General features: G+C 45.7%; 1 pseudogene across 1 annotated transcript; it reads left to right on the plus strand.

Annotated features, from left to right (window-relative positions):
• The first annotated feature begins 2,426 nt into the window (after positions 1-2,426).
• Positions 2,427-58,100, plus strand: LOC146839528 (uncharacterized; annotated as a pseudogene). The gene is made up of 2 exons (XR_014981102.1): positions 2,427-2,601; positions 49,388-58,100. The product of XR_014981102.1 is annotated as an uncharacterized LOC146839528 (transcript).
• The last annotated feature ends 13,989 nt before the right edge of the window (positions 58,101-72,089 follow it).

Genomic DNA, 72,089 nt, shown 5'->3' on the forward strand with positions numbered 1-72,089 from the left:
AGACCCTCCGGGTGAGCAGTGCGCTATACAAATACCTATGATTGATTGAATTAGTTGAAACAGAAATCATCAAGTGCGTTGGAAGAAGAAGCGGATTTCAAAAGTATTGAGTCCAGAGTCGTTCAGACTCAGAATAACAGGAAGATTTACCATGATACAGGAAAAAAACTGAATGCGTGTGTAATTTGTGTGGGAGACTGATTCATGCTGAAGGATATGAAACCTAAAAATTCCATGGTGCATTTTCACTTGAATGGTCCATTTAAAGTGCCCAAAGTCGCACGCACCTCCGTTATGCTTGAGGATGGCGGCTGGTGGGCGATTAGAAATTTAGTTCTCTTGAATGATTTCCAAAGTAAAGTCATAGTGAGTAAACTTAAAAAACCCAGAGAGTTGTTGATACCCCCTGTTGTTTCTCTCATTGATAGTGAGCGTCCACAACCCTCGTACCTTATTAACACTAGTAATGTCTCATTAGAAGATTCTTCCGTTCCAGGTTTAGCTGATTTCGTTGTCAAGGGTTCAGGTAATGAAGATAACAAGCTTGGTATAAAGGAAGCAGAGAGTAAGGGGAACATTAGCACAAGTTGGGGTAAAATGTCTAGGAAACCAAGTTATTTGCAAGATTTCTCTGTGTGTGATTGCATTTATTTTTTGTTGTATTTTGTTATTTTACTGTAAAGTGGGCGATGTGTGGTATTCCACTGTTGCATCTTGTGTTTTTCTTTCTTGCTTACTCATAATGGGCGCCCACCCCGACGCCTGGAATGACAACTGCTGGCACCCCGCCCTCGGGAACCCACCCTCCCCCATGGACCACGCAACGCACGCAACCTCAGAATCATCTTGGACTCCAAACTCAAAATGGACCGCCAGATCAACGCAATCACCTTTTCCTGCTACCACTCCCTCTGCCTCCTCTGAAAGACCTTCAAATGGATTCCCCTCGAACACAGGAAAGCAATCACCCACGCCCTCATCGGCAGCAGACTGGACTACGGCAATGCACTCTACACCGGAGTCACCAAGGACCTCACCACAAACTCCAGAACGTCTCTGCCAGACTAGTCCTCGACCTACCATACCACTGCCACATCAGCCAACACCTACAGACACTACACTGGCTCCCCGTCGAGAAGAGAATCACTTTCAAGCTATTCACCCACAAAGCCCTTCTTAACACCGGACTAGCCTATATGAACCACCGCCTCCCGTTCCAAGCACCCCAAAGATGCCTCTACTCAGCCCAGCTCTCTCTTGTGACGGAACCCCCACATCAAGAAGACCCTTCCTCACGGCCAAGACATGGAACCGCCTCCCTCTCCACCTCTGACAGACACCTTCACTCACCAAGTTCATGAAGAGGCTCAAGACCTGGCTTTTCGATGAAGCACCGTAAAATCCTGGAGCTGCGCACCTCACCCCACCCCCCCCCCCCCCCCGTGCCTTGAGACCCTCTCGGGTGAGTAGTTGCGCTTTACAAACCTGATTGATTAATTGATTGATTGATTGACTTTTAAATGCCATGTTCTATGCATGCTATTCAATGCTATGCTGTCGCGTGCAGTCAAGCTCTGCTTGACATCTGTTGAGCGTGGTTCTATGTTCTGTGCTCTTGCAAGGACTCCTGAGCTGTTTGTTCGGGCAGTTACAGCAGGACCACAGGACTGGCAGGAGGATGGGCTCCAATGTCCACAGCTGCTAGGATTCTTTGATGTGCTTTCACCACCACACCCAGGTAAGATGGGAACAAACAGCCCGGCGTATTTTTTGCTGTGAGATGGGGGCTGTAAGGCCGGCCGTAATATACTGCGGCACTTGGGGAAAGATTGAATCTTATAAAAAATGTTTTATGCTAGTCGATTCAGATTATCAACACTTGAATATAAAGTTCCATCGAGTACTTCTCTTCCCATTTGATCTCTGATAGCGAATACAAGATAATATTTAACCCGTTTTGTCACTCTCTGAATGAGTTCTGTCGGCATTTGCAGCATAATTAAGGCATTTGAGACACTGTAATTATTCAACATGTTTTCCCTTTGTTCATGCAGACATCCTGATCTGGAGTCGTTCTAGTTCTAAAAGTGAGTCCTCTGTCTATTTCAGGTCAGAAATCAATGCTCTCCGGGGGCCTGTGGCAGCACTGATACAGGCACATTTTGTGGAATCTGAAATACGCGCGGTTCTTTTTAACTCAAGTGTGAGGCACAAACTGAGTGAAGGACATTCATGTCTGTGACCTTTAAATAACCCTCGTCCTTGACACAGCATCCGGAGCCTGGAGGCGGCGGTTCTGCCATTGGCCACCAGAGGGCGCTCCACGCCTGCTGATGAAACCCACTGAATTGCACATTGTATGAAAGGGATAAGGGTTTCCTGTTCCGGGTCAGCGTGGCAGAGACAGCACTAGTAGAGGAGGCTGACATTTCTCCCTCAGTGCCCAGCCTGCACCTTAGGAGGAAGGATCCCATTCTATTTGTGCTGTTATCTTCATCTTCAGACCACCCCCATCGCCTCAGATTCCAAATCTGCACCTACCCCACCCCAGCCATAGGAGGAGGAGATAGCCTGGAAATGTCTGCACAGGTTTCTGCTCAGGTAGGAGATTGTCTGCACCTTGTTCTGTGTTTGTAGAAATAGACTGAATAATCCTGGAGGAAATCTCTGCCAGGAGCCGGACTCTTCTATCCAGGGACCTCTGGGGGGCTTTCTGTCTGGCCCTTGGGGTGTTTGTGGTCAACATTTGTGTTTAAGAGGGAATCTGTTCACTGCACTGCATCTTACTGCACTGTGAGAAATCTGTGCCACTGCACTGCATTTCACTGCACTATGAGAAATCTGTGCACGCTGCACCTCATTTTAATGCAATGTGAGTAATCTGTGCACTGCATGTTATTGCAATATGAGGAATCTGTGCACGCTGCACTGCAGCTTACTGCACTGTGAGTAATCTGCACTGCATCTTACTGCAATATGAGGATTCAGTGCCACTGCACTGCATCTTACTGCACAATGAGGAATCCATGTACTGCATCTTACTGCACTACGATGAGTCTGTGCATACTGTGTCGTACTGCACTTTGGGAAATCTGTGCATGCTGCACTGCATCTTACGGTATTGTGAGGAATCTGTGCACTGCACTATCCCTTACTGCACTATGAGAAATCTGTATGTACTGCCCTTCATCTTATTAAACTGAGGAGTCTCTACGCACTGCATTGCATATTACTGCACTTTCAGAAATCTGTGCACTCTGCACTGATTTTACTCCACCATAAGAAATCTGTGACCACCACACTGCATTTTACTGCACTATGAGGAACTTGTGCATATTACACTGCATCTTACCGCACTGTGAAAAATCTGTGCACACTGCGGTGCATCTTACTGCACAGTGAGAAATCTTTGCACACAGTACTACATCTTACTGTACTATGATAAATGTGTGCAAACTGCACCTTACTGCACTGTGAGAAATCCGTACTCTGTGCTGCTGTTACTACTACCGCAAGATCAGATTACGTTATTTCTTCAGAAATAGCTCCACACCATTGACTACGTCACAGACAGGCCTACAAGTACCCTCGACTTTTGTCCCTCCATCACATTCCAAGACTAACCAGATTCTGGCATATGAACACACTGTGCTAAAAGATGTATCCAAGGCACTCGAGGTTCACAAGAACACCAACATTAATGTAACTAGGCGTGAAAGTGAAGCCCTCATGACACTAAGGACCAACAAAGACATTGTAATGAAGCCCGCAGACAAGGGTGGTGCTATTGTGGTACAGGATAACAACAAGTACAAACTGGAGATCTGCAACCAACTGGGGGATGAAGTAAGCTATCACAAATTAAGAACGGACCCCTCCAAAGATCTGGCACTGGAGATTCTGACTCTTACGAAAGAAGGCAAAGAACAAGGATTCTTGAGTGAACATGAATTCCAGCATCTGAATCAGAAAGATCATCGGCTACCTACCATATATACGTTGCCCAAGATTCATAAAAACATGCTTAACCCACCAGGTAGGCCCATCGTATCTGGGTGTGGCTCGATTTTGGAGCCACTCTGCAGGTATATTGATTTCTTCCTGAAACCAATTGCAGAAGCCACGGAGACATACCTGAGAGAAACACTCCAGACCATCAATCTTGTGGATCGACTTACCTTTGACCCTGGCAAACAACTACTGGTGACATGTGATATTATATCACTTTACACCAGTATTCCCCAAATGGCAGCCCTTGAGGTTATCCGGCATGCTCTAGACGTAAACCAGCACCCATGGCGGTACCAACCAATTTCATCATTGACCTACTCTCAATCCCCATGATGAATTATTTCTTCTTCTTTCAAGGTAGTTTCTACCTACAGATCAAAGGAGTCGCGATGGGGGCAGCTTTCGCGCCAGACCTTTCCATCACGTTCATGGATGATTTTGAACGTCGATATGTTCTGAATGCGACTAATCCCTACCACAACCAGGTCACGATGTGGAGAAGATACATCGACAACGTGTTGATGCTGTGGTCAGGCACCAAAGGGCAACTGGGCTCCTTCCATGACTGGCTCAACCAGCAAAGTCAGGATATCCAATTTACGATGCAGTCTGCCAACAACCGGATTGATTTCCTCGACATTACTATCTTCAATGAAGAGAATAGACTATCCACTACCCTATACCGGAAACCAGCGGAGCGGAATTCACTCCTACGATATAATAGAAAGACAACTTGCCCAAACATTGTTGGCTGTGGCAGGCATTTTTCCTCCGGCGGTTCGGGCAGGGGGCGGTGATGTTAATTCCGACTTGAGCCACCTTCACGCAGCGGATGCTACAGACCACTGCTATCTATAAACCCAACAAGCATGAAGATATGATCAATACAACTGTACATTAGAAAAATTGTCAATGTTATTGAAAGCTTTTGATATAATCACTATAGGATGGACCCCTCCCTTCCAAGGCTGTAGCTCATTTAAACATACACAGCATTAAATAAGCCCACACAAGTTTGGCAGAAGGCCTTGACGTGCGTGCTTATCGAGATGTTTTCTCAATCTGCTACTGTCAGCTTTGTGGCTCTTTCCATACCCCGAGAGCAGAGCCATCGAGTCTTACCGAGCTACGAGCCCATGGCCTTCAAGGCTGAAATGCAGTAGTCGCAAGCCTCATTCTCCCTTGAAATCCCAAGACGTACTCCTTGATGAAAGCTGTGCGCTGGGGTTAAATACGATTCGCCAATTATCTTAGAAAGAGGTAGAACTCATGCTTTAGGATGTGAAATGCACGAATTAGCATTAAAAATCAGGTGCACAAAAGCAAAACCTGTATATTTAATGAACGAACGAATATATGAATAAACGCATATTTCAATAAAACGGGGAGTACAAAAAGGGGAAAAACGCAAGGCCAATGTGAGTGTTCTGAAAATGCATTCCAGGTTTGATTGTCTGCTATTCGGCTGCTCCCTGCAGGTTTGTTGCTTGGAATCTGACGAATCACCTTCTCAGATCCAGGGTCCTCGCACTGGCCATGGATGCATTGTTCAATGTAGGTGATCAGCAAATTCTCTACCCCACTGACTGTTTAAATAAACTCAGTACTATCCTTTTAGAAATTGTTGTTTGACTGGGGAGTAAACCTTCATCAAAAAGCAACCACAATCCTGGTCAGGATAAGTGTCCAGCAAACCCTAAATTAACTTTTACTCACCCTCTGGTATCTTGGCGCAGAGCAGTCAGGCTCAACTTAGAGGCAATGTGTAAAGTATTTGTTTAACACTTCAAAACAATAAAACAGTTAAAACACCTCACAAAAAGATTCCACACCTGTTTAGAAAAACAGATCTGAATTTGATTAATAAAACAAGACCAAAACGCCAAACATCCAATTTGTAGACCTTGAGTTAGGAATAAAAAAATAAAAAAACCTGTAAAATAATGTGAAGAAGCACAAAGTGCCGACTGGAACAAAATCAAAAGTTCAGGCCGACTGCGTTGGAGCGGGGGCCAACTACAGGGACCCAGTAGTCCCGCGGAACTAAAGTACCTTAAAATCCTGGTTGCGAAGCATTTTGTGGGTCTGAAATACACATGTGTTGCGCAGCAGAAGCAATGCTTTGGTTCGAAGTTGCATTGATATTGTGGTGCAAGGTCCTGTTGTGTTGTTGTCGAGAATAACATCAACTGGGCTTGCGATGCAGAGGCCAGTGTCGGGGAAGCATTGTGCAGCTGAGGCGATGCATTGCTGAGGCTGTGATGCGGAGCTGTAGCGTCGTTGTTGAGCGATGCAAGGAGATGGCGCCAGGAAAAGTGTTGCACATTGGTGGTTCAGAAGGTGATGTGCTGGTCCCAAGATGCAGCAAAGCCAGTCTACTGCATTGGTTCCAACCCATGAGGTATTGGTGATGCGCTGGTTCTGTTCCATTCAACAGCGGTAATGCGTTGGTACTCCTCCCTCAGCAGAGAATGCGTCAGTCCTGCTGGTACAAACATTTTACATCTACTTCAAATGGTCCAAGACTGGGGGGGGCACCACTTGGCAGAGCAGACTGGCAGATGGCAGAGGTGCAGGAGCAGGTTGGTTGGAAGACTTTCATGTCCCTGAGACTTTAGATCAGAAGGCCAGCCAGCTACCCCTTGGAGTCACTCTGGGTTCAAGTGATACAGGTCCAGTCCTTCTCACCCAGACAGGAAACAGCAGGCAGCGGGGCAGCACGGCAAGGCAGGAGTCCAGCAAAGCTCTGTGGACTCAGGTCACGGTCACCTGCAATGGACTGATCTGCTTTCCTCCCAGGGTTTTGCTTTTCTTGTAGCACACTGTTGTGCATCTGGTTAGAGGGCGGGTTTTTTACCTAACACTGAATGTGTTATCCGGAGTGGCACTATTTATTCAACAAAGCAATTAACAAGTGTCATAGACACATCATTAATCAAGAATAAAAACACGCAATCTACCAACTATTAAATCACGGCAATTCAAAGAGATAGTCAGAGAAATTGAATACCAAAATACAATGAGACAGGAGAACGTTATAAAATGCTAAATCAATCTTGGGCCCACCCTAGGGATCCTCTTGGCCATGAACATTTGCCTATGAATTAATGTGCCCATTCTACCAAATTGTGTTAACCAGTGTAAAGATTTCCCCATAAGCTGTTCTGTGGTTTCATATTGCGTCTTTCGTAGTTCTGGTGCATTCTCCAGAATGAGCACCAATGGACGAGTTGAGGTGGGAGAGCGAAGATTATGGCGCTGATCGCCCCTCTTCGACTTTGTGCTTATTGTTATTCCCCCTTGCCCCACCTCCTAGAGATGCCAATGTTTGTCTACCCCCATCTGGTAACTTCGCTAATTTGGACGCACAGGGGAACCGATTATTTGCATTGCTAGAAAGGGCAGATGCAGACCAATCTCTAATATGATGATGTCTGTCCCCTCTGGTTTGCTTTTGGCCTACTGGTGCCTTGTCTAACCCGTGAGCAGTTCGATGGGTGTTGCCTATGTTTTGTGGTTTTCAAGATCACATGTGCCCCCCTGTGAGTTCTTTTCAATCCTTTCCTCCTGCACTAGATTAACAGCATACTGGTAAGAACATGTCTTTAGGTCCGGCGTTGCTCCACTCTGCTGACGTGGAGGGTGGTCTGTGGTGGGCGTCTAACAGTTCATTTAAACAGGTTGCGTCAAGAGCATGGTTGGAGTCCATGGTGAAAGTTCACAAAGGTGTTGCTGGATCGACTGAAGTCCCAGTTAGACTACTTTGCTGTATCCGGTAACCCGTCGGTGGGGCAATGTCTCATACAACTCTCCTGCCTGTGGAGGCCCTTTGTCAGGTTTGCCTCGGAACTGCTTGTGAGCTGTGCTGGGGCTGCGTGTGTGCCGACGTGGGGCAACTGCAAGACTACCGAGGTGCGAGTACCCAGTTACTCGCACAAACCTCAGGGGTGGATGAGTCTTGGTCAAGTCATGCTCTCGCTGCCCCAGTTCAAGTATAAGCCAGGTTAACAGGTAGTCTCTGGGTCTTCTTGTCGGCGGGTTTGTAAGTAAGTAAGTAAAAAAATAATTGTTTTTGATTAATTAAAACCATTACAAAAATACACTCTGATAAAACATTTTTTGGGTTAATTAACCTTTTCAATCAGTCCTCTATTAAAAATGTTATGTATTAAGAAATACAGAAATATTTAAAAAATGCAGAGTTCCCAATGTTTACATTATGCTCTAAGCCTCTGGAGTCTATACGCAGGTTACACTTGTGAAGGATTAAAGATTTTTGTTGTTTTTACGCTCCCACAGGGTGCCACTAGGCCTTGCTTAGACGCTACTAATAGCAGGACGTGCTGGTTGTAAAATTTTATTTATCGTTGACTAATATCGAGCACCATTATTTCCTTTCGAATCATGATGGAGTTTAGCCCAGAATTCATTTTCATTGGACCTGTTAATGTCCCACTTAAGTTTCCTAAGTTCGGCCTTACTGTTGCGGAGCTGTTGGTGTAGGTCCTTGTCCCCCTGGCGTAGCCTCAGTGATCTCAATAATTTATTTATAGATTTTTTGAGGCGTTTCAAGGTGGACCTCTGTGCACTCGTGGCCTTCCCTGCAGTCATTGGGTCATTAGGTGTAAAGTGTCGAACTACGAATGAGTAGGAGTTGGCAAACAAAGCTGTGAAGATTTCCCATGTACAGGTAGGATTTCCAGTGGGATAGTTAAGCTCATTTAGCTGTTGTTTTGCTGCCTAGAGCACCTCCCTAGAGTTTGCTATAGATGACTTAATTCTTTTTAGGTTTATGGTATGGCATGCGTGCATACCTGCTGGGTTTGGGATTGATTTATCTGGGAGTGTTTGAATTAAGACTTCCTAGGGCTGATGATCGCTGTCCCCTTTATCTCCTGGGCAAAAGCCTATTATGTGTTGGAAAAATGAGAGAGACACTAGGGTATAGTCAATTGTAGAGATCACGTGCCCCGTGTGAAATGAAGCGGCCGGCGGAGAGTCGACAAATCTTCCGTTTAGCACCCTTAGGCCAATGTGCTTCAGATCTTCTAGCAGCACTAAACTGCTCTTAGAGGTTCTTCCGTAGTCCCTATGAGTTTGAGTTGGAATATTCCAATGAAAAGACTGGACCTGAATATCTTCATTTGAGGTAGTGCCTAGGATTTGTTGATTAAAGTCGCCAGACAAAAGGAGGTTCGGTGTGGTATGCAAACTCATTAGTTGAAACACGTGTTCCTCCTCCTTTTTGCGTCTGAGGTTTAGGTGCGCCTTTATAGTGTTTACAGCTGGGAGGAGAGAAGGTGAATCCTGCGCACTATGGATTTTTGTTATAATAATATAGGTAGCGAGACCACCTGATAGACGGCCATATTTTCATTTCCTTAGGGCAGGAGTATGGAAGCAAGTGTACCCCTCTATTTGTAATGGTCCCTCTAGCCATGTTTCCTGCAGGAAAATGATGTCAAAAGATTTTATGCAAACAAGGAGTTTGGCATCTGCAGCCTTGTTGTTCAGCCCATTGATATTCCATGAACATAGCCTCAGAGCCAGAGGTAATGTTTCTGTATTTCCACAATTCCTCGTTGAGTTGCTCTGGATGTGTTGATGGTTCTAGTAATCCGAAGATGATCAGAAGCAGCGGGATTGTTGTCTATTGTGCTCATTAGTGGGTTTGACGCCTGTTCTCTTTGGGGTGACCGTCCTCGAGCTCCCCAAAGTACGGAGGATGTTTTATCTCAGTTGCAGGACATTCCTTCTCGTGTTCTAGCAAGCAAGGGGAGCGGATATCCTATGTTGTAATATACAGAGGATTGTATCTCCCAAGCTGTAAAGGTTTCCTGTTCTTCCAGATCTTTATTTGCGATTTGAATAGACCTCCAGGTGGCTTTAGTGGATTCCCTGCCTTGTGCTTTGTCTGACTTTATGAATTCTATTCAGAAAAGGTCAGTTGAGCTGATGCCTTTTAGTGTTGGTATGGCACCTAGGAGTTGGGGGATATTCCCTCTGTTCAGGATGTCGAAGGGACCTTTTCAGTCATATTCTGGCGTAAAGAGGGTAATAGCAGAGTTCCTAGTTTGATTGACTGAAAGGGCTGTTGCAAAGTTTAACCCCACGTGATTGTCTCCGACGATGTTTATGAGCTGCTGAATTGGCCCACTGAGGTTATCGGGAAGTAGGGGTTCTTGACACCTAGGTCCTGTGGATGCTTCTAGGCCACAATCTAAGTTTTTATTTAGATTTCGCATTGCAGAGGGGCCCAGGTGCCCGATTGTTGTTGTCGTCGGCTCATGAAGGGCTCCCTGCGCCTCATTGTAGGCTTTTCTGGTGTTATAATTTTTTCGATTCACTACTCCTGATGCCTGAGTCGGGGCCTGAGTAATCCTGCAGGTTGGAGGCTCATTTAGCATGGTTGATGTTGCGGTGTGGCTCATTGCCCGCTAGGTGGCGCTGTGGGCGTTTTCAGACTCGGAGAGGGCCAGGACCGCTTTCCTCGAGCTGCAAGCTACTAGGCTGTAGGTGCCGGTGTGGGACGTTGTCCCGGTGCGATTATGTACCACTGGTGGCACCGCAGTGGTCGCGTCAGCCTTCCTCACTTGTTGCATGGAGGCTGGGGATGCCGGTGTCCAGAGGGGCACGCACATTCTGGTACAACGGAACAGCCACGGGACAGCACGGCAACTATCCTTCTTGGAGGCTGCACTGAGGCTGCTGTCACGCGTGGGTAAGTGTGCAGACGGCGCAGGTGCCTCCGGGCGCCTCCGGTCCATGTAGGCTCCGTCTTGCTGCTTGTGGGGGGCCGCACCACCAGTCAACCAGTGTCAACGCAGACGGCGGAGTGTTTCCCGTCAGGCTGCGCCGACTCACTCCAACACCGCGCGGTTCACTGCCTCACATCCGGTGGGTGCGGCCTCCGGACGTTTGCGGCAGTGGCTGGTATTGTCCATCTGCGCTGCGGGATATGCGGGCGCACTGCACGGGCCTCCGATCTCCTGCTTGTGCCCAGTTAGGCCACCTCGTCCTGGTCCGCTTCCCTCGCGGCACTTCCACATCAGGTGCAGAGGTGACCTCTGGAGGCAGCAGTCACACCTCACTAGCACACCGGCACGTGGGAAACATCGGTGTGCAGTCGCTTCACCCTCCTTTTCCTTCCGGGCACACGGCTCGCGGGCGTTTCTGCAGGTAGGGGGCCCTACGTGTACTTTATGTCTCTGGGAATATGCTCTCGGCAGACCGCTTGCAGCTCGGGATACGAGGTAATTGAAGGAGGTTCTCTGGGACATGAGGTGTTTGCTGGGGTTTTCATGTGCCTTACTGGGAGGTTGCTCCTCTTTTTGCCGCTACCAGTGTCAGCAGGCTTGGGCACCTTGCGGGCACCACACGAGGTTGGGGCTTGTTTGATATGAGCCCTGCCCTACCTGGGGGTTGCAGCGTGTGCTCCTCGGACGGCAGGCTTTTGAAGACGGACCATTTCCGTTCACTCTTCCCTCCGACACGGCTGCAGTTGACTCCTTTGTTGAGGCGATGTGCTCACATCAGCGGGCGAGCAGCAGCCGGTTGTGGAGCTTTACCACCTCTTTCACAGCTGAGAAACGCAGGCGGCACGGCATGGGGTCAGAACTCCCCGTCGCCATTGTTGTGTTGTGGGTCATGCTGATTGAATCAAGACACAGACACCATGTATGTAGTGGGTTAACTGGCCATGTGCACGTGCACCCAGGGCTTTTATTAACAGGCTCACGTCACTTGTGACGCCTGTGATGGATAGGTGTCAGGTGCATGTGTGTCCAGCCCTCGAGGAAGTGGCTGGAAAGACCAGAGCCTGCTGGGACACTAGAACGTATCCAGCAGGACACAACAGGCGCCACCCCTTCACTCACTTCATAGACTTTGAAAAAGGGAACGCGGTTTGGCCATCATATACCGCAATTCGTTCTCTACCCTCTTCCTAGCTGCACCCACTTCTGTATATGAAGCTTTGTTATTTAATATTTTTAACCCTGCAGCATCACTGGTCTAAGGGGATTCGGTTATATCGCCCCCCCCAGGCCCAAGTTCCCCTTTTGTCGCTAATGTAAGCTCTTTCCTGGAAGATGTGTGTGTACAAGCAATTTCACCCTGTTGGGTGATTTAAATTTCCATCTAGAAGCTGTCACAGACCTGGATTCTGTGTGTTTCATATTCAGGTTTAACACAACTGGTACAAGGGCCACACGCTCGGTGGCATATTTTCAAATCACCCGCTCCTCACTTTTTAAGGGTCATTGGCTCTTAAGTGGTCAGACCAAACTGCGGTTCGGTTTAACCTGGCACATCCTCCCATCCCATCCGCCACTAACACCATTTCTAAGCCAATCCAGTCTCTGCATTGCAGCAGAAACGACCCTCTTCTTTATTATGAGCATCTTGCCTCTTCACAGCTTGTTTGCTCTGATGATGTGGATGGAGACTGCCGCCACAGCCTTTGCGAGTTGGCTTCATGCAGCTGGTGTTGCTGTTGCACCATGGACATTTAAATATTCTCGTCTCGTTCTCCCCTCTGAACCATGGTACTCCAAGGGCCTTAAAATACAGAAACAGAAGCCTATGACAGTCTAAAGAAAGACAGATATAAAACCTGCCTCACTTCCTACAAGGCCTTATTAGTGACGGAAAAAGCAGCATACTTCAGCAAACAAATAGAGAGGGCTAAACACTGTTCCAAAGAACTGTTTAATACAGTAAGGACATTAACAACTCCTAGCATGACCAAAGTCTCCAGTAATCAATTGTTGCGTGATAGTATCGCTAGGCATTTTCAGAATAATTTACAACACATTTACTTTGACATTTACGCCCCTAGTGCGCTTTCATCTGTAGTCTCCCTCCAAGCGGAACAAACAGCATCAGGCGATAGCCTCCTTACATCTCCAGCCTCCCTTCTCCAATTTTGTCCTTCTCTCCTCCAACCAGGTCACGGACCTCATCCTCAGAGCCAAGTTTGGTTCCCTGCTGGACCCATGCCCAGTATCTACCTTCAAACTGATTTCTAAACTAATGGCTGGCAACCTTGCCATCTTGTTCAACACCATGTTCAAAACTGGGTGATTTCCCAGGGCCTGGAAAACAGCATCAATACTTCCTTTACTTAAGAAACCCAATCTTAATCTAAACGATCCTAACAATTTCCAGCCTATTCAACGGCTTTCTTTGCCAGCAAAAATGGTTGAAAACCCCATGAATCTGCGAACTCTCCTCTTTTATCCATGACAATGGTTTGTTATATGACACATAATACGGCTTCAGAGGAGGCCACAGCACCGAATCAGCCCTGATTAAGTCAGTTGAACACAGCAGAGAGGCTTTAGATTCTGGAGGTAAGGCTGCTCTGATCTTACTGGATCTCTCTGCAGCCTTTGATACAGTCCACCACAACCTCCTGCTGGACCATTTAGCATCAATTGGAGTACAGAGGGTAGCCCTTACCCTGATGCGCTCTTTCCTCTCAGAGAAGATACCGTTTGTGGTACTGGACTCCTTTGTTTCCAAGCCTTTTTCTCCTCCCTGTGGAGTCCCCGAGGGCTCCTCCTTCAGCCCATCCCTGTTTAACATTTATGTTACAGTGGTGGCACCCCTTATTAGATCTTCGGGTTGCCCCTGACATCATACCCCGACGACACGCAATCCAACTGCCTAAAATTACATTCTGACAAAACGAAAGTTTATTTTATTTGGCAACAATCCCTCCTTTTGGTATCCGTCTCGGTGGCCAGCAGAATTGGGTCTGCTGCCCTCTCCTGTTAAGAAAGCTAAAAACCTGGGAGTTATCTTAGAAAATAAACTCTCCTTTGGAGACCGGGTAAACTCCCTGACAACCGCTACTTTTTTAATTCTTAGGATAATCAAAAAAATCCTACGATTTATTCCTGTAGAATCCCAAAAAATAGTTGTGTCCTCCCTTATCCTATCAAGGCTGGATTATTGCAACAGTCTGTATCTTAATATGCAGCAGCAACATCTTAATAAGCTGCAGCTGCTTCAAAATGCCTTTGCTAAACTCCTCTCCGGTACTCCCAAATTATGCTCTGTCAAATCAGTAATCGAGGAACTTACTGGCTACCAGTCAGCAAGAGGATCAAGTCCCAATCGTTGTGCACAGCCTTCAATGCTCTTCACATTACCCGCTCATTTCAGACAGAAATTCACATGGAACATTCTCAATAGAACTTTCCGGTATTCTGGCATAAGAATCTTGATTGTTCCTAGATTTCAAAAATCGAATTGGGGAGGATGAAGATTTGTCATTGGCACATCTAAGACATGGAATGACGTTTCCTTCCTTATTCGTTTTTCTCCTGGCCTGCTCGCATTCAGAAAGGATCTGAAAATATGGCTATTCAGAAACTAGGCCCCTCCTTCTGTTGCCTGATTCCTTGGAGCGAGGACCAGTACACCTCCGAGTAACAGTGCGCTTTATAAAAACTCCCAAAAAAGCAGCGTTCCAGCAGAGTGGGCAGTCCTACAGCAGTGCTTCTTCCTGGCAGAATACTCACTGGTCCAGAAGTGTACTGAGTTGGTGGTGTCAGAGGTCCAGTACTTGTACCCAGTTAAGCCTGTGAAGTGGGAGAGACTTCGAAGACAGGCCTTTGAAGTGCACAGAGGTACTGCCTTTCTTGCCCTGGCTCCAGACTAACTACTGGGGGTTATGCAGCCCTGTGTGTGGCGGCAGGGCATAGCCTTTTCAGGCGTAAGTGAGGCTGTGCCCTGCGCCTCCCTACCATTTCCCAGGAGGGCCCATCAAGTCACACCTAAACTTCCATTCTGTATGGCTGACTAGGGGGGATACACAAAGCCCAGCTGTCACCCACTGCAGACAAGTGATCAGAGACAGGCAGCAGGCACCAAATGGCTAAAGTCAGAAAATGCCATCTTTCTAAAAGTCTATAACCACACTGGGGCAACCCAATATTCCCCCAGGGAACTGGGTAATCGTTATCTTTCTAAAGGTGGCATGTCCAATATTGCAATGCAAAATCCAATTTCACCAATCAATCAAACATTTGTAGAGCATGGCAAATCACATGTGAGGGTCTCGAGGCACAGTAGCTGTTTACTCCTGCGTGGAGGTTTGATCATTCAAACATCCAGGTCTTTAATTCTCTTCTGAATTGCTGTAGCGACGGTGCGGTCCTGAGATGCAGAGGGAGGTTGTTCAAAGCCTTGGCTGCCAAGTACGAGAAGAAGTGTCCTCTGCTGTTGGCTCGACTTATCTGTGGGGTGTCTGTGAAGGAGAGGAAAGCTGATCAAAGGTATCTGGTCGGTTGGTGGAGGGTTAGGCGTTTGTTGATGTATGATGGCTCTTCGTTGTGCAGGGCCTTGTAGGTGTGGGTCAGCATCTTGAACTGGCATCTCTTCTGAATCGGAAACCTGTGTAGTTTTTTGTGATGTGGGCCCTTCTGAGGAGGTAGAGTATGAGTCATGCTGCTGAGTTTTGTATTGTTTTGAGTCTCTTCAGGAGATGTGCAGTCATTTCTATATAGAGTGTGTCTCCGTAGTCCAGTCTGCTGGTAATGAGGTCCTGCATTATGGTCCTTCTGGTGTCTACCTGGAGCCATCTGAAGATCTTGGAGGAAATGCGAAGGGTGTGGAGGCAGGTGGATGAGACTGCATTGACTTGCTTCTATCCAGGATGATGCAGAGGTTACAGGTGTGGTCTGTTGGGGCAGGGGGTGTGTGAAGTTCCACGGACCACCATGTGTCGGTCCATGGCAAGGTGTTGTTCCCAAAGATGAGGACTTTCGTTTTTTCTGTGTTGAGTTTGAGGCAGTTGTCCTTCATTCAGTCCACAACGTTCAACATGCATCTGTAGAAGTTAGCTTTAGTGGTGGAGGGATCTTCAGACAGTGAGAGGATGAGCTTTGTGTTGTCGGTGTAGGAAATTATTTTGAGTCCGTATGATCTGACGGTGGCAGGCCTGGAGGGTCATGTACGTGTTAAAGAGGGTCGGGCTAAGAGGCGATTTTTGGGGGACTCCGAAAATGTTCTTCTTGGGCTCTGGGATGAATGGTGGGACACAGATTCTTTGGGTTCTGCCGGTGAGGTACGAGGTGATCCATTTGAGGGCGCTTCCTTGAATCCTGATGTGGTGGAGTCTGTTGATCCGGATGTGTCAAACGCAGCAGACAGGTCCAGGAGCATGAGGGCTGCTGTTTCTCTGCTCTCCAGGAGGCTCTGATGTCATCTGTGGCTGCGAACAGGGCTGTCTCTGTGCTGCAGTTAGCTTGAAATCAGGATTCGGAGGGTCCAGGAGGTTGTGGTCTTCTACGTGTTGGGTGAGTTGCCGGTTGATCACTTTCTCAAGGACTTTACTGCATAGGGCAGCAGAGAGATGGGGAGGTTGTTCATCAATTCCACTTGGTCGGCAGATGATTTTTTTCATGAGGGGCCTCACTTTAGCGTGTTTTCCAGTGCTCAGGGAATGAGGCCATGTTGATGGAGTTATTTAGGACCTTTTTTAGCTCGTTACCAATTGTCTTGCTTCCGAGGTTGAATACGTGGTAGGTGCATGGGTCCATGGGTGCATGATGGACATAGTGTCTTGCGTGGTGAGGAGTTCTCAGTGGGTGGTAAGGTATTCGGGGTTTGTGTTCATGAGTGTGAGCTGGTTGATGCTGTGCAGAGGGTTGGCGTTCAAAGTTTTTATAGATGGCCGAGAAATTGTCGTGGAAGAAGTCCACGAGGTTGTCGCACAGTTTCTGGGAGGGAGTGTTGGCGTTCTCTGTGGCTGTGAGATTACTGAACTCCTTCACAATGCCGAAGAGTTCTTTGCTTTGGATTGCGCTGGCTTTGATGCGGTCTGCTAGGGTGTTCTTCTTGGTTCCTCTCAGGAGGCAGTGGTACTGGTTGAGCATGGGTCTGAAAGCGATGCGTTCTTCTGTTTTTTTTTGCTGATGCGCCACTTCCTTCCAAGTTGTCGGCAGTTGCATTTAGTGGAGTGCAGTTCCTCTGTGAATCAGCTTGTCTTTTTGCTTTGTTCTCTGACCTTGGCTGTCTTGGTGGGGACTATGGCGTCCGCACATACAGTGATCCACTGGGAGAAGCTCTTAGCTGCTTCTTCAGGGTCATGTGTAGATTTTGGGAGTTGGGAGCAGAGTGTGTTTTTTTCTGGTCTTCTGAAACCTTTTTCCAGTATCTTTGCATGGATCTGGGTGGCATAGTGCCAGGGTAGGTGGGTCCTGGGATGGTGTTGTGTAAGTTGTGGTGGTTGGACCAGGTGAGTGGTGTGGATGTTCCTGACTCTGTTGCTGGAGGTGATGATGGGGTCGAGTGTGTGTCCTACAATGTGGGAAGGGTCAATGATGAGCTACTTGAGGCCGATGTTGCTCATGCTTTCAAGAAGGTCTATGGTGTTGGCGTTGCTGGGGCCATTGAAGTTGAAGTTGAGGTCCCATAGGAAGATGTAGTGCTCGGAGTCAATTGCGAGTGGGGCAATGAGTTCCGGGAGGGCGTTGCATAAGCTGGGCATGGTCCTGTTGGTCTTCCGGCGAGGGTGCCTCTGATGATGCATTTTCCATCTATGTAGAGCTGGAAGTTGAGGTGTTCCATTACTGGTGTCAGGTCGTCAGGGGATGTTGTACAGTGGATGGTGTCCCTGTAGATGATGGTTACTTCGCCTCTGTGCTTGTTGGGTCAGTCCCTATGTGTTATCTTGTAGCCTTCAGGGATGGCACTAGTGATACCTGGCTGCGGAGGCAGGGTTTGATCGGGTTTCTGTGAGGAAGTTGACGTCCGGGCGATGGTGGAGGTTGTGTCTGTGTTTACAGCGTGAACTTGTGTTGAGTAGGATGCACTGAGGTTGTGACTTGGTGGTCTCCATTGTTGTAGCGGGTACAGCCGCGTTTGCGGTATCACGGGTTTCATTGACTGCCTCTGTGCTGAAGGTCAGGTGACAGTGTCGGCAGGAGAACGGTCCCCTGGTGGTAAACAGGGAGGTGCGGCTGCAGTGGCTGTTGGTGCAGCCAGGGTCCAGAGTTCGCAGGTCAGCTGTGTTGTATCTACATGGGGTATAAAAACCAGGCTCAGACGGGCTCAGACAGGCTTGCCTTTGGCGTGGCTGCAGCCCCCATTGAGTAGGTCCAGGGAGGAGGGAGGGGCACTATGAGGTGGTCGGCGGGGCGAGGCAGGAAGCGAGAAAACTGGAGGTAGGTGGGAGTGGCAATGTGAAAAACAAGGAAAAGCAGTGAAAAACGAAGGAGCAGGTGAAAACACTCAGAAAAAAAGGGGAAAAAAGGAGATAGCAGTAAAAACGAGGCAGAAGCAGCGCAAAGTGTTCAGAAAAAACAGGGGAAATGAAGGAGAAAGCAGAAAAAAAGGCAAATCAAATTTCTTTATTCGATTTTACAAGAAAAAATCATAAAAGACGTGAAAAATATCATTAAGAATAACATACAGGATATCACAATCAAACCCATTCCTATTTTAAAACCCCCATCAGGAAATGTACAAGGAAAAAGCAAACATTTGGAGAGTTTAACAGCTGTAAAAACAGTAAACAGGTCTGACTTGCATAAAATTCATTGGTTTTAAAATCGGATATAGGAACTTATGCCAAGAATTATTGTATTTTGGGCAAGGCATAATAACATGTAAAGTATTGTTAATTGTTGTATTATCACAATCACATGAGGGCAAATCCGAATTCCTAAAACAACCATGATTAAAAGGGACAAGGCGGGGAAATAAATTCAACCTAAAGTGAGTCAGCAAGCGACGTTTATTGCGTGCCATAATCTGATAGACTTCTAGCTGTAGATTCCTTACCTTTGAATTTCCCAGGCGTCAGGCTGGATCCGGAAACTTTTGCTGAGCAATACCACTTGCGCGCGACGTCGAGTGGCTCCATTCGGCTCCGCATGTCGTCGATGACGCCGGTGGCTTCGGTTATGATGTTGCAGTGCCTACATAGGCGCCACCCAGGTGCGCAGACGCCAGTTCTTTTCTTTCCGCGCCAGTTTTGCCCCGATCCGGGAAGAGCTACCCCTCTGCCGCTTTTTGGCAAGCTTTTTCTCGACTTTTGTCTAAATTTTTGAAGACTTCGTTTGCGAGGGATGTCAGGTAGGAAGACAGCTTTTAAACCGTGCTGGACTTGTTCCCGCACGATGTCGGTTACCGATCCCCACTGCATTTGTCTGTGGTGTCTTGAACACAACCACAATTCGAAGTCGTGTTCAGACTGCCGGGCAATGGCTCCGAAGACCTTGAGGGAGCAGGCATTGAAGTTGCTTGTGGCCCAGGAGTCGACACCGTCAAACGAGACTCCGAGGAGGTCAAGATCCCGTTCGAAGAAGAGGAGGCAGCGGGATCGCTCTCGGAGCCCTAAGTCCTCTTCCTCCCATTCAAGGTCATCTGGACACCCGGGGAAGAGGCACAAGAACAAGTCCAAGCGGACTTTGACTTCACCTCAACTGGTGTCCGTTGTCGAGAGAGGTAAGCAGCACCAGCGCTCTAGGCACGGTTCTGCGGAGCCGGAGCAAGAGTCGACTTCCGGCCTCCCTCCATTTGCGGGAGCCGGAACGACCCCGTTGGTGAGCCCTCGGGCCCCGCTGGGTCGGATGGGGCCCCTTCGGGTTCAACGTTCAACGTCGTAGGCTTTGACCACGGCGCCGGTGGGGCCTCAGGGGTCCGATCTGGGATCCGGTTTGACGTTGGTCATAGTAACGTGACCTTCCCGACGTCAAAGTCGGTGCCAGCGGCTGTTGCTAGCGCAAGCCCCATCCTCATCTCCGACGACACAGAGCCAGAACGGCGTCATACGACGCAGATTCCAATGTCAACAGAAGCCTGGGGTTCTATGTTGTCGCCTGAGCACTTTGTGGACGTGCTAGGCTCAGGAGAGGGATGGGAGGTGTCTGGACACCCTTTAGAGAACCAGGATGTCTCTGAGGAGACAATGGACTGTTAGGGGGAACTTGGGGAAGCCAGTGGTCTGGATACTTCCCCAGACTGTGGCATGCTCTCTCCACCTACAGTGGCTACAGAGGAGGGGGCATCCTATGCTATGGTGGTTAAGAGGGCAGCTGAGGTCCTTGGACTGCAGTTGCCCTCAGTGCAGCTCAGGACTAATCTCCTGACCGAAGTGCTTCAACCTGGGGCTTCCACCTCTGAACCCCTTTAGCCCTTTAATGAGCCACTTATGAATGAATGAATTTATTTGTAAAGAGCTACGTTCACTCCAGGGAGCATCTTGGCGCTGGCAGACAGTAAATCAGAACAGAATCAGAAGTGAGAAGGGGGCATAAGAGTGACGCCGTGAACCCATATCTAGTGTCATATGAGGGGAAACACAGTACTGTCTGGGGCAGCGAACATTCAAGTTTTCAGGAGCTTCCTGAAGAGATGTTCTGATTGCGCCAATCTCAACTGGAGTGGTAAGCTGTGCCAGGCTCTTGTTCCTAGAACAGCTATGGTTTTGCCTCCTTTTGTTTTCAGTCAGTAGCTGGGAACAGCCAAATAGTTGCCCGAAGATGATCGCAGAAGACGTTGTGTTGTACATGGGCAAATTCTGGACCTGAGATATGTCGGACCTGATGATTTTATTGCTTTATAAGTAATTGTTAAGACTTTAAACAAAATTCTTTTGTGAATCGGTAGCCAATGTAGTCTTTAGAGTGCTTCTCTAGAGGAGGATACTCTCGGTAGCCTAAGCACCAGCCTGGCCGCTGCGTTCTGTACCACCTGTAACTTTTTTATAATCGATTTATTTGCTCCTGCATATAGACTGTTACAGTAGTCCAGATGCGAAAGCACTAATACCACCGCAACTGTTTTTCTAGCATTTAAGAGCAATAGGTCCAGAAACTTCCTCAGGATTTTTATAGTATGGAAGCACATACCTGCTACTGCTAATGCTTGGCTGTGAAACGATAGGGAGTGATCAAACTTCATCCCTAAGTTATGTACTGTGTCTGCAGTTTTCAGCCACCATAGACTGGACATAAAGAGATTTGTTTTCCCGAACAGCATACTTTCGTTTTTTTGTCTGTTACATTTTAGATGATTTAGATTCATCCAGTTCATGACTGCCGTAAGGCAGTGATAGAATTTTTCTTTCGATATGGTGGAGTTTTTATCGCGGGCAAGGATGATCTGGGTATCATCTGCATAGGTGATAGCTTCAACATCAAATTAGTCTATCAAGACAAGCAGTGGGGTCATGTAAAGATTAAAAAGCGTTGGGCTTAGGGAAGAGCCCTGGGGGAACCCCGATAGGAGCTGTTTTTCTATGGACTTGTGCTGTCCGAGGGTAACTATGTTGCGTCTGTTTTCTACAAAAGAGGAAAACCAGGTTAGCGCCTTATTGGTAACGCCACTAGTTGTAAGTCTATTGAGTCGGATGTCGTGGGAAATCGTGTCAAACGCGGCAGACAAATCCAACAGAACCAGTACTGCATCCTTGCCCTGATCTAAGGCAAGCTTTAATGTTTCTGTAGTGTGAAGCAGCACTGATTCTGTTGAATGGCTGGGTCTGAAACCCGATTGTTTTGGGTGGAGGATATTTTCCTTCAACAGGAAATCATTGAGTTGTATGTTAGCCAGTTTTTCCACTAGTTTACTCAGCCATGGTAACTTATGGGCATCCTACTAGGAACTTTGTCCAAACCTAGCACAGGGGCTCCTATGAACAGGACGATTGCACGCCACCATCGCCCAGCACTGGGCAACCCAAAGTTCCTCAGCCAACACCCCACCCCCGAAAGTTTGGTGGTGCAGGCCTCTACTTCCCAGGGCACATTCCTTTCCGCCCCTCCAAATAGAGAATCCAAGAGACTGGACTCTTTAGGGAAGAAGTTGTTTTCTGCCTCCAGTCTATGCATTGCGGTTGGTGAATACTGCATGCTTATTGTGCCGTGTCTCCCATTCCCTTTGGGAGACGGTTGCGTAGGTGCTGCACAGGTCCTGGAGGAGGTTCGGGCTGTGCTCTCCCAGGCTGTCACGGACGGGAGAGATGTGGCAAAATTCACCATTCGGTGTGGTTTGGATACGACCGATTCGCTGAGCAGGTCTATTTCATCGACAGTGGCCTTGAGGTGCCACGCCTGGCTTTGTACAACTGGCTTCTCGGGGGATGTCCAAGCCAATTTGATGGACATGCCCTTCGATGGAAGGCGCCTTTTTGGGGAAAAGGCTGACTCGGCCCTGGTCAGGTTCAAGAACTCTCGAGCTACGGACAGATCCTTGGGCCTCTCCTCTACTCCTCGTAGCCAGTCATCCTTTCACCCCTTTTGTGGCAACAGAAGCGGGTTTCCAGCCACGTCAGCCCTATCCTAGCCACCGTACTGCACAGACTTCCCAAGCTGCGTGTGGACGTGGACGCGGTACATTCCGTCCTCGGAATGGAGGTCAGAAGTCGTCTTCCACACTGCCCCCAGCCTCCAAGCACTCCTAGGCTGATTCTGCAGGACCACACTACTCCAGTGGATGGGAGAATTCATCATCATCTCCCCTGCTGTAGATTTATAACAGACAAGTGGGTCTTGCATATCGTCCAAGAGGGCAATTCTCTTCCTTTCCCTTCTTTTCCTCCTACTATTCTGCCAAGTCAGGAACGGCTGGCGGAGGATCACTCAAATCTGCTCTAAGAGGAAGTCGCAGCTCTTGTGGCCAAAGGAGCTATAGAAAGGGTTCCAGTTTCAGAAGTAGGCAGTGGCTGTTATTCCCGCTACTTTCTGTTTCCAAAGAAGAACAAGGGTCTTCGGCCCATTTTGGACCTTCGGACTGTCAATCTCTTCCTCAAAAAGGAGAAATTCAAAATGCTCACATTGGCTCAGGTCTTGTCTGACTTAGACCAAGGAGACTGGATGGTAGCATTGGATCTGCAGGATGCCTATTTTCACATTCCCATCCTGCCGGGCCACAGGCGTTACCTACGGTTCAAGGTAAGCCACAAGCACTTTCAGTTTACCGTGCTGACCTTCGGCCTTACCAGTGCCCCTCAGGTGTTCACCAAGGTGATGACGGTGGTTGTGGTTCAGCTGCGCAGGATAGGGGTTTCAGTCTTCCCCTACCTCGACGAATGGCTGTTGAAGGCGTCCTCGCCCCAGGCAGTCGTCTCCCACCTTCAGACTACGGCGGACCTCCTGCATTCGCTGGGTTCTCTATAAACGTGCTCAAGTCACACCTGACTCCTTCTCAGACGCTCCCTTTCACCAGAGCTGTTCTGGACACATTGCAGTTTCGGACTTATCCTCCCGAGCAGCGAGTCCAGGATATTCAGGTTATGATTCCGATATTTCAGCCTCTATCCTGGATTTCGGTGAAGTTGACTCTAAGGCTGTCGGGCCTCATGGCCTCCTGAATCATGTTGGTAAGACACGCGAGATGGCGTATGCGGGCTCTGCAGTGGGACTTGAAGTTCCAATGGGCACAGCATCAGGGAAATCTCACGACCTGGCTCAGATCTCAGAAAGAACTGCAAAGGATCTGCAGTGGTGGTTAACAAACCGAGATTGGGTCAAAGGCAGGCCTCTCTCCCTTCCCCAACTCGATTTCACAATCGTGATGGATGCTTCACTTCTGAGATGGGGCGGCAACTGGGAGATCAGGGGTCACTGGTCTCCGGCGGAGACGAGGCTCCACATAAACGTGTTTGAGCTCTGAGCAATTTGCTTGGCATTGAAAGCATTTCTTCCCTCTGACAAGGGGAAGTTGCTGCAGGTGTTCACGGACAACACCACCGCCATGTGGTACTGCAACAAGCAAGGCGGGGTGGGTCATGGACCCTTTGTCGAGAGGCCCTGCGTCTCTGGACGTGGCTGGAACATCAGGGCATAACCCTGGTGGTTCAACACCTGGCAGGTTCTCTGAATGCCAGAACATACCATCCCAGCCGTCGATGCCTAGTGGATCACGAATGGCATCTCCGTTTGGAGGTGGCGCAAGGTCCCTTTCAGCAGTGGGGAGAACCTTGGTTAGATTTGTTCGCCTCCGAAGAGAACGCGCAGTGTCAGCAGTACTGCACGCTGGAGTTTCCAAGGCGGCTATCGCTTGACGACGCGTTTCGTCGTGAGTGGAGCTCAGACCTGTTGTACGCCTTTCTGCCCATACCACTCCTGCCCAGGGTTCTGAAGAAGATCAGGAGTGACTGGGTCCAGGTCATCCTTGTGGCGCCGGACTGGACAAGGAGAGTCTGGTATCCAGAGCTTCTGAGCATAAGTGTCGAACCTTCGACCAGGGAGCAGGGGAGGGTTCTCCACCCATACCTGTTAACTCTGCACCTCCATGCGTGAAGATTGAGCGGCGGCAGTTGATGGCTTTTTACCTTCCTCCTGAGGTCTGTAATGTTATTCTGGCGGCCAGGCAGTCCCCCACTAAGTCGGTATATGCCTGCCGTTGGCAGACATTTGTATTATACTGTACAGAAAGGTCTATTGACCCTCTTTCTGCTTCTCTTTCTACTGTACTTTTATTCATTCTGACCCTTGCCCAGCAGGGCTCTGCTTTGGGAACTCTTAAGGGTTATATTTCTGCTCTGTCTTCTTTTTTGCGGCTGCCAGACCAACCTTCTCTCTTTAAATCACCTATTGTAAATAGATTTTTAAAAGGGCTGGTTCACTTGTTTCCACCCTCGTCCTTTTTTATGCCACAATGGGTCCTTAATTTGGTCCTCATGTATTTGATGTGCTCTCCTTTTGAGCCTTTGCACAATTGTCCCCTCCGACTGTTGACTATTAAAACAGCCTTCTTTGTGGCGATTACATCAACCCGGAGGATGAGTGAGTTACAGGCATTATCCAGCTTGCCTCCTTATTTTGTGTCCTTGCAGGACAAGGTGGTGCTTCGCACCAGGCCATCTTTTTCACCAAATGTTGTGATCCCATTCCATCTGGGTCAGTCCATCACTTTGCCCACTTTCTTTGCTCCCCCACATCCTTCTAAGGAAGAGGAGCGTCTCCACTGACTGGACCCAAAAAGAGCATTATCGTTCTACCTTGACCGCACAAGAGATTTCCGGGTGGATGAACAGCTCTTTGTGGGGTATCTGGGAGGGAAGAAGGGAAAGGCAGTGCAGAAAAGAACCATCTCTCGCTGGGTTGTTCTCTGCATTAAAATCTTGGCGAAGAAGCAGCCCCGTGAGGGATTAAGAGCCCATTCCACTAGGGGAAAGGCTGCGACTACAGCCTTGGCTTGGGGTGTCCCAGTCCAAGACATCTGTCAGGCAGCTACATGGGCATCATTGCACACGTTTGCGAAACATTATTGCCTTGACGGTCAAGTGCGCAGGGACGGGCATTTTGCCCGCTCAGTCCTGCAAGACTTTTTAGCCTAGTCCATGAGTCCGCAACCCACCGCCGGGATGGTATGGCTTGCGTATCTGATTTAAAGGTAAGGAGTCTGCAGCTAGAAGTCTCTATCAGATGAACAAGTTACTTACCTTCGGTAACGCATTATCTGGTAGAGACTCTATCTAGCTGCAGATTCCTTTCCCTTGTGGGCTGATGTAGTAGATTTAGGGTTACTCCCCTTTCAGGGGCCTAGTTTTGCACACGTTTTTGTCAGTCACTTTGTGGCTCTGCGCTTCTGGCGTGGAAAAATGAAAAGTACTGATGTCCGCGTGCCTGGGTGGCGCCTCTGTAGGCACCGCAACGTGTTAACCGATGCTACCCACGCCATCGACGACATGCGGAGCCGAATGGAGCCACCTGACGTTGCGCGCAAGGGGTATTGCTCAGCAAAAGTTTCCGGATCCAGCCTGACGCCTGGGAAATTCAAAGGTAAGGAATCTGCAGCTAGATAGAGTCTCTACCAGATAATGCGTTACTGAAGGTAAATAACTTGTTCTTCCATGTTAGATAAGGTTCTATGTTACTGACAGTTTGCACTAATATTGCATGTCGCATAGAATATTTCATTAGTGCAAGGTCCTCACATTCTGATACCAACTTGTCCCTAAAAGCTATTTCGACCTTTGCCCGCAGAACAAGTTAAAACAGAGGGATATTCATACAGTTCAGACCACCCTAGGGCCTGCAAATTATGCGCCACATATGCTAGCCACAGGATCATGGAGGAGTTCCTGCTTTACCCAGATCGAGTTTCAACGCTTTAGATGGCCAAGGCATAGTCGGTCAATGAGAAAGTTTAAGCCTAGTTCCTCTTGGACAAAATCAAAGGGTAAGCTTTGTGGGATCCCCAAGAGACCTCTTAAAAAATGTATTTTCGGGTAACCCTTCCATATCCCCATATTCCACTACCATAGCTCACTAAGGGTATGCACTTGGCCCTGTAAATTTCCTGGACCGAATCAATGTGCGTGCGCCTGAGCCGACAGGAAAAATCTTTGATGCCGCATGTCACTCTTTTAACCCCTTCGCTGCCAGGCCTTTTCCCCCTCCTGTGCCACGCCCTTTTTTGGCTATTTGGGGTAGTGCGCGCTGAGGCCCCTCTAACTTTTTGACCACATAAGGTATCCTCACCAAATTTGCGTCCTTTTCTTCCAACATCATGGGGATTCTGAAGGTACTCAGGGTTTGTGGATTCGCCTCGAGGGGTCACAGAAATGAGCCAAAATACAGCAAAATGTAGGTTTTTTGGGAAAAATGGGAAAAACGGGCTGCAAATGAAAGCATCTGGGTTTTTCCCTGCAAATGTTATCAAAAAAGGGTTTGTGGGGTTGAAATCACCATTTTCCCAGCTTTTAGGGGATACCAGACTTGTTAGAAACCCAACATTTTTACACAGATTTGGCATTTTTCTGGGACATAGCCTATTTTTGCTATTTTTTGTGCTTTGACCACCTTCCAGTTAATGGTAGAAATGGGTACAAAAGCAATAATGGATCCTGGAAAGCTATACATTTTAGAGAAGTAGACACAATTCTGAATTCAGCAAGGGGTCATTTGTGCAGATCCATCAAGGTTTCTTTATAGAAACTAACAGTTAAATATAGGATAAATTGAAAATTTATTGAAAAAAAAGCCTTTTGTGTCAACGTTTTGACCTGTAACTTCTAATTATGACAGCTCTTTGAAAGCAATATACCATTACATCCGCTGGACATTACTGGTTGTGGGGATATATAGGACTTGTAGGTTCACCAAGAACCCGACGAACCCAGAGCCAAAAACAGAGCAGCAACTTTCAATGGTTTTTTATTATGTTCCGGGTATATAGTAATTATTCAGCAAAAATGTGTACATGGAAAAATCGGTATGAAAGACACCTATGTATTTCTGAAATGGGAACAAAATATAGAGTTTAGAAACAGTAGATATTTGCACATTTCCGAAATTGGGAATACTCATACTAGCATGAGAATTATCAGTCATTTTTTAGAATGCCTTCTTTTTTACACAATGTCTTTCATTTGGAAGGCAGAAATGCATCGAAAGTCAATAGGTAATAACAGTTCCTTTACAAATCTGAATTTTACCCTAAGTCTCCCGATAAAAATGGTACCCCGCTTGTAGGAGTAGGCATAGTGCCCACAACAGGAAATGGCTCAAAACCCAACGTGAACACACCACATTTTCACAATGCAAAATTACCCTTTTTTAGCAAAGTGCCTAGCTGTAGATTTTTAACCCTAGCTCTGCCGGCACCTAGGGAAACCTAGCAAACCTATACATTTTTTAAAACTAGACACCCAGGGGAATCCAGGATGGGGTGACTTGACTGAGTCCCACCAGGTTCTGTTACCCAGAATCTCTTGCAAACCTAAAGAATTGCCAAAAAAAACACATTTTCTCCACATTTCTCTGGTGGAAAGTTCTGGAATCAGCGTGGATCCACAAATTTCCACCCACCCCGCGTTCTCCAAAGTCTTCCGAGAAAAATGGTACCTCACTGGTGTGGGTCGGCCTAGTGCCCGCGACAGGAAACGGCGCAAAACGCATCGTGGACACACCTCACTTTCGCAGTGAAAAATGAACCTTTTTTGGCAAAGTGCCTAGCTGTAGTTTTTTAACCATAGCTCTGCCGGCACCTAGGGAAACCTAGCAAACCTATACAGTTTTGAAAACTAGACACCCAGGGGAATCCAGGATGGGGTGACTTGACTGCCTCCCACCAGGTTCTGTTACCTAGAATCCCTTGCAAACCTAAACAATTGCCAAAAAAAACACATTTTCCCCATATTGTTGTGGTGGAAAGTTCTGGAATCTGCTTGGATCCACAAATTTCCACCCACCCAGTGTTCCCCAAAGTCTTCCGAGAAAAATGGTACCTCACTTGTGTGGGTCGGCCTAGTGCCCGCGACAGGAAAAGGCGCAAAACGTAACGTGGACACACCTCAATTTCGCTGTGAAAAATGACCCTTTTTTGGCAAAGTGCCTAGCTGTAGTTTTTGAACTATAGCTCTGCCGGCACCTAGGGAAACCTAGCAAACCTATACATTTTTAAAAACTAGACACCTAGGGGAATCCAGGATGGGGTGACTTGACTGAGTCCCACCAGGTTCTGTTACCCAGAATCCCTTGCAAACCTAAAACATTGCCAAAAAAAACACATTTTCCCCACATTTCTCTGGTGGAATGTTCTGGAATCTGCGTGGATCCACTAATTTCCACCCACCACGCGTTCCCCAAAGTCTTCCAAGAAAAATGGTACCTCACTTGTGTCGGTCAGCCTAGTGCCCGCGACAGGAAACGGCGCAAAACGTAACGTGGACACACCTCAATTTCGTAGCGAAAAATGACCCTTTTTTGGCAAAGTGCCTAGCTGTAGTTTTTGAACTATAGCTCTGCCGGCACCTAGGGAAACCTAGCAAACCTATACATTTTTGAAAACTAGACACCTAGGGGAATCCAGGATGGGGTGACTTGACTGAGTCCCACCAGGTTCTGTTACCCAGAATCCCTTGCAAACCTAAAACATTGCCAAAAAAACACATTTTCCCCACATTTCTCTGGTGGAATGTTCTGGAATCTGCGTGGATCCACTAATTTCCACCCACCACGCGTTCCCCAAAGTCTTCCAAGAAAAATGGTACCTCACTTGTGTCGGTCAGCCTAGTGCCCGCGACAGGAAACGGCGCAAAACGTAACGTGGACACACCTCAATTTCGTAGCGAAAAATGACCCTTTTTTGGCAAAGTGCCTAGCTGTAGTTTTTGAACCATAGCTCTGCCGGCACCTAGGGAAACCTAGCAAACCTATACATTTTTGAAAACTAGACACCCAGGGGAATCCAGGACGGGGTGACTTGACTGCCTCCCTCCAGGTTCTGTTACCCAGAATCCCTTGCAAACCTAAAAAATTACCTAAAAAAACACATTTTCCCCATATTTCTGTGGTGGAAAGTTCTGGAATCTGCTTGGATCCACAAATTTCCACCCACCCTGTGTTCCCCAAAGTCTTCCAAGAAAAATGGTACCTCACTTGTGTGGGTCGGCCTAGTGCCCGCGACAGGAAACGGCGCAAAACGCAACGTGGACACACCTCAATTTCTCTGTGAAAAATTACCCTTTTTTGGCCAAGTGCCTAGCTGTAGTTTTTTAACCATAGCTCTGCCGGCACCTAGGGAAACCTAGCAAACCTATACCATTTTGAAAACTAGACACCTAGGGGAATCCAGGATGGGGTGACTTGACTGCCTCCCACCAGGTACTGCTACCCAGAATCCCTTGGGTTGCAAACCTAAAAATTGCCAAATAAACACATTTTCCCCACATTTCTGTGGTGGAAAGTTCTGGAATCTGCGTGGATCCACAAATTTCCACCCACCCCGTGTTCCCCAAAGTCTTCCGAGAAAAATGGTACCTCACTTGTGTGGGTCGGCCTAGTGCCCGCGACAGGAAACGGCGCAAAACGCATCGTGGACACACCTCACTTTCGCAGTGAAAAATTAACCTTTTTTGGCAAAGTGCCTAGCTGTAGTTTTTGAACCCTAGCTCTGCCGGCACCTAGGGAAACCTACTAAACCCACACATTTCTGAAAACTAGACACCCGGGGGATTCCAGGGAGGTATGGCTTGCGTGGATACCCCAACGTTTCCTTACCCAGAATGCCCTGCAAACCTCAAATTTAGCTGAAAAAAATCACCTTTTTCACACATTTTTGTGTGGGAAAGTTGTGGCATCACCGGGCTGACACAAATTTCCTACCACCCAGCGTTACCCCGGGTCTCCCGATAAAAACAGTGCCTCACTCGTGTGGGAGGCCCAAGTACCCGCGACAGGCAAGAGCCCACAACGTACTGAGGCGACATGAAAATTACCTATCTCAAAACGACCTGGTTTTGCAAGGGGGGTCACCTGGGTTTTTGGCCCGGTGCTCGGCGGCCACCTAGGGAAACCTACCAAACCCACACATTTCTGAAAACTAGACACCCGGGGGATTCCAGGGAGGTATGGCTTACGTGGATCCCCCAACGTTTCCTTACCCAGAATGCCCTGCAAACCTCAAATTTAGCTGAAAAAAATCACCTTTTTCACACATTTTTGTGTGGGAAAGTTGTGGCATCACCGGGCTGACACAAATTTCCTACCACCCAGCGTTCCCCCGGGTCTCCCAATAAAAACTGTGCCTCACTCGTGTGGGAGGACCAAGTACCCGCGACAGGCAAGGGCCCACAACGTAGTGAGGTGACATGAAAATTGTCTATCTCAAAACGACCTGGTTTTGCAAGGGGGGTCACTTGGGTTTTTGGCCTGGTGCTAAACTAAAAACAAATCCCTGGTGTTTAGTGGGCTTTCTGCCCCACCGAAGGGGCAGATTAGGGGCCAATGCCCCATCTGCCCCCCGGGGGGGGGGGGCAGAAAGACTGTAATAATTGGGGGGTGGGGTGGTCGCAGCCTCCACCCCTATTTTTTTTATTTTTTTTAAATTCCCTGGTTTCTAGTGGTCTTTTTGCCCCCCCGTTTCGGGCAGCCCCACCCTAAAAAAAACTGAAAATGGTGTATAGTGGGCTTTCTGCACCCCGAAGGGGCAGATTAGGGGCTAGTGCCCCATCTGCCACCCGGGGAGGGGGGCAGAAAGACTGTGATAATTGGGGGGTGGGGTGGGGGCATGGGCCTGCCCGTTTTGGGCAGCCCCCACCCCTATTTAAAAAAAAAAAAATCCCTGGTGTCTAGTGGGCTTTTTGCCCCCCCGGGGGGCAGATTGGGGGCTACTGACCCCATCTGCCCCCCAGGGGGCGCAAAAAGTCTAATTTGTGCCAAAGTAATCAGGGGGGAGCAAAGGCCCTTGCCCAAGGGGCCGCTCCCCCCTCCCTGGTGTCTAGTGGGTGGATCCCTGCTTGGGGATCGCCCTCCTGTGGCGATCCCCAAGCAGGGATCCACTGGGGAGGGGTACCATTGGAAAGGGGAGATTCTCCTCTTTCCAACGATACCTCTCCCGTCTTTCTATGTGCTCAGGAGGCTGAGATAGCCCCCTGAGCACGTAGAAAGTGAAACTGAAATGAGCCTCTTGGCTCATTTCAGTTTCAGTGTAATGACGTCGGCGCGACGTGCGCGCCGATCGTCATTACACTGAAAGCAGGGGGGGGGGCCTCGGGAGCTGGGGAAGCTCTTCCCCACCTCCCGAGGCTATTTTTAGTGAAAGGGAATCCCTCTGGTGCCCGCACCAGAGGTATTTCCAAGGGAATGCCTCATGACGAGCTGGACTCGTCATGGGCACACGAGAACTGTGTGCCATGACGAGTACAGCTTGTCATGCTCATTCAAGGGGTTAAAGGAAAAAATATTCTGTGTAAAAACAAGGCAGAAAGCAGGGGTAAGCGCTTAGTAAAAACAGGGGAAAGGAAGGAGAAAGCAGTAAAAACTAGTCTGAAAGTAGGAGAAAGCACCGAAAAATGGGGGAAAAGAAGTAGAAAGCAGTAAAAATTAGGCAAAAAGCAGGAGAAAGCACTCAGAAACAGGGAGGGGGCGAGGAAGGAGAAAGCATTAAAAACTAGACAAAAAGCAGGAGAAACCACTCTGAAAAATGGATAGGAAAAAAGGAAAGCAGTAAAATGAGGCAAAAAGAGAAGAGGGCGATGCAGCAGCACGGAGAGGTGGGTCTGGGACCTGCTCAATGGGGTCGTGCTGCATCCTCCATTAAATAGGTCTTGGGGGAGGCAGTGGCTCTTGAGGCAGTGGGCGGGGGCAGGTGGGAAAAATGTTGTCCTTTGGGAGGGATAAACTTTGCAGTAGTGAAAAACGACTTTGGGGGTTTTTCACTACCAGGACATGTAAAACTTAAAAGTGCATGCCCTGCCTTTTAAATCTATTGCACCCTGCCCGATGGGCTGTCCAGGGCCTACCCAGGTGTGACACATGTATTAAAAACGAAGGTTTGGGCCTGGCACAGGGGTTATTTTGCCAGGTCTACATGGCAGTATAAAACTGCCCACATAGGCTCTGCAATGGTAGGCCTGAGATGTGGTTAACAGGCTACTTAAGTGGGAGGCACAATCAGTGCTGCAGGCCCACTAGTAGCATTTAATTTACAGGTCCCGGGGCAACGATTGTGCACTTGACTAGAGTCATCCAAGTAAATTAAATAAGCCAATTGGGGATAAGTCAATATGATCATGTGTAGAGGAGAGAACACAAGCACTTTAGCATTGATTAGCAGTGATTAAAGTACACAGAGTCCTTATACCAGCAAAAACGAGATCAGAAAAAATGGAGGAGGTAAGTAAAAGGTTGGAGGGTCTAACCCTTCCCTTCACAAAGGCTTGAGCTTTTCAGCAAGAACAGAACTCTAGGCAGTGAGTCGCTTTCTCAAGTTCCCTCATTTGACAAAGACATCTACCCTCAAAAGGTCCTCTGTGGCAGTTCCCTGACGATTTGGGACCCAGTACCTGTTCCTATAAGATCTACTTCTCCCTGCAAGTGTTCAAATCAGAATCAACAAGCATTGGCATAGCCAATAGCTCTCGCCTTGGGGACCTTATTAGTGTTTAGCCATGCAACGGTTGATGTTGTTGCACCAAGGATATTGTGCTGCATAACTAAATACATATAAGGTCCCAAAAGCGAGACCTATTGGCTATGCCAATGCTTGTTTACATAGTAACTGCTGAGTATCAGCTATGTCCTACTCCCAAATAGACAACTAGCATGTCAACCAACTACAGTGAGAGAGAGATTTAGAGAAAGAGAGAGATTGAGAGAGATTGAGAGAGAGAGATTTAGAGAGAGAGATTTAGAGAGAGAGATTTAGAGAGAGAGATTTAGAGAGAGAGATTTAGAGAGAGAGAGAGAGAGAGATTTAAAGAGAGATTTAGAGAGATATTTAGAGAGAGAAAGATTTAGAGAGAGAGATTTAGAGAGAGATTTAAAGAGGGAGATTTAGAGAGAGGGAGAGAGAGAGATTTGGAGAGAGAGATGGCTTCAGAGAGAGATTGAGAGAGAGAGATTTAGAGAGAAAGATTTAGAGAGAGAGAGATAGAGAGAGAGAGAGAGAGATAGAGAGAGAGAGATTTAGAGACAGAGAGATTTAGAGAGTTAGAGAGAGAGAGAGAGAGAGAGAGAGAGAGAGAGATTCAGAGATCTAGAGCGAGAGATTGAGATAGAGAGAGAGAGAGATATTTAGAGAGAGAGATTTAGAGAGAGACAGATTTAGAGAGAGAGAGAGAGATTTAGAGAGAGATTTAGAGAGATTTAAAGAGAGAGAGAGAGAGAGATTTAGAGAGATAGAAAGAGAGAGAGAGAGAGTGAGAAAGAAAGAGATTTAGAGAGAGAGGGATTTAGACAGAGAGATTTAGAGAGAGAGAGAGAGAGAGAGAGAGATTTAGAGGGAAAGATATTTAGAGAGAGAGCCACATGAGGATGCAGGAAGTGGAAAGGAGAACTCGGGATGAGACGAGATCAGGGACGGGGCGTGAGAATGAAAACGGGGGGGGGCAGTAGTGGTCGAGGGAAGGAGGAGGGTGGTGGAAGTGGGTGTTGGGGGTAGAGGGTCACACAGAGGAGTAAACGTCAAGGAGCAGGAAAGCGCTATAGAAACGCTACATTCAATACATTGCAAGGTGGTGACCAAGACATACGAAGAGAAGAGAGCCTGGAGAGAGCGAGTGACGGCAGGGGGCCTGCCTAGAGGCCGGTGTGGGGTGTGGGGGGAGCACAGAGATGCAGGAGGGTATAAAGGTGATTAGTGGGGAGAGAGGTGGTGGGAGAATTAACGCCCTGGCACAGAAACGGGGAGGAGGTCAACGATGAGACGTTAGGAAATGCGGGATGCGAGAGATGCAGGGAGAGGTGAGAACAGGAGCGAGAGAGGTACAGGATACGGACTCGCTCTCTTTTTTCCCCATGTGCAACAAACATTGTGTCTGACAAAATAACGGTTTGCCTCAATATAATTATGTAAGCTGGGAGCAAAGCGCTCGTTCTGCACCTTTTTGCCCAAGTGTAAAATCTAGCCAATATGTGGCACTTCAGCAAACCCCTTTTGTTCCCCTGTGTAATAACCAAGAGGTAAAAATGCTGCGCATTCTATTATTTTTCAAATGCAGGCACAGCCCCGTCACCCCAGGGCAGGTCGAAGGAGCGCTAAGGATTCTGTTCAGGCAGGAAGCTCACAGAAAACGTTCAGTATTGACTGAAAGTTGGGTAAATATTCGTTCTTAGGAGGAAAGGTAATCAGTTTTCAACGGGAGGTGGGTGCGGGGGTCTGGCTCGTACCCAGCCGAGGTATAGCGAGGACAAACTAATCGGCGTAGCAACGACATCGTGCAGGATTCAGTCAGTCCTGAGAGAGTGCTGGGTCTTCAGTTTATGGAACAAGAGTGCTGTGTCTTGTGTCCAAGTAGATTAGGTGTGGACAGAGTACTGATTAAGGGGTGGGGGGAGTATGCGCGAGGGGTGAGAGAGCGACACGAGAAACTGCAGGGAGAGAAATAGAGCAAGCGTGCGGAGAGAGAGGAAAGGATTGGAACAGGGGGAGAGAAAAGTGTGAACACTTGGAGGAAAGGAATATATGGAAAGAGAGACGGGGAGAAACAGAGGGAAAGAGAAAGTAGAAGACAGCCACAAGAAAGGAACAAGCCTGGCAGGGAGTGGTGCGCGCGCGCGCTCGTGTTGCTGGTACCTGCATGGAAGGAACAAGCCCAGGAGTGGTGCGTGCGTGCACGCACAGTCTGCTCATTTTCAAGCACTGCAATCGTGCTTATGGTGCGCCCTGCTCGCTCGCGCAAGGTGGATGCCACCACAAGCACGAGTGTGTGCTTGATAATGAGCAGAGCGACGGCTAAAGGTCCTCCTATTCAGCGCATGCGCGCTGCGTAGGCGAGAGCTAAAAAGGGCCTTGTAACTAAGTTCTAGATTTGATCTTTTTTAAGGCTGATCCCTTGGAGATGCTGGGTTTCTTATCCCCTTATCTTCCGTTCTGCATTTTCTCTTCTCCACCTCCTTTCTTTTCTATCGTCTGATTACGTTCTCGACCCAGTATGCACATTCCATTACATATCTTGTATGAATGCTCTGAGTTTAGATTTTCCTGAGGGTATAGCGATGAAAAATCTCGACTTTATTAAAAGTTCAGAGGCAAGTATTGCGCATTATTTCCTTTCTTTGTCTGTATTTAATTCAAGTTAAATGCAGTTACAAAAAAGCTGCAGTTCCCAGAAGCCATTAGAATTCATAACTACAGCAGACTGAACCAGATGCGCTGTCAGTGTCTCTCTTGATGCAGTCTGTCCGCTTCACCGATGATGCACATTGGAAACAAAATGGAGACAAATCTGTACTCTATCACATTGATCACTGGAAACATCAGAGTGAACCAATACATCAGAGTGAACCAATAGTGAAATAAAGAACAAGAAGAGAAAAGAAACATGGCGAGGGTGGCATATTATACAATAAAAGGAAGTTATGGCGTAATCACACTGCACTTATCTCCAAACGTGGTTTGTGATTATTATGGAGCTCACCCCTTGGAGGTCCAACTGCCACTAAACCCATAATTTATGCAGAAATATATCATTTTATAGGAGGCTCTCAATACTCAGTTCCAAATTTCAAGCATAATTCCAATTTACAATAGGACAAGCATTACTCCTATAAAAGTGAAGCAAATGCCTCTTGTATTTAGCCCATCAACATTGAGCAGTACAAGTCCCAAGTGTTCCTAGTTTGCTATTCACATGCAGATCGCACGGGAGAGGTAAACAGCGCATTGGAATTTCAAGGACAGAAGAGTCCACGGCCAGTCCACCAGTAGGTGAAAAAGACATCTTCATTGCAAATCCAGTTTAAAAGACACAGCCAAAGCTTTTGGATGATAACCCCAAGCCTTTGGACCGATGCCAAATCTGAAGGTGCACGGAGTCCTGCCAATCAGACCTCAGGGCAGAGCTCTGACCCTTAAAACATATGTGTTTAATTAGTTTACCCAAAAATAGCACAAGTCCCTAGTATATGGTTCCAGTGTAAGTTATGTGTCCCCCGTGGACTACAGCACTTCCTGTGCCACCACAAGTGAGACCAAGCAAAACAGGACTCTTGCTGGCTGGCAGAGCATTTTTAACTTGCTGACTCGAGTTTGCCATTAGCAAAGCCCTAAACCTTCCTTTTTATAAAGGTAGAATGCATTATAATAAAAAGAAGGACATCTGTTTTATTGACTTGACCGGTCCTAACAGTTAAAACCCCACATTGTGGGGGCGTGGTCTGGCCACGCAGGAAGATGGCCGCCTGACGAGTGAGCTCCGCCGCGGGATGGACCCCTAACGGAAATTTCTTACCTCACGTCGGCTTTGGAGTCCTCTTTTCTTGCCCTGCGGCAGCCGGAAGGTGGTGGGCAAGATTTGGGCGTGTTTTCAGCGATGTGACGGCGAAGTCTCCCTAGTACTGACCGTCTTGACGGGGTTGTGTGGAGATGCATGTCCGGCGCAGTCTGCCTGACGTGTTTCCTTAGGCTGCCTCTTCTTCCTCCTGAAGCCGCGCCTCTGTTGTTCACGAAGAGCGCCTGCCCCCCCTATGAGGCCGCGCCTTTGTTGCTGCTGAAGAGCGCTTGCTTCCTCATGAGGCCGCGCCTCCATTGCTGACGACGGGCGCCTGCCTCCTCATGAGGCCGCGCCTTCGTTACTATTGTCGAGCGCCTTCCTCATGAAGACACGCCTCCTTTGCTGTTGCTGAGTATCTGCCTCCTCATGAAACCGCACCTCCTTCAATTTGCCAGCTGCAATATTTCTCTCAGAAATACCGCCTGACAGGAGTCATGGTTCTTGACGTGCTGATGCTCTGCTACTGGTAGGATTAATTCCTTCTACAATTTTGTTGTGGCGCCTATGCCACCCGCCTCATTCAGTCATTGTGCGCCTCATCAGGAGTTGTCTCACCTTTGCTACAGCTGTAGTTTCGCGCCCTTTGACTTTGGTTACAGTTGGTGCTTCATGGAAATGGCTTTCTCTAGCGCAGTCTGTGTGACTCACATAAGGGTGTGCCTTCTTCCAATACCATTATAGTGCCCTCGTCAACTTTTTCAGTCAGGCTGTGTATTCTCTGCTCTGATATGGTCCATGACTACCTTGCGATCTGCAGTCTTGTTTATTTTGCTGTAAATGTAACTGTGTTTACCATCGCCATAAGCGCTGTTTCATCTTATCTCAGTTCTATTTACGTGCCTTTGAACATAGCGGCAGCTGATACTATATCCACAAATGTAATGATACTGTGCTCATGGTTTTTGGGGGTTACTAAACAGTGATTTCTCCTCTATATGATGTACTTTTACATTTTACTGTTCAGAAATGTGACATAAGCTCCTCTTGGGGTAATTAGCATATTAATATCATACATATACAGTTATTAATTGTATTACTTTTGCATGTCCTGGTACTTCACGGTATTTTTTGTGATTACCTATAAGCATCTCCTCACAGCAAGACGTCCTTACGTATTTTCAAAGTTTTTATCAAACATTCTCCTCAAATGTCTGCTCCTAAGCAAGGAAATAAGACTTCTAAGCCACTTCTTTTTGCAGAAGCTCTCAAGCAGTCCACCAATATGCCAACAAAAGGCAATGCCTCATCTCCTTCCGCTTCACCTCAGGCTTCGGCCTCTAATGGTGGGCAGGCGTCGGCGGCAACTCTGCAACGTATTCTGCACGAAATATCAGAGGTTAGTCGTCGATTAGATGACATGAACCTTACAATTACATCATTAGCTGAGGAGACTAAATCAATTAAAACAGAATTTACCAGCTTTAATGCGAAGGTTGAATCCCTTGACTCTAGAGTTCTGGCAGTGGAGAATCGATTGGACTCCCTTCCAAATCAAGACCGGGACCTTTTACTCTTCCATAGTAAACTCATTGATTTGGAAGACAGAAGTAGGAGGGACAATATCCGTTTTTTTGGCTTTCCAGAGCGCATTGAAGGGCAGAGTTCCAGTGTATTTCTGTGTCGCATACTCCCAAAGCTGACTGGCATTTCTTTCAATCCACCTCTGGAGATACAGCGGGCTCATAGACTTGGTCCTCCACGTGGTGATTCTGCTGCGCGCCCACGGCCGATTATTGCCTGTTTTCTTCGCCATGAACAAACAAGACAAATACTGTCTGCTGCTCGGCTTCAAGGCTCCTTCTCCTTTGAAGGCCATCGCATTTTCATGGCAGCTGATTTCTCCAAGGAAACCAATGAGCGGCGGAAAGCCTTTCTCTCCATGCGACCTCAATTACACCTATTAGGCATCAAATATGGCCTATTTGAGCCTGCACGTTTTCGCGTTACCAAAGATGGAGTCTCTAAGGACTTTTTTGACCCAGAGCATCTTCAGCAATTTCTGGACTGTCTTCACCCTCAAGAGATGGAGGTTCTCACTACATCTTCTCAGCAAGTTCAGTCCCAATCACCCTCTAAGTCTTCTACTCCATTGTCAGACCGCAGCAGGCGCCCTCCCAGTAGCCCTCGACCTCGGGGTAGGGACCTTGAACGACTTCATCGCTCACAAGAAGATAGGAAATCTGCAATACAATCGGTTTCGGCTGCTACATTCTCACAAGATTTGCAAAGAGACAAGTCCCGTTCTCCTCTTAAAACTCCTTCAGATGCGGACTGAATAATTCTTTTACTCCTGGAAGTTGCTATCTTCAATCCTATTGGCAGTAAACTATAGACTCCTTTTCCTTGTGAGTCTTATTTCTATTGTTAATTAATTACCGCATTTTTGATATGTTTTGCTGTTCTTATAATGTCTGCTTGCCTTTTTTTATCTCTTTCTCACTAGCTTTCTACTTTATTTCCTTTCTCTTTCACTCTGTTTTCTGTTATTTCTCTGCCTTATAATATTACTCTTTCTTCTTCCTGTATTCATTGCTCTACATGTTACAATTTACTGCTTATATTTTTTACTGGTTATGCATTTACTTGGGTGCCTTGGCGCCTAATTGTTTGATTACAGTTTTATTACTCTACTTACACGCTTGCATGTTGGCCTATGCTTATTTATATGCACATTGTATGCCTTATGCTCTTAGGTTACTTCACATCTAATTGTTACTAGATCTCTCTTTTTAAGTAATGCTGCTTCTCAATTTCTTTTTGCTCTTTCTACCCTTCTATCGTACTTATGTTCTTTTTCACAATGCTCTTCTGGGCTTTCCTTCTATATCATTATTACTTTCCTAATCCTTTCTCTTTTTCTGTGGGGTCTTTTCCCGCGGTGGCGCTCTAGTGCGCCCAGACCCGCGGGTAACAGTTTACGGTTTCTTGATCCCTCCCTACTACTATTCAATATTTTATAGTTTTCTTTATTATTGTATCACTTCTCTAAATCTCATCTCTTTTCTTCATTATTCTTCTTATTGTCTCCTTCATGTATCCCACTTAAAACAGAGTATCGTTTCCATTCATTTTATTTTCGTCTCCCCTTCTTTTTGTCATTTCTTGTTCTTTTTCCTTTGTTTGGTTTAACACATTGTTTTGTGCTTCATTCTTCTGTCCCTGATATCTGCATTATTCTAAAATGGCAAAAACACATTCTCTTAATGCAATTACTTGGAATGTACATGGTTTCACCCATTACATAAAACGGAAGAAAGTACTCTCTTACCTGCAGACTAAGCATGTAGACGTAGCCTTGCTTCAAGAGACCCATTTGGATGCTCTAGAATCAGATAAACTCTGTAGAGATTGGGTGGGCAAGGTTATACATAGCAGCATTCAACAAGATGAATCCACGGACGCAGGTCCCCTCCGCAAGTGTGGAGTTGCAATTCTTCTTCGCAAATCCCTTCCGGTCACTGTCTCTAAAACATGGTCAGATGTAAATGGCCGCTATGTATTTGCTAAACTTAAAATTGGTGAGTCCCACATTTGTGTAGAGTCTGTTTATGCCCCCACGGGTACCAAAAAAACATTCTTTCTTCAACTATCCCGCTTTTGCTTGAAATTAATGCATCACAATATTTGATTGGTGGAGACTGGAATGTGACGCAAGACTCCATTCTAGATAAAACTGGTCCATTAGATAGGGGCAATGCGTCAGATAGAGCTTTGTTAGGTGACATCATATCAGATATTGGGTTGGTTGATCATTGGCGTTTTAGCCATCCAACGGATAAGGAATATACTTTCTTTTCATCGGCTCATGGTACGTTTTCTCGTCTTGACTATTTCCTCATCTCACATAACGCAGTTCAGCTGGTCACCGATTCCTGCATTCTAGAAGCGGCACTGTCTGACCACTCTCCGGTTCTCCTTTCCCTTGAGCTGGGACTTTCTAGGCCTGGACGTAAGCCCTGGCGTATGAATATTCAGCGCCACAAGACTCCTGTTGGTAAATCCCAACTGCAATCACACCTTCAAACTTATCTTTCTACTAATCAGGGGTCCGTGGCCTCCAGCAGGACTCTTTGGGCTGCAGCTAAGGCTACTTTAAGGGGACAATTAATGCGTGATGCAGCAATCGCTAATAAGCAAAATGCAAGGAGACAAGTTGAGCTCGAACATGACATACAAACCTATTCTCGCCTATACATCACTTCTCCATCTTTACAAAATCGTAAATCGCTCGAACAAGCCCGAATGGCCTTAAACAGTCTTTTTACATCTAAAGCAGAATACGCTTTACAGAAAATGAAAGGTCGACATTACGAGCAAGGAGAAAAGGCGGGAAGGTTATTAGCCGCGCAGTTGCGTCAGAGGGAGGCGTCTATGGCCATTCCGGCCATTAGATCTGCGCAAGGACACTTGTGCACAAAGCCTCAAGACATTGTTAATGAATTCGCCTCCTTTTACGAATCCCTTTACACTTCTGATAATCGAGTCGATTCGGATAAGATGACAGCATTTCTTGCAAAGGTGCATCTTCCTTCTCTCTCAGCGGATGGCAGAGCCATTCTCGAGGGTGACATAACTAGGGATGAGGTTTCTAGTGCGGTCGCGGCCCTGCCCTATCACAAGGCCCCTGGAGAGGATGGATTTCCTCCTGAATTTTATCGATGGGCAGGTCACAATATTATTGACACTCTACATGCCGCATTCCAGGAGGCGGATAATGCCTCTTCACTAGGCCCCCTTTCTAACAAAGCTATCATTGTTGTGCTTCCAAAGCCGGGTAAAGATCCCCAGCTTTGCAGCAGTTATCGTCCTATTTCTCTGTTGAACTCTGATATTAAAATCCTGGCTAGTATCCTTGCGTCTCGTTTGCGTAAAGTTTTGCCTTCTTTGATACACCATTCCCAAGTAGGCTTTGTACCGGGACGTTCTTCCCGGAACCATTTGCTTTCTCTGGCCCATGCACTGTGGTCAGCTCAACATCTTACAGACGATGCGTTAGCCCTTTCACTTGACGCAGAAAAAGCGTTCGATCGTATCGAATGGAATTATCTCTTCACGGTCATGGATAGATTTGGTTTAGGTACGAAATTTATTGATAAGGTACGCTTACTTTACAATCATCCTTATGCCCAAGTGAATTGTGGTGGGTTTCTGTCTGACACCTTTACGATTAAAAGAGGGACACGCCAAGGTTGTCCATTATCCCCCCTTCTGTTTCTTTTGGCTATGGAGCCTTTGGCTGCTACCATTCGTCAATCTGATGAGGTCTCTGGTATCCCCCTCCCAATTGGACATTCCAAAATATACCTGTATGCTGATGACATCTTACTCACCCTTACTCGTCTTCCTCGGTCGATCCCTTCTCTTCTTCAAATTATTAATGATTTCTCTTCCTTTTCAGGTTACAAGATTAATTGGGACAAGAGTGAGGCTTTACCCATTTCTAACGGTACTACAAAAGCAGCTATTTTTGGATTTCCTTTTCACTGGCAGCCTTCACGCCTCAAATACTTGGGTGTCCTAGTTAATAAAGGGTTACAAGATATGGTTGCAGATAATTTGTCTCCTCTTATCTCCCAAATGCAACGGGATTTTGATAAATGGAAGGCTTTGGGTCTTTCTCTTTGGGGTAGAACCCAGGCTGTTAAAATGGTTACTCTCCCGAGATTTATATACATTTTAGGTATGCTTCCCCTACAGATTCCCTTATCCTTACTTTGGTCAGTAGATGCCCAGATTAAAACCTTCATTTGGGGTACTGCTAAGCCTCGCCTTGCTATAACTAAGTTAAAGGCTCATCAGTTATCTGGCGGAATTGGCCTTCCATCCATTGAACACTACTCTTTGGCGTTACATATTTCCCAACTCTCATATTTTTTACCTGGTATCAAAGACTTACCACAATGGGTTCAAACAGAACGACATCTTCTATCCTCAGAATCGAATCTTACTCCTTTGTATGGTAGTGGTACTAGTCGTCTCGACCCGAAAAACCCGATATTATCTGCCATGCATAAATCTTGGCAGAGAAGTCACAGGTTGTTAGGCTCCAATCCGAGAATTCATATCAAGGCTCCCCTATGGAATAACTCGGGTATTCGTATCAATGGTCGTATGTTATCCTGGCCTGAGTGGCGAGCTGCAGATATCCTTTATCCCGATCAACTTCTGCATGATGGGGATTTTAAGCCATTCCCTCAGCTCAGGGTAGAATTTGATCTTCCTCTACATCACTCTTCTAAATACCTTCAGCTTCAGCAATGTTTGAAGACCCATATGGGGTCATCACCGTGGCTACTGCAAGACTCTCCTATATTATCCTATTTGCACATTTGGGGGAAATTTAAAGGTGTTACTTCTGGTATATACAAAATCTTTTCATCTCATCTTTTTTCTAAATCCCTTTCACATGATCTTCAGCGCAAATGGCAATCTCGCCTCTCAATTTCCTTCTCTGATACTGAATGGGATTTGATTCTAGAGAATTTAAACAAGGGAGCTCGTGAATCAAGGCTCAAATTTTGTCTTTTCAAAATACTGCATGATTGGCATTGGTCCCCAGTCAAATTACACAAAGCTGGTCTTCTCTCTCATTCTAACTGCTGGAGATGTGCCAATTCAGGTTGTGATATTACTCATATCATTTGTGAATGTCCTAGTATCCAATCTTATTGGACTTACATTGGTACTACTTTGAATTCCACTATGCCCCTAAAATTGCCACTCACGCCAACTAACATTCTCTTGCATGATTTACGTCACTCCCCAAAGCTCTCGAAACCACAACTCCGCCTTTTTCATACCTCACTTGCTACTGCCAAAATATGTATACTGCGTCATTGGAAATCATCTTTACCTCCCTCGCAGGAAGATTGGTTGGTGGCAATGATGCAAACAGCCTCCCATGAACGCACGATTTATAATCTTCAGGACCAAGCTGACGTTTTTCTCCGAATTTGGTCTCCATTTCTTAAATCAAATACTGCTGAATCCCCTGCTTCCACTTTTACCCAAGCACATTAATCAGCTTTTACCCTCTTTTATCCTTTGTTTCATCCGTTGATGCGTTCTTCTGTCTCTATCTAATTACTTTTTCTTCGTTTTATTCATTTATATTTTCTGCACTTTCATTTTCTAGATTTTCCCCCTTTTTCTTTTTTCTTATAGGTTATTTATTTATTATGTATCATTCTATGTTTTGATCTAATTGTTACTTCAACTAGTATTTATTTATTTAAATGCATATTTATATCGTATTTATTCACCAGTACCCTGTTTCTCTCAACATGGATTTATTTTCTCTTTATTTATTGTTATTTATGCTCTGATGTATTAGTCTTATAAAACTCAATAAAAAATTTCAACACAAAAAAAAAAACCCACATTGTTGTTTCTACTCTGGAAAGGCAAGTAGCCCCATTGGCGAGTACGGAGTTACACGCTGACAACTCAGCACGGCTACCTTCCAAATGGGACCACTAAATATGGAAGTTCAAAGAATTAAACAAATCATTGCATGAAACTGACTTGTTGCTCATGTAGGATTTAATGTAACTCTTGCACAAATGTTGATACTTTGTTGGCCAAAGTTTTTGTGTAGCCGTTTATGGTTGTGCACAAGCTGCGTCCTCGAGACAGCCTTCTGCCCTCTTGGGGAGATATGAGAACAACTCTCAGGAAGAGAAACAAAAGACCTGCCAAGGGAAGAGGTGTGACGTCACCTGGCAGGATGGCCAGAGAAGGTGTGTGCCCAAAAGGCGAGCTTCAGAGGCTTCAAAGGGAAAGCCATCTTTGAAGGGCAAACAATAGTCACACATGAAAGGGGCTGCTCTCTTGTTTTAGCACAGACAGAAAGTGTGGAAGGCATGAGGAAAATATACAGATGACTTAGCCACAAATCGAGCTTAATTCGATTACGTTACTATGAATTTATCAACTCAAATTATTCAACCACATAATTGATACAACCCATATCTCTCTCTGTTCAATCGCTTGTGTGAACTTGTTAATGATTTCTTTTTATTATAAAACAAATAATAATGTAAACCATATAAAAAGGAAATAACACCATAAATTATGAAAATAATTACATGTACATGAATACACGGCAAAGCAACATCTAATCCTTTTGTTATTTGTGCATTATTTTATATGCAACCATTCCTTGTCTTTCCAAACATTAATTGTTTTTAGAGCAAGTAGTACATCAAATATATTTGGAGTTCATGATCCACCCAGAGGTAGCAAATAAAAGGGAGGGAAGGTGAAACCAATCGCAAAGTCCATTAAATAGTTCAAACACTTCTGCGTAAAATTTGCATTGTCGTTAATCTTACAGTAAATCCACCGCCGATAGGTCGACACTTTTCAGCCATAACAATTTCGAGTTTTCCTCAGGACTAACGCAAGACAAGAAATCAAATTTCTGTTCGCTCATACAGCCTCTATAAGTGGTAAGGCAGCAAGACTGCATTGCAGAATCAATCAGACCATATATCATAATATGATGCCTTCGTCGCGCAGTTACATCCAAAAACAAGGTCACCGGCACATCAAATTCTGGCCCATCCTTGAGCTGGGTTTAAAAGCCTGGTTCTGGTGCCTGCTAGCAAACCTGGAACTAATCCAGACACAGGGTTTCTGCCATGTGTGCAAAATGTGGGTGTTTTGCCTCACACAGATCCACTGGAGCCAATGCAAAATCCTCACCATCGCCCCATTGGCTCTTTTGTTTTCGCAGACAGGCTGGCATCAGGGACAGAGAGAGAGAAGCCATTGTCAAACAGTTTTTTGAAGGGAAGTGTACTTCTAAGTATCCACACCTCTGGGCTGTGCTAGGGTGGCCAACACACTGAGAGAATGGTTTTGCCAGGTTGGGAGGGGATCTGGTAGCCCTTTGGCTGGTTAGTCGCCACATCTCCTTATGCTCTTAGTGGGTATAGAAGTCGCACACCTGGCACCCAGACCTCCGAAAACATCTGTACTGGAGAGAAGACCAAAGAAACACTGCCCTGCTGTTCTCTGGGCCCAGCAAAAAGCAGACTGCACCAAAGATTGCACTGGGCCTGTGGCGCCTTGGACTAGCGAAGAAAGGGCTGTGCCTGTGACAGCCCCTCGGGGAGAAGTTGTCTACAAGCCCCAGGCCGAGAAGGTAACACCAAGAGTCAGATGGCTGACACCTTGTTATAGGCATAAGGCCATAAAAGCTGGGAAGCCTGCACCCTTGAAAGCCCAGCGCAAAAAAGCCTGAACGCTGAGGTGCAGCCTGGGAGACCGAGTCCTGACCCTCAAAAGTTGCACCTGAGTCTGCAGGAAGAGATGTGAGAGTACAGATTGGTCGCTCAGCACGGACGTTACTTCAAGTTAAAAGGAGCTGCTTGTTTTGCTGTAACAGGAGACCAGTAGACCAGTGGCAACTTGTTTTATGCTGTTCATCAACTGGACGTCACAGGACATCAACCCCGAGGCCAAAGCCACTCCCCCCTGCTTGTAGATCGAGGGCTCACCACAGGAAGAACCAGTGACACTGACTCAGCAACCTCAGCATCCTTGAGCATCTTTAGCATCCTGTATCTCTTGCATCAGGACCGTGCCATTGATTCCTATGACAGTTCGCCCACAGGACCAGGAACTGAAGACTGCTTAAACCAAGCGGTAACTACTGGACCCGACTGTTCCCTGTGCAGCTAAGGAGAAGATGCACTTGAGGAATTGAGATACAACACCTGTGACTGGTTCCCTATTGAAGTCAAACCACACAAGAGTGCCCTAGTATCCATATTCAAGTTACCTGTTGTGGCTCTCCTTTAACTGTGAGTCACACTTGATAAGAAATATTGCATTAGTGAGAAGCAGTGATTTGGTAATTCATGTCTCCGGAACACTCTGGTGGATGTTTGTCATTGAGGTGTTGTCAAGGTGTCTATTTGAAGATAAAATTACAATCTGTTTTTATAAAGTGCTGTTGGATTTTAATTGTATTGAATTTGACTGTTGACACCATGTAATAAACCACTTTCCTCAGAATTTCACCTCACTCTGGGACTTCATCAGATCTCGTTCATTACTAGTAGATGAGAAAGGTTTTCAGGTTGTCAGGTACAGGCAAATCACATGGTACATCGCCTCCCATTGGTCCAGTAGGGTTTCTAGAAATACAATTATCAGGCCCCTGCTATTTCAGAAGTTTTTATTTACCATATAGTATTCACAACAGTGTGGACCAAAGTAGATGCTGGGATCTGTTCACTTCCATCATGAAAGTCTGTGCGTCCCCCCAACTTGGGTAATGGCCTTATGAATGCAAGTCACATCAGTTGTGAGATAATACAGTACCTTATATTAAACTAAGTCTTTACAACACTCAAAAGACCCAATGTACACTAAGGTCGTGATTTTTATTTGAGCAGATGGTTTATTCCATCACAAATGTGACCGATATCCCATCCTCTCGATTAAAAGTGCATTTTATTCTGTGGCAATTGTAATAATGAGGGCGGAATATCTGTCACGTTTTGAGGCAATAACCTGTCTGAGAAACTGTAAATCAGGCCCTAAATCTGCAATTAGTGTTGTAGGAGGAGCCAGAACTATCAGCATAGGAAGAGGACAGAGAAGCAGATATAGTCCCAGAGACCCTGCAAAAAAGGGTTTGAGTTTGAGGGAGTGGACTGGTAGCAAATGAACCCTTCGATCTCTTCTTGGAATGTCCGAGGGTGTTTCGTCAGATGCTTTCGTCTTCATATTATCTGATACCTGGCTCTGCCCTTTGAGGCAGGCAGCCTACTGGTGTTGTGTTTCCTGAGGCTCTGGTCACCTCAAATAAAGGTTAACACCCATGCAGCAAGTGCCCATTCAAGGCAGCAGGAATAGGATACAGTGTACACCAATACCCCTCCTAGTACAGATGTAAGCAGACCCAGAGAGGAGTACGGACCTACCTGTGCACCTCCTCTGTTTATACCTCATAAGTACCAACCGGTGCACCTCCTCTGTTTATACCTCATAAGCACCTACCTGTGCGCCGCCTCTGTTTATACCTCATAAGTACCAACCGGTGCACCTCCTCTGTTTATACCTCATAAGCACCTACCTGTGGACCTACCTGTGTTTGTACCTCATAAGCAGTTACATATGCACCCCCCCTGTTTAGTCCTCATAAGCACCTACCTGTGCACCTGCTCTGTTTGTACCTCATAAGCACCTACCGATGCACCTCCTGTGGTTGTACCTCATAAACACCTACCTGTGCACCTCCTCTGTTTATACCTCAGTAGCGCCTACCTATGCATCTCCTCTGTTTGTACCTCATAAGCACCTAACCTGCACCGTCTATGTACTTCATAAGCACCTACCTGTGCGCCTCCTCTGTTTGTGCCTCCCAGGCAAATGTCTGAATTGAAGCTTGTAATTCCCATGCTGACAACTGAGGCTTCTTTACTATCAAGCCGTTATCTGACTTCTGCTCAACCCTGCAGAGTGAGACCGCCAACAGAGGGGGAGTAGGGGAGCTGAAGGACAGGAAATGAGGTCAACTTGAATATAAGAAAAAAGGAAAGGTAGAAATTCTGCATCACCTGTGGATAACGGACACCTCCTCCCGCCCTACCAAATACCCATACAGTAACAAAGTAGTATCCTGGGCCCCAATCGGACAACGTTAAGAAAGATACTATATAAAGGTAGAAAAAGGGGGAGGGAGATTAATATGCACACATCTGATGCGGGAATATGAGAGGTGAGTTATTGGTTGGGATGGATTCTCTATAAGGACTAACTGGCTGATATCATTGGTTATTAAATGATATGAAGCAATGTTTTCCTTATCTGTGCCTATAATGTAAAAGATGGGCATTAAAACGAACCCCTCATTCTGTATTACAAGAAAGCCCTGGAAGGAGCTGAATCCTACAAAACTTTCTCTACTTTAGGACAAACTGAAGACTTGCTTTTTTAAGTTGTATTTCAGGGCCAGAACCAGGCCCTGGAAGCTGCACAAGTTGTAGGGAGATGGACAGATGTTATGGCAATAGGAAAACCACCTCAACCCACAATAAGGCTCAAATCTTCCAGGTTAGAAGAAACCAGAAATGCTTAAACTAGAGGAGCTGTTGAAAGTGTCAAAGGTGACTTAATGAACAGCAAGGTAAGGACAGGAGTTGGCATTTGCGATGATCCCCTGTGAACAGGAAAGTATTGAGAAGAAGTGCGTGAATGGAGTTACTTTTGTTTTATACTTCTTGAAGAGTTACCTTGCTATATACTTCCTGAAGAGTTCCCTTTGTTATATACTTCCTGACGATTTCCCTTTGTTATATACTTCTTGAAGAGTTACTGAAATAACAGCAGCCATTCCTGATCCCTCTCTTTTTCCGCAATCTGTTGTTGTTTGAATGAAATCTTGTCATTGTGCATCTAGTTTAAGTTGTACCTCCAGCACGTGGGTGCTCTGTGAGTGCCCTTTCTTTACTAAGTTACTCTGTAAACACTGGGAAATCACCTCCTTTTCAGAAGTTAATAAGATCTGACTTGAGCAACAGAACTTTTAGTTAAATATCAGTTTATGGTGAAATATTCTTTGCCATGTTTCAAAGATAGTAAAGAAGAGATGTCTTTTGCAGTGAGTTAAACATTGTGAATTCACATTCCATTATGTTTTGTTTTAGTAATTTTATATCTCTTTACATCCAACAGAAAACTTGCCTTGAATTCATGAAATTACTATGAATAATGAAACTAAAACTGCAAATCTGCAAAAAACACTCAACGGCAATGAGCTCTGGTATTCAGGAAAACATCAGTGCAGTTGGAGACAGAGGAACCTGCACATAAACTGACAGATCCTGGATGAAGCAATCAAGGGCCGTTCAGTGGATGTAAGAGTCTGAGCTGGTCACCTCCACGCTACAAAACTAAGAAATTACAGCTAGAAAATTAGTGCAACAACAATAACAAACCACCTCCTGTATAAATAGGTGTCCAATACCAGCTTTGATCATTGGATCGGTAGGATGTGGTTACAGCAATGCTTTGTTTTTTAAAGTAATAACAGACCATCTTTCAGTGCTGTAGGTGTATTTTAAACTCTTTCTGGCCAAACCACAGCAAGCAGAGAAAAGCACAATGGGGTGGAGCCAGATAACTGAAGAGTAAATGAAAGAGAAGGTCTGCTATCTACGGTACAACAGACAGTACAAATTTGCCCTGGCCAGAAGAAAGATGAATCTTTACCCACAAGCGTGCATAATCATTATCCAGTCGAAATACACAATCCTCTACAAAGAAACCTTTTACATATTATGAGTGTAGCAAGTATTTTGTGGCAGTATTTAGTGGCTATTGCACATTATTGTTAAATCAGAAATAAACGTGCAAAATACCACGAACATACAGGATGCAAGAATAACACAAGTGCTTTATGAGCCATGTTGGCCCATCAGGAAACAGAGTTTTTGGATGTAGACAAATATATACCTGACCCACAGACACTAACCAAGAAAGAACAATCATACACATTTAGTGAGAGCTTTAATTTCTCATCTCTATTAAAATGGCATCAACAAATTCACACAGGGAAAAAAAATTCAAGTGCAGTGAATGTGGGAAGAGCTTTAGTCAATCAGCACACCTAAAAGAGCATCAACGAACCCACACAGGGGAAAAACCATTTAGATGTAGTGAATGTGTGAAGAGCTTTAGTCACTTATCAACCCTACAATGTCATCAACGAAGACACACAGGTGAAAAACCATACCATTGCAGTGAATGTGGCAGTAGTTTTTATGACTCTTCAGGATTAAGGATTCATCAGCGAACTCACACAGGGGAAAAGCCATTCAAGTGCAGTGAATGTGTGAAGAGCTTTAGTCGGTTATCAGACCTACAAAAACATATACGAACACACACTGGGGAAAAACCATACCATTGCGATAAATGTGGAAATCGTTTTAGTGATTCCTCAAATCTCAGGATTCATCAGCGAACACACACAGGGGAAAAGCCATTCAAGTGCAGTGAATGTATGAAGAGCTTTAGTCAGTTATCAAATCTACAGACACATCAGCGAACACACACAAGGGAAAAACCATACCATGACAATGAATGTGGAAGTAGTTTTAGTGATTCCTCAAATCTCAGGATTCATCAGCGAACAAACAAGGGGCAAAAACCATTCAAGTGCAGTGAATGTGCAAAGTGCTTTAGTTGGTTATCACAGCTACAAAGTCATCAGCGAACACACACAGGGGAAAAGCCATTTAAGTGCAGTGAATGTGTGAAGAGCTTTAGTAGATTTGCAAACCTAGAAAGACATCAGCAAACACATAATGGGGAAAAACCATATAATTGCAGTGAATGTGGAAGTAGTTTTAGTGACTCTTCAGCATTAAGGATTCATCAGCGAATTCATACTGGGGAAAAACCATATCATTGCAAAGAATGTGGCAGTAGTTTTAGTGACCCTTCAGCATTAAGGATTCATCAGCGAACTCACACTGGGGAAAAGCCATTCAAGTGCAGAGAATGTATGAAGAGCTTTATTCAATCAGCACACTTAAAAGAGCATCAGCGAACACACACTGGGGAAAAGCCATTCAGGTGCAGTGAATGCACAAAGAGCTTTATTCAATCAGCACACTTAAAAGAGCATCAGCGAGCACACACTGGAGAAAAACCATTTAGGTGCAATGAATGTGTGAAGAGCTTTAGTCACTTATCAACCTTAGAAAGACATCAGCGCACACACACAGGTGAAAAGCCATTCAAGTGCAGTGAATGTGTGAAGAGCTTTAGTCAAAAAGCACTCCTAAAAGAGCATCAGCGAACACACACAGGGGAAAAGCCATTTAGGTGCAGTGAATGTGAAAGTAGCTTTAGTCGATCATCAAACCTACACAGACATCAGCAAACACACACTGGGGAAAAACCATACCATTGCAGTGAATGTGGCAGTAGTTTTAGTAACTCCTCAAACCTAAGGATGCATCAGAGAACCCACACAGGGGAAAAGCCATACCACTGCAGTGAATGTGACCGTAGTTTTGGTTACTTGTCATCATTAAGGATTCATCAAGGAACACACACAGAGGGCAAAGCCATTCAATAGCACTGAATGTGTGAAGAAAGGTAATCACTTATCAGGCCTACAAAGATATCAACAAACATGCAGGGAAAAAACATTCAGTTGCAGTGAAGAGCTTTAGTTACTTATCAGACCTACAAAGACAACAGACACACATTGGGGAGAAAACATACCATTGCATTGAATGTGGAAGTAGTTTTATTGAATCTCCAGAGGCTCTGGGAGGGGGTACACAGCCTCCCTCCCTATAAAGTAGAAAATAGCCCAGTGTTGGGGTCTTGCAGATGTGCACACCCCATTGCCGAAATGAATGCGTACGGCCCTGGGATGGTCTCCCTAGGGTCTGTAAAGGCTTGGGCAGTGGAGCTGCATGGAACATCCAAGATAAAAAGAACAAAAAACTAAAAGAATAATAAATGAGAGGCAGGAGCCGAACATTTATTATTCACTGCTCCTTTAAAGAGTGCCCCATAATGCCCTGCAAGGGTTTTAAAAGCATTTTTTTACACTTTGCAGCCGGCTTCTAGCAGGATTAAAAAAAAATAGGAAGTCCCCAGGGTCTTTCAATCCATGACCCAAGGAGAACGTACCATATTTTTCAAAAACACTGCTAGTTGGAGCTCTATGGTCTTCAGCTGGTGTGTAAGGCCCTCTTGTGGTTGTTTTCTGCTACCATTTTGTGAGCTGAAAAAATGTTAAAAGAAAGACTCAGAGACATATGGGTTTTGTTTAAAAAAATGTCTCTGGGTCTTTCTTTTAATATTTTGCAGACTGCAAACTACTTTGATAATAAAAACTATGTTAAGCAAAAGACTCATAGACATGATGATTTTTTTTAAATTAAAACCTTTTAAAACATTTTTGTAATAATCGCTGTTATTAAAATTACTGAAATATAGATTTGATTAAAAACATTAATGATTTTTGGAGAAAGATGATTTATATATATTATGCTATATATGCTTTATGTATATTGAAATGCCCACCCCTTAATGGAGCCAATAGGTCCACTTGTTATACATATTCTGGTGCTGTGACAAAATCATTAGTCTCCCTGAGTGCGGCCTGCAAGACCAACCACACCCTGCGTATGGCAGAAGGCTGTGTGTGGCGTGGGGTTTGCTGTGCATAGGGGTTGGTGCAGAGCCTGTCCAGAGTCAGGCCTGCTAACAACTTCATGACGTGCATGGCCAAAGGCCATATGTGGCATGGGGTTGCATGTGTGAGAGGGGTTGGATGCAGGGCCTGGTCACAAAACCTTTAATGTATTGACCGTGCACAGCAAGGGTTGGCTGCCCTCAGGGAGTTGGATTTGTAGGCAAAAAGGGTACCTGGCCTCCAATTCACAACACTGCTTTTTTATTCAGCAGATTTCAGATGCAACACATTCAGTTGTTGTACCTTACTTTATCAATTGTAATAATTTAGAATCACCTTTAAGCAACATTATTTTTCATTGATGCATTAAAATGATACATACTTCATTTTTCATAAAGAATTACATCAAAGTATAAGACAAATTTGTGCAAAATATAACAAAACATTAAAACATGTGAATACATTACAACTCGTATACATTTTCAATGAATTACACCAGTCAATGTTGTTAACATTCAGCCTGCCTGTACCAAAGTTATTTGTGCTTTGTTTCTTTTAAGGGCAGACTAACTATGGGGAAATTAATGTTTAAGTTCTCTCTATGGGTGTGCTTTTTGCTGGTAAACCCTCTCGAGAGTCCAAGTCAATTTGGTTCCCTCATAGATTCAAAGGAAAAAAGCAGACGCGTTTCCAATCCCTTTCGAAGTTTGGGGATTATCGTCAGGGCTGAACCACGGTGTAATCTATAGGTCGTAAAAAATAAGAGGGGAGGGTGGAAAAACCAAACCACAAATTTAAAATCTGTTTCTGTGCTTCCCTTCTATTTACATTCGATTGTTGGACAACAGTTAATGTACCTGATGGTTATTGAAGTGATTGACACTCTCTGTACACCATCTTTTATGTACTTGAGACACAGTAGCCGGATACCTAAAAATATTGCAAGGAATTGTATAAATGATCTGGTCTGACAATTCTTACTTCATTCTTACAAATAGATCAATAGGGACTTACTTGGCCAATAGATGTTTCACATGCGTGTATTCAAACTAAATCTTTTGCCTCACACTGAGGTGCCGCTATTCCTGTGCATGTTTTTATGATTGATTGAGACCGCCCGAAAAATGGCCTGAAAAATATATTGTATGTGGCTCATTAGCATGTTTACAGTTTATTAAATAACAGAGGAAGAAAAGAACAGGACTGGTCATTAAAGTATTCTCAGTGTTTTATAGTCAACTGCTTTGCTTTAGGCCTTCGCTCGTGTATCGGACTCCAATCCCTACAAATTTAAATGACAGGCTAATTATTGCACTCTTCTCGGCATTGAACTGAACGCTACTTGCAACAATGTTCCTTTGCCGCTTCTGGCATGAGCTCATTGCGCTAGTTAACATGTACCCGTTTTGTTATACAGTTTATTCACAACAGTTGATGAAAGCGAGTTCGTTTATATTTCAATTTCAGCCATTTCCAGCCAGAGTGCAAGCGTTTCATTCTCCGCGGTATGTTCGGAGACGGTTACCACATTTTAGCTTCGCTGCAAGTTTGTTCCCACTGGAAATTTTCTCAGCTTTTCCGCAATTGGTTTCTTCACATTAATCGCCAGGTTACATTTTAGCAAACATTATATTTTTAAGCACTCACTTTTGGTATGCCTCACATCTTCTTCCAACGTTCGGTCAGTTAGGGAAACATGCACTCCAGTATGCTTGTGCTGTCTCTACTTTTTCAAATAGAATCTCCCAAACAGGAAGTGGGTGGTGTTATGGGACTTGTAGTCCTTCATTTCTAAGATGTTAATTCATTGTTTGATTTAGCTCGGACATTTAATTTAAACCTCTTGTGGTGCAATTGAATTTTAAAATTAGGTAGGCCTCTTTTTTTAGTAAGGCATTTTCGAGATTTCCACCACGTGGTGATAGTTTTAGTCCAGATAAGACTGTCCACACGAAATGTGATACCATTGGTGCTGTCAGAATTCGTTTTTTGATGCACGAGCGATTCATTTGTTGAGTCGTCTTTCCAATGTAAATTTTTGAGCATGGACACTTGATCGCATAGATGATATTTTTTGTTTTACAGTTGGTGAATTCCTTATGGGTCCATTTAATGGAGTCACTTATGAACTCGTGCTCTTCGATTGTTGTACTGCACGCTGAACAGTTGCCACATTTTCGATGACCTTCAATTGGTGGTAGGTTCCATTGGGCTCATAAACAGTCATTTTTGTTGCTGTAGGAGCCATATCAGCTCGAATTATTCTTTGTCCAATGCTTTTGTTCTTTTGCATCGCGAATAAGGGTCTTTCAACTGGACATTTCAATTCTGTGCCAATTTGTTAAAATTATCTTCCGATATTTATTAGTATGGGGACCAAACGTGGACTCACATACTAATTTGTTCAGCGGTGTCTTTTCTTTTTTTCGTCAGGAGTGTTTCACGGTGTGTGTACCACGCACGCTTGACTGCATGCTTCAGCAGTTTGCGAGGGTAACCTCTTTCTCTTAGTTGGTCGCAGAAAGTAGCCGCGTATATCATAAAGTCTTCTTTCTGTGCACAATTTCGTCTAATTCTCAGTAGTTACCCATAAGGCAAGTTGTCTTTTAAACTACTTGGATGGAAACTTCGATAGTGCAATATGGTGTTTCTGTTCGTGGGTTTACGGTGTAGGGTTGTTGTCAATTTTTTATTTTCTGCAAATACTTCTACATCCAAAAACGTAAGAACAGACTTGCTTTTTGTAATCGTAAACTTGATATCTGGATGCCTTGTGTTCAGCCATTCATGGAAGCGTTCAAGGTGATCTTCTGTAACGCTCCATATGCACCAGACATCATCTATGAATCTGTATCACTGTACAATGGATTCACTGAAAGGATTGTCATCACTGATGAATCTTGTCTCAAAAAGTGCCATAAACAAAATGGCCATTTCCGTGGCAAAAGGACACCGATAGCAGAGCCTTTGACCTGCATGTAAAATGTGTTCTCAAATTTGAAATAGTTTTTTTTAGCGCAATCCGAGCCAAATCTAATATAAATTCGGTGGGTACCCTCTGAGGTTTTATACTTGTCTCTAAGTAGAATTCCATTGATTCCAACGCTTCTTCTTGCGGTATTTGAGTGTATAATGATGTTACGTCAAAAGAGACTAACCACTGAGTCTGAATATCAAATATTTGTCCTTCAATTTTGTTGATAAAATCGGTGGTGTATCGGAGGTAAGATGGTACTTGATTGACAAAAGGTTTTAAAAAAATATCCACATATTTGGCAATCGGCTCCAACACAGATTCACACCCTGAGACGATTGGTCTCCCGGGTGGCTCAGTCAAATTTTTATGGATTTTTGGGAGAAAATAAATAACAGGGATCCTGGGATTTGGTTTATTCAAGAATTCAAATTCCTTTGGACCAAGGATCCCTTGGTCTAGTCCCCATTTGAGCTTCTCTTTAATTTCTCCTTCGATTTGACGTGTCGGGTCTTCACTTAGTTGACGGTACCATTCTTTATTCAGGATTTGTTTTTTGGCTTCTGATACATACAAGTCTTTGGCCCACACGACCAGGGCACTACCCTTGTCCGCCAGCTTTATAATGACTGAATCTTCTCTTTGCAGGTTCCTTATAGCTTCGTGTTGTTGTTTTGTGATGTTCATTTTGGTGAATTGTTTTTGTTTTTCCAATTGGGTGATTGAAGACAGAACCGCATGTTCAAAGGCGATAATCTGTTTTGGCATCATATGAGTCGGTGGAATAAAGTTTGATTTTTTAACCAATCCGGATGGTTCAGTATTTCCCGGGTTTTCTGTTCCAAAGAAAAAGGCTTGCAATCTAATCTTGCGAAAAAACTCCAAGGCCTCTATTTTCAAGTTTGCATAGTCTGTGTTAGTAGATGGAACAAATTTAATGCCTAATTCTAAAACGGACTTCTCAACTTCCGTCAACACTCTTGAGGATAGATTTACTATAGTCGTTGTTCTTACGTCTCAGGGAGTTGGAGGCAGGGCCTGGCAGCAGGCGAGGTCCTGTGGCTAACCTCACGCTGCGCACGGTCAAAGGCCGTGTGCAGCGGGGGTTGGCTTTAAATATGGTAATAAAATATAAGCCTTTATGTTAACAAATGTAGAACTTCTCTGATAAAAACAAAGGATTAAGTGGCGTTATAGTTATGAGTTGTAATTACATCTTGCTTTACTTTAAACAATGCCTTAGAAATTCACAGAAAAACACAAGTTTAATGTGACATTATAATTAGGCGAAAATTTAACCGACAACGTGGCATCTAAATTCAAAAACCACTGAAATTCACCAGTTATAATTATCTCTAGTAACTATAATATGTGCCCTAAAGTACCTATAAATTACACCATACACAGCTAATTACCCCACATATTACATCCCTCATAACATGTTCTGTAACATCATTAATAACATCACTGCATCATTTGAAATTACATCAGTGATAACAGAACTGTACATGGCGGACATGAGTTGCTAATATATTATTAAAACATCATGCATTAACGCTCTATCATTTATAGATGGCATATTTTCCTGTCAAGTGACCACTAAATTTGCAGACATACAGCTTAACTGATAAAGGTATATAGCACTTAAATGAATGGAAATCGGGTTTCTGTGAATATCGTTTGTGCATCACGCAACTAAACTGTCTTGATTTGTTTTGATCCTTTTAAAATCTTTGCTCCCATCACACTTCAGAATTACAAAAAAAGGGGTTTCGTTTTTGCTTTCCTAATTGCTGATATATTCTGAAACATGTCAGCAGTTAAGAAAGGTGCAGGTATTTAAATGATATGTATTACAAGAATTGACATCCTACATCCTTTCCTTTCACACTACATGTTTGCTAGCGAGACTGCCACATAGTTCACTTTAAAAACTCCAATTGCTTTGCAGTCAGAGTAAGAAAAGTGAACACCAATCCCCATGTTAACAGAATAAGCAGGAATTTGTCAAAAGACATATTGTAATGTTTGACTTCTGCCTTTAAAGCAAAGCAAATGTGACAAGATAAATACAAAATGTAAAGGCACTGTTATTTATTACTCTTTCGCTAGCCACCAGAAATTGGCTGGGGGCCCACCAGTGGGTTGTGGCCTGCGGTTTGGGAAACACTCTTATAATAATATTGATGTATCGTTTTAATCGAGTATACATTAATTCTAAAATAAATGTTAATTGATTCATTCATTCACTCTGATTCCATCAACTCTTTGGTGTTTTTCTTGTTTATGGACAGAGAGTGCTTGAAATGTATGACTAGACTCTTCTTCATCAGGGAGGTGTGAGGGGCCCGATGTAACACTGTTCATCCGTCAAAGCTTAAAGTGGAGGGCACAGAGACTCATGCCGGAGGACTTCAGTCTCAATCGTGTTCAATCAATACTTACTCATCCTCACTGATCGAATCAAGTGCCCTGGATCAGCTTCCCTCCTCCCTTGTCCAGATGGGCCGCTAGCTGGGAGAGTTCAGCATACATTGGAAAATCAAGATTTTATGCTGTAAAGGATAAAGGCAGAAGAAGGGGGCAACACCAAGCCCTGTGAGACTCCCTATAATGAAGTACCACAAACAGGAGTGCAAACGTTTATACGCTTACAGTGCCGTTTTAAGAAAGTGACTCAGACCAATCACTGATTACATTGGTCTGTAATATTTCTTTGATCATCATTCATATTTTTTATAGACCATTTACTTTTTTGTCAGAACCAGGGAAAACACTGTTTGTTTTCACAATAAACATACATTCGAGTTTAAATAATAAACCAACGCAAAACATGTTGCAAACAAAACATATACACAATAATTTGGTGAACAAATGAATTACAGTTTTGAACAAGTCATCAATTTAAAAAATGCAGCATCAATGATCATAATTTGGTTTTCAATTAGTCAGTTCGTTTTTAATGCTGCTGCCCACTGGGATCTATTATTCCAGCTCCAGGGTTAGGAATTTTCAAACCATTCCCCTAGAGTAGATTCTAAGTGACTACATATGTTACCCAGGTGGTGAATAATGCAGACATGTTTCAAGCCCCATTAGTTTTAGGCTATGACTGGGTACAATCTGTAATTGAAAGTTAAAAAGAAAAACAAATTAGGGTTTATTTCTATCACCTTCTACACTCGCTTTAACGTTTCCTTTAATTCTTGTATTTATTATTTAGTTCATAGTACCTACTGAATCTTCTGTCTTTTATTCTTGGCGCCTTTGTCTTCACTTGGAAAACGCCTTGGTTACAGTGCTTCACTTATGTAATTCTTCTCAGTGTAGCACGTATTTTATAACTATCAGGTCTGCATTATGAGAATTAAATAGAAATAGTTTGTGTCAAACTTGTTTGTCTTGAAGTTTACTTTCACAATTTAGTTTGAAAAATGTTTTTTATTTGGAAACAATAGACTCTTAAGACAGCAACAACCATCTCGATAAAATTAAACTTACAAGTGACATGAGATGCACATTACAGAGCAATCATGTCACACCTTGTGATAGTAAATTAAATAAAGGTTTCTACTTTAACAAAAGATCCTTTTTTCCCAGTCACTAGGATTCGCCCCGGCTCCAGAGTGTTTGCACTGCTGTGTCATCAGGCGGGTCAGCAATTTGAACTGGTTGACAGAGTATCCCCTTACTCTCATTCCATTTCCCACAGACCTTTGTCCATTTATGTGGGCACCCCCGACTCTCGTAGACCACTCTCTTTGTTTGCATGCATCAATCCATATAGTTTGCCCAGTCGTTAAACTTCAGAATGGACTCGGCCCCCCATTTGCGCGCTATGTTGCGCTTAGCTATCATAAAGCCCAGTGTGGCCCATAGTTTCTCTCCCATTGTTAGGTCTGTTCTGCCCCATACATTTAAGAGACACTTTTGTGGCAGAACCTCTAGGTCCTTGCCACATAGTTGTTGCATATGCGTGGCAATTTTATTCCAATATTCTCCAATTTTGGGACAGCTCCACCATAGATATAAAAAGGTGCCTTCTTGGCCGCAGTTTTTGGGGCAAAGTGCAGAGTCAAGTCTGTTCATTTTAACTAATACAACACGTATAGCATGCCCTATGGAGTAGTTTCAATTGAATCAGTCTGAATCAGGACGGGAGCACCACTTTTTTGGGCGACGCCAGTGCCTCCAGCTAATCCTCATCGTCCAGACTGCCCACATCTTCCTCCCATCTGGCTCTAAATTTATCGAGGGTGTCTGGGGAATCATTTAGTATCTAGTGATATTGCTTTCTTGCTTAGATAGTCGTCTAAGACCTATCCTCCAAGGGGGAAGAAGCCGGAAGAGCCGTACCTTTTGGAATAGCTTGGTTTAATGCATGTCTAACTTGGAGATATTGAAAGGTCTCTGCTGGAGCTAAGTCGTAGTCTTTTTGAAGGTCGGCAAAGGGTCTAACCCTCCCCTTCACCCAAAGGTCACCCACCCTGGAGAGGCCGATCAAATCTCATTTGTCAAAGCATAGTTGATTCCCCAAAAGTCCACATTCTCTAGACTCCCACAGTGGTGTAGCTAGGGTTATTTTGTCTTTCCAACCCAGCGCCTTTTATGTTGTGTGCCATATCTCAGTTGTCGATGATGTTGGGGAATGGAGTGGTGTTGCCTGTTTCCCACCATAGATGGCTCTGAGGTAACCCCCTGGTTCCATATTGTATCTGTCCATATTGTAGGCTGGATCGTCATGAGCTATGTGTACCCACCTATTAACTACTACAAGCTGCGTCGCCCAGAACAAAGCCTGCAGCGCCGGACATGCAATCCCCCGATCATACCAAATCTTGGTCAGTTTGTGCAGCGCAATCCGTGGAGTGCCTCCATCCCAGAGGAGTGTCCTTAGTTCAGTCTCCACCGACCTAAAATATCCAGAGGGCACCACATATGGCGTATTCTGTAAAACATATACAAAGAGGGGCAGCACCATCATTTTATAGAAGTCTGCCGTACTCAACAGTGACAGGGGTAGTGACCTCCAGTGTCGCACGTCTTCCTGCAAACGGCGCAATGAGGGTCTAGATTTAGGCTATGGAACACTGACCGATCCCTAACTACATAAATTCCTATATATTTTAATCCATCTGTCACCACTCGGGCCTCACAAGCCCTAGGGAGTCTCGGCTTTCCTCCCCATAGGATATATATAATCGACTTGTCACAATTTATGGTATGTCCCGAGTACTTTTGATATAGAGTGAAAATATGTAGTACTCTATTGAGGGAGGAGTAAGGCTTGGCCAAATAGAGGAGAATATCGTCAGCGTAGAGGGAAATTCTATCCTCCCAGTCTCCCGCCCATCTAAGTCCTCTGATAAGGGGATCCCCCTGTATCCACACCGCTAAGGGTTCCAGTACCAGGGCAAATATCAGTGGAGACGGGGGACAGCGTTGCCTCATACCCCTGTGAGCCTGAATATTGACGATCAACCCCCATTCACCAACACCTGTGCCAGGGGTTCAGAGAATAGAAGTTTGATCCATGTTACGAAATTACCTCCAAAGCCCATCGCCTCTAGGGCGGCAAATAGGAAGGGCCACTCTATCATATCAAATGCTTTCCTGGTGTCTAATGAGACTACTACCACCTCTTCTCTGATGTTCCAGCCCCCCCCAGCACACCATGTAATCACCTGAGGTTGAGTGCCATGTTTCTGTCTGGCATGAATCCCGATTGGTCGGGGTGAACAAATTTATGCATTATTGGGCCCGTTGCAAGGATCTTGGCCAGAACTTTTACCTCCGAGTTGAGTAGAGAGATGGGTCTGTACGACGCGCAGTCATCTGGAGGCTTCCCCTCTTTATGGATCATGACAATGTTGGCAAGCCTCTGGTCCTCGGGCAGTTTCCCCACGAGGACGCTTTCCTGAAACATTTTAAATAAATATGGTGCAGTTGTGGTGGCTGTCACCTTATATAGCTGAATCCGCAGGCCATTAGGGCCCATTGCTTTCCCTGCTTTCAGTGCCTGAATCGCCTGTATTACTTCACTTTCTGGCAGGTCCAATTCCAAACTGTCTCTGTCTGACTTATCGAGGATGGGTATAGTGAGTGTGGCTAGGAGTTCCTGCGCCTCAACTTGGGTGGTGCGAGCTGAGGACATATGTAGTTGTCGATAGTAGGCTGCTAAAGTATCTGCAATTCCCTGCCTGTCTCTGATCTTCTCCCCCACATCGGAAGTAACCTCAAAGACCCAACGTGAGGCCTGCTCCCACCTGTCTAGCCACGCCAGTAACTTACTTGCTCTGTCGCGCACTTCATATAGTCTATGCGAGGTAGCCCGAAAATGCGCTTTGGCTTGATTCTCAGCTATGTCTCTATATTCCTTTTGCTTAATCTGTAGCTTGTGTTGCGCTTCTGGGGTGTCCGAACGCAGCAGACCCCCTTTAATCTGTGTGATTTCATTTTCTATTTCTACGAACAGCCTGGCCTTTTCCTTTCTGTGTGCCGAAACCAGGGAGATGCCCTGCCCTCTAATTAGAGCCTTGAAGGCCTCCCATAGGGTTCGATGCGAGTCCACCCTACCCTTATTTTCTTCAAAATAGTTAATTGATGTTTTCAATAAATCTACTTGGGATTCTGAGATACCATGGATTAAATGACATATGAGGTCTGCGAGTTGGAGGTGTGCCTCTTTAGGTCATGGTGATTGGAGAGTGATCAAAAATACCCCTTGGGAGGAGGTTTACCATGCGAAATTGTGATAATTGGTCTGCCAGTCCGCATACATAGTCTATTTGGGACATGCTCCCATGTACTCCCGAGTGGAAGGTGTATTGTTGGATCGAGGGATTGCGCGCGCGCCACACATCTACAAGGCCGATAGCTGATAGGAACTCGGCTAGTGCTTTGCCTGCACTATCATTTTTGCTGGCCGGCCAACGATCAACCTCTCCATTTAGAGCTGCGTTGCAGTCTCCCGCAATCAGTAGTTCACCCTGTGGCAACTTCGTTAGGTGGGCACCTAAATCTACCAACGCAGAGGAGTGGAGTCGAGGGGGAGATATATAGCGAGATAATATGTACTAGTCTACCGTCCCAACTTCCTGATAACATCACGAAACGCCTGTATTGGTCATGCGTCACTGCTTGAATCGTAAATGGAAGGGACTTACGTAATAAGATGCCCACCCCTCTGGAGTCTCTGGTATATCCCGCGTGAGCTGCCAATTTATAGCCCCATCTGTTGAGTGTGCAATAGGATGTACCCTGTGTAGGAGTTTCTTGCAGCAGGACGATATCAGGTGCTCGTCGCTTGATATATTGCAATACTACTCCCTGCTTAATTTTGTCCCACAATTTATTTACATTCCAAGAAAGGAGCGTCAGCTGATCAGGGGATATCCCTCTACTGAAGGTATCTTGCATCTGAATTATGTGGAGATGCGGCTGGTGCCTTGTCTTCGATTGTCTGCCCCTTAGTGACTCGAGGGGTGCGGTCGGTGTAAGACTCCTCGTCTGTTTCTAAGTCATTTAGGGTGGTGTCTTGTGTCATGTCTCGTGAGTGTATGCATAGTAAGGCCTGTTTCATTGTCTCAACTATCTGCATAGTATAATTACGCAACTGAATCTTCCCAAGAACTAAACTGTCCCTCTCCACCCCCTCCCTGCAATGTGGACTCAAAACTGCCCACCCCCCAACTTTGCAGAGTGCCTGTAGTCCCTATACCCCATTCCTCAGTAACGGAGAGCACGGCCGGTCACCCTCCCATGTGTCAGAACCCTCCCTGTCCCCCAACAAATAGTAAATGTCCCCACAGTATGTTCACATAGTTATGCTTAATTTGACTTCAATTCGCCTCCAGCGTGGCTCTTTCACCGATTCCGGGTTCTCTCTTCGCTTCAATCCCGAATCGCATTTCCCACTTGGCAAGGTCCCATGCACTATTTGGTGACTTTTGAGATTATGCATGTTCTATTCTTGGCGGTGATGCATACAAGTAGATCAGTGTCGATCTGCATCATCGCCCATTTGTGGCAACTGTACATTGGGTGGGTGTCGGTTTTCGGCAGTTCTGTTGTCGGCTATCTCTGTTTCTTCATTACGATGTCGTCCGGGCTGGCGCCATTCATTCTCTTGTCATCGGCGGGAGTGATTTCTGTTATCTCCGGGTTTCCTCCAGCTGTTGAGCCACTCCCACACCTCCTCGGAGACGTTTTCCCTTCCGCCACCACTCGGAGTTTGGCAGGAAAGAGCATCTCATATTTCAGTTCTCTCTTGCTCAGCCGTTTCTTAACCTCCAGAAATGAGTGCCTTAGGTTCTGGACCTAGAGGCCGACGCAGTTGGGCAGTGAGGGCAATGTTCTAAGCCCCGAGGAGATCGTACCGGCAGCCACGGTTCCACCAGAATAATGCCCACAGAAGCCGGCTATGCCGACGGCACTCACCGGCTGTCGGCTTTCAAGACAGGCTCTTCGTTTCACCTTGGCCGCGTTTGCTGCTCTCTCCTCTGCCTGTGCAAGCCGTGAGCTCCGCGGAAGCGAGAAGGGGCAGAGCCAGGTCCCGAGACAACAGAGAGTGACGGCGTGCAGCTCACGGCTCGGGAAGCCTGACTGTAGCAGACGCGGCAGTTTAGGCAGACAATCACTGGCGCTGAGAGTGCTGAGAGCGCAGAGGGATACCATGGCCCCCAAGGTGGCTGTTAGCGCAAAATCGGCGCCCCACAGGAAAAAATCTCAAAGGGAAGAGATGGAGCCAGAGGGAGATGAGGACCTGCAAGGACCCCAAATATTAACTGGTCAATCGAAAAAAAAAGCAACAGGTGGCAGGCAGGACCCAGCTCGCGGCAGCTTCAATCGCGGACATTTTCCCTAAGGGCGGGAAGGAAAAGGAGAAGGGCTCTAAGACGGTGGGGCTGGGTGCAAGTCCATCGGTGGATATTCTTCCTAATAACTCTTGCCCGACCTCTGAGGGACGCTCTGTCCTTACTATCTTTACTATCCCTATTGGTATACCCTCAGCAAATATCTTAAGTTGGTCATCTGTTCCTGCAGATATTGAAGTTGCCCCCGATGAGCCGGTCCCTGTGGAGGATACAGGAGCATCCTTAGATATGAGGAAAGGTTGTAGTGGTATCTCGGAAGCCCCGCCGGGGTCAGGAACAGTAGCAAACCCCGAGCCACAGAAAATTGATCCGCTGCCAATCGGTACATCTACCGATAAGGAAAAAGTGCCGAGCGAATATTATTTTTCTGTTTCTGATGGGGCGGAGAGGTCCGAAGAAGAAGAACGGAGCTCCTATCTAGGCTCAGAATCAGAATCTGAGGATGGTCTTCCGACAACTAGGCCTCCTGTGGTTAAGAGCCAGCCTTTGAAAATAGGTCACTCTTATCGAGAACTGAGATGGGATCATACTGCGGCTGATAGCTCTCATCGCTCCCTCTTGGAAACTATACATCAGGAGATTCTTGCCCACAGAGAGGAAACGCGTCAAGATAACCGTAAAGCGCAGGCCGCCATGAGGAAGATGCAGGGAGTTGTAAGGAAGTTATCGAAAGTCTGCACCAGTACGGCAGACAGAGTCTCTAATTTGGAAGAGAGGGTGGTATCCACGGAGGCCGAGGTTGCCTTGGCCACTAGCAAAGTCAACGCCCAATGCTTTCAGGTTACGGATCTACAGTGGAAAATGGAGGAGATGGAGAACAGGCTCCGTAGGAATAACTTGAGGGTCCTGGGGGTCTCGGAGGGGTTGGAAGGACCGGACATAAGGGCATTTATCATCAAGCTCTTTGAACAAGCATTCCCAGAGATCTCAAGCTGGAACTGGGCAAATGAAATACAACGAGTTCATCGCACCCCTTTTAAGATGCGGTCCAATGTTAAAGAAGGCGAAAAACCCAGAGCAGTATTAATATTTTTTGGCAACTTCATCTTGAGACAGTCTATTGCAGAAAAGGCCAGACCAGATGCTAGGAGGAGTGGCGACGGGTTTTCCTTTTTCGTCCGCCCGGATTATTGTCACACGACTGTGGAAAGAAGATGGCGTTTGAGGGAAATGATTAAACCATTTCAGGAGAAGAGGATTCAAGCCTATCTTATTAATCCGGCTCAGCTAAAAGTGATTAACGATGGGAGGACCTTTTTTTTTTCGTCAGAAATTAAAGCAAAGGAGTATCTGGTCTCTTTGGACAGGAAGGCTGACTAGTTGGTGGTTTGGATTCGGGGTGTTAATTATCCTTATACTGAGGGTGATCAGGATTACAGTCTGTTCCGATAAGATAAAATAGGTAAAAGTAGCCATAATCAAGTTAAGGGGCTTTTAAGGGTTTCAGTTATTTTTGTGTTTTCAGTGTTTGTCCTCACACACCCACTGCAGCACCATCATATGCACAGACCAGGTCTGAGCGCTTCACTAAGGAGGGTCCGGGTGAGGGTTAGTGTTAGGGGTGGGATTCACATTGGAAGGGAGGGAGCTCAGGGTGGGAGGAAGGGAGGTGGGGTTTCCGGGGTTCACGGGGGGAAAAATAAGGGTAAAAATTGCAGTTTGTTTCATCTTGTTTATTCTTTTGGTCTGATAATGGCGTTAGTGATACGGAAGCAGCCCGAAAAGCAGGTTTATTGTGCTTTTTTAATATCGTGTCAAGATGGTTCGCATTAGGGTTTGCTCTCTAAATATAGGTGGGCTGAATGACTGGAGGAAACGTTTAAGGCTGGCTCATTTTATCAAGAGTAATAGAATCGACATTCTCTGTCTTCAGGAGACTCATCTTCCCTGGTCTAAGAGGAACCTGTTGTCTCTCAGTGGCTTTGAGCTGGCGGCCTGTTCTACCCAATCTTCAACAAATAGGGGGGTTGCGATCTTATTAAAAAAAACTCTGGGAGGGGTTAGACGGACTAAGTCGGATAGTAACGGTAGATGGGTTTTGGTTGAACTAGAAAGCGGCCCGACAATGTGTGTAGTGTATGGGTCAAACGAAGATGATCCAGAGCTTTTTGACTTTTTAGAATTAGAACTAGCCTCCTGGCCTACCCCAATAATTATGTGCGGTGATTTTAATATTTCCGCTGATTGGAGCGACTCAGGGATCTATCAGGGTCGAAAACCAAGAGTTTTTAGGGCAATAAAAGCCCTTATCGATTCTCATGGGTTGAAGGATGTTTGGGGCGCAAAAGAACCATTAAATCCGGGTTATACTTATTTTTCAAACCCTTATCAGAAGTTCACTAAGTTGGATTATTTCTTTATCTCTTCTAACGAAATAAATAGGGTAGGAATAACGAAACCCCCGAAGTTACTGTCTGACCATAATCCGCTGATACTGTCCTATGAAATATCTGGTTCTGATAGGGTCAGGACCAGGTGGACTTTTGAGAGGCAATTATTGGAAGATACAAGGTTCACCGGGCATATTTTGAATTGGGCGGATGAGTTTTTTGCTGCCAATAGATTTTGTGCGTCCAGGATTGTTGTTTGGGAGTCATTCAAAGCGGCTTTAAGGGGGGAATCTATAAGCCTCGGGGCCAGGATAAGAAAGGAGGATATGAAGGAAGGCGACAGGTTGGTGGGTATTCTGTCTGATGCAGAAGAGCAACATATGAGAGATATAATTATGGGCGGGGACAGTAGGAAGAGCCAGAGCGAACTGTTAAAAATCAGAGCCGAACTTCAGAAGTTGATGACCCAGAAAGCTTCAGGAGAGTATCAAACATCTAAGGCCAAGCGCTATGAAACGGGAGAGCAGACAGGTAGAGTTTTAGCTTTACAAATAAGACAGGGGAGAGCTAGGAATATTATTTCCCTGATTGAAGAAAATGGCGAGGAATTCACGCAGACTAACGAGATCTTACAGGCATTTAAAAACTTTTATCAACGTTTGTATGACGAGGAAACGCAGGATGGTAATCAGGGGGTTGAGGTGGCGGATAATGGCTCCCGCCTTAACATTTTGGAGAAGGACGAACTGGATAGGGATATTACTGGGGGAGAGATTATAGAAGCTCTGCACGAGCTAGCCTCCGGTAAGGCCGCTAGCCCGGATGGGATCCCCTTGGAGGTCTATAAATGTTTAGAATCAGTGGTTATTCCATTATTAGCGGATCTATTTAATGGAATTATGTTTACGGGAGTGGTTCCAGCCTCCTGGCGAGAAACAAACATTGTTGTCTTTCATAAGAAGGGGAAACCCCCGGAGAAACTTGGCTCTTATCGCCCAATCTCGCATATTAATGCGGATACCAAGTTATACTCAAAGGTTTGGGCAAAGAGGTTGGGCAGGATCATCGGTGGTCTTGTCTCCCCCTGGCAACATGGATTTATTCCGGGTCGCAGCACTACGGACCATATTAGAAGAGCAATCGCGCTGTTTGAGGCCCAGGTAGCAGGGGGAGGGGAGATGGCCATGATCCTGCTTGACGCAGAAAAAGCCTTCGATGGGGTCGTCTGGGATTTCCTATGGGGTGTATTGGCAGGGAGAGGATTCGGGGAGAAAGTTATCAGAGCTCTCAAAGCAATGTATGTAGATCCGGTTGCAAGGGTGGTAGTCATGGGAGAGAGCTCTGAGAAGATTGATATTAAGAGAGGCACCCGTCAAGGATGCCCCTGCTCCCCGATCCTCTTCTCACTGTATATCGACCCTCTTATTAAAAAATTTTGGGGTCTTCCAGGATTAGTCCGGTGGTATGTAATGGCCACACTAGTAAAATCCTGGCCTACGCCGACGATCTGGCAATTATCACAGCTAACCCTCAGCAGGCGCTCACGGCCTTGGTTGAAATAACAGAGGAGTTTGGTAAGCGGTCAGGCTATCTTCTAAATGAGTCCAAAACCCAAATAATTTGTTCTGTGAATATCGCTAAAAGTGACACGAGATATGTGGACTCAGCAACTTATCTAGGGATTAAGATCAATGCCTCAGTCGGGGAAATAATAGCCGAGAACTATCCCCCACTCATGAAATCTATTGAAAAAGAGCTAAAGAGGATAGACGTGTTACATCTTTCTCTGATTGGGAGGGTAAATGTTTTAAAAATGTCTATCTTTCCTAGAGTTCTTTATTTGTTTAGAGCCATACCTCTATTTTTGGATGAAAAAATAATCAAAAGCTTGGAATCCATTTTAATAAAATTCATCTGGCAGTACAGCAGGATCAGGCGATCAACAAACTATTTGCCACTTCCTAGGGAAAGGGGAGGGTTGGCCCTACCAAACACGAGATTATATCATTGGTCATGTCTATTGACACAAATGTCCATTTTGTTTCAACAGGAGGTTAATTCTGGTGTTATTAATTCGCCTGCCCAGGACTTACCTTCTATTTTTGAGTTGTTAATCGGGGAAAAGGCCATCGGGTTGTTATGGCGTGAAGTGGATCGCAGGTACTATAAGAGGCCCCGCTTGAAGATCTTGGAAGGGGTCTGGGAGGTCTGGAGGTCTATCTCTAAGCTTTGCAAAATCCCTAAAGTAAATCGTTATCTTCATCTATGTAACTCAAGTCTACTCCCTTATGTTGGGACTGATAGGAATTTACAGGTATGGAGGAACTTTGGTATAAGGACCCTCGGGGATATATGGGGAGACCTCGAACCGCTAGGTTTTCATGCCATCCAACAAAGGTTTGGTATTCCGGCCAATCATAGGTTTTTGTATTGTCAAGTCGCTTGGTTATTAAAGGCATTGAGACCAAAATCCCCGCTAATGGAGGATGCCCCAGTAATTGAACTGTTAATAGTTGGGTGTAAAAAGATAAAAGGGGTTTATAAGCAGTTAATTGCAGAAATACAAGACGATTTGGAAAAAACAGAGGTAGCTTAGGCTCGGAAATTGGAAGATCCGGATGTAGATTTAGACTTGGCTATCAACCTGAATAAAAAAGTTTTTAGATCTACAAATCGGAGGGCCCAAGCATTATAAAACGCTATTTAATTTATATCATTCTCCTGCCAAATTATTCGCTTGGGGGGTTAGGGGGGATGATAGATGCCCCAGATGTAACGCTGGGCAAGCAGATCTCTTGCATATGTTTTTTTATTGCAGCTCATTGTCCTCAGTACAGAGGGAAGTGTGTAAGTTTTGGGAGGGGCTGCTAGGTCATAAGATTGATCTATCTCCTACCCTGGTGTTACTGGGCTGTGATCACAAGCAAAAATTGGTTCAATCCGAAGAAGCGCTGGTTTTCATGTCTGTGGCGGTTCTCCGGATCTTAATTTCCTCAGGTTGGAAAGATACTCTGGCCCCCTCTTTTCAAATGTGGCTCTCAAGGCTGCTTAGTATACATAACATAGAAAGCTGTTTGTATGAACAGAAGGGCAAAAAAAATGCGTGATTTTGGTAGAAAAGTTTGGGCCCCGATTTCAATATGGAGGGAGACAACTAGCAGCCAGCCGAGATAGGTTCACAAAATTTTTGGTTCTGGACCTTGACTGGGAAATCCGGGAAGAAAGTTATTGTGGCATTTTCGGAGCGGAGCGGAGGTGCAGAGCGGGTGGTTTGTAGTATTACATCTCAATCTCTAAAATTTTAAATCCTTGCCAATATGGGTCGTGGAGGCGTGTCAGGACCCGGAAGCACCTCCCGGTACTCGATGGGCACGCTCCACAGAAAAATAGTTGGAGAGGCGTTGGGCTGCAAATGTTGTATTATGAGTTCCTCGACAAATAGATCAGCTGACGGGCCCTCTGCTTTCTCTGGTACTCCCAGGTTGCAAACATTGTTTCTGCGTGTGCGCCCCTCATAGTCATCTAGTCACGCTTCAAGGGCCTCCGCTGTGGCCTGGAGCTGTCTCACCTGTGTCCCGAGCTCCTCTGTCACCGTATTGAGCGTAACTATGGGGTATTCCATGGCTTTTACTCGGGGACCCAAGTTACGACAGTCAGAATGCATCAGTGAAACCTCTGAGGCCACTGTGTCGATCTTGGTTTCGAGTGTTGAGCTGACTCCCTGAATGGCCACCATCAGGTCCTGCAGTGTGGGGCTGCCTTCACCCGATACTGATATTTGGCGCTGCTCCTCCCCTTCCATTACCTGGGTGTCTGCCTTAGGGTGGGCAAACTTATCCAGCTTTGTTTGATGGGACATGTTTGCGCTTTTATGGGTTGCCATTGTCCACTTTCCTACAGGCGGGCTGGGGACGTCTCTCCCGTCTTCTTCTGGCCAGTTGTCTTGCTTCCGTTATAGCCCTGAGTTGAGCGCAGTCGCCACCCACCTCGAAGGTCCTTCCGTCACTGTACTGTAACCATCAGAGCCTTTCCCCTTTGCCACGGGTTGTGTACCAACTTGATCCACTATTTTTGGGGGGGACTGATGCGGAAATGCTGAGTTATGTTAGGGGCACTGAGTCAGTTATTGCCTCTGATTTGTTATGTTGTTGTTATGTTAAAATTATTTCTAAAGCGCACGTACACCCAAAGGTTTCATGGCGCTAAGGCAAAAGGTGCACTAGATCAGGAGGTTACTGGTAAGCTTGGATAAAAAGAAAGGTTTTGAGAAGAGATCTGAAGTGCGGCAGGGAGGTTTCAAGTCTGAGATCCAAAGGAAGGGAGTTCCACATCTGCGGTGCCAGAAAAGAAAAAGATAGTCCGCCGTGTTTTTTTCGATTGAAACGAGAGGGGGTGAGAAGGTTGGAGTGTGACGATCGGAGCGCACGGGTGGGAGAATAGTGAGAGATTAGGGAAGAAATGAAAGCAGGCGCCTTGCAGGTAAGGGTTTTGTAGATAGTGCAGCCCAGTTTAAACAGACAACGTTTGTCAACCGGGAGCCAATGAAGAAGTTTCAACAGAGGACGGACGTGTTGGGTACGTGATTGGTGAGTGATGAGGCGAGCCGCCTGATTCTGGACCAGCTGGAGTCGGTGAAGTTGATAGAGGGGGATGCCAACATAAAGGGAATTGGCATAGTCTATCCGTGAAATGACCAGGGCCAAGAGAACTATGGTAAGGGCTTCAGTGGTAAGAAATCTGGCAATCTTACGGATTCTACGTAAGTGAAAGAAGCATGAAGATGTAACTGCTCCAATCTGGGGCTTCATGGACAGATCGCTGCTGATGATTACTCCAAGGCTTTTGACCGATTTAGAAGGTACAGGAGGATTTCCTAGCGTGGGGGGCCAAAAATTGTTGTTCCAGGGATTGGAGGGGCCGGTCAACACAAGCTCGGTCTTATCAGGGTTGAGCTTGAGTTGGCTGATATTCATCCAATCCCTGATAAAGCATAGAGTAGCTTGAAAGCTGGAAATGGACGCAGTAGAGGAGTTAATAT

This window comes from Triturus cristatus, chromosome 4_1 (assembly GCF_964204655.1).
Source record: "Triturus cristatus chromosome 4_1, aTriCri1.1, whole genome shotgun sequence".
Lineage (NCBI taxonomy): Eukaryota > Metazoa > Chordata > Amphibia > Caudata > Salamandridae > Triturus > Triturus cristatus.